The sequence below is a fragment of the Schistocerca nitens genome, chromosome 5 (genome assembly GCF_023898315.1).
Source record: "Schistocerca nitens isolate TAMUIC-IGC-003100 chromosome 5, iqSchNite1.1, whole genome shotgun sequence".
Classification (NCBI taxonomy): Eukaryota; Metazoa; Arthropoda; class Insecta; order Orthoptera; family Acrididae; genus Schistocerca; species Schistocerca nitens.
In genome coordinates this window covers 757,795,748-757,867,836 of record NC_064618.1, presented here as the reverse complement: position 1 = coordinate 757,867,836, position 72,089 = coordinate 757,795,748, and the positions used below count along the sequence as shown (strand labels likewise).

The 72,089-nt window shown below is 42.2% G+C and overlaps 1 long non-coding RNA gene across 1 annotated transcript; it reads right to left on the bottom strand.

The window, feature by feature from the left end:
* Positions 1–19,992: 19,992 nt before the first annotated feature.
* On the bottom strand, positions 19,993–58,671 carry LOC126259191 (uncharacterized). Its single transcript, XR_007546482.1, has 3 exons — positions 58,583–58,671; positions 34,154–34,256; positions 19,993–20,059 (listed from the first exon to the last, which is right to left on the bottom strand). It is a non-coding gene; the product is annotated as an uncharacterized LOC126259191 (long non-coding RNA).
* Between the last annotated feature and the right edge of the window lie 13,418 nt (positions 58,672–72,089).

The window sequence follows — 72,089 nt, the reverse complement described above, 5'->3', positions numbered from 1 at the left end:
AGATAGTCTATGGAGCGTGGGAAGAATGACTTCTTAAACATCTACAGAAGCGGTACGTTAGCGGTCATAGTAAATCCCTAGATTCACTATTGAAAGCTGATTCATGAAACTTTGTAACTAGCGTTTCTCGCGAAACTTTTCCTCTATTTTCAAGCGCCTTCTAGTTTAGTTTCTTCAGCGCCTCTGTAGTACTCTCTCATGGGTCAAGCAAATCTGTGACAATTCGTGCTAGCCTTCTTCGTTATAAGCTCAATATCCCATGTTAGTCCTGTTTGGTACGGGTCCCACACACTTGACCAATATTCCGGGACGTTGTTGTTGTTGTTGTGGTCTTCAGTCCTGAGACTGGTTTGATGCAGCTCTCCATGCTACCCTACCCTGTGCAAGCTTCTTCATCTCCTAGTACTTACTGCAACCTACATCCTTCTGAATCTGCTCAATGTATTCATCTCTTGGTCTCCCTCTACGATTTTTACCCTCCACGCTGCCCTCCAATGCTAAATTTGTGATCCCTTGATGCCTCAGAACATGTCGTACTAACCGGTCCCTTCTTTTTGTCAAGTTGTGCAACAAGCTCCTCTTCTCCCCAATTCTATTCAATACTTCATCATTAGTTATGTGATCTACCCATCTAATCTTCAGCATTCTTCTGTAGCATCACATTTCAAAAGCTTCTATCCTCTTCTTGTCCAAACTATTTATCGTCTTTGTTTCACTTCCATACATGGCTACACTCCATACAAATACTTTCAGAAACGACTTCCTGACACTTAAATCTATACTCGATGTTAACAAATTTCTCTTCTTGAGAAACGCTTTCCTTGCCATTGCCAGTCTACATTTTATATCTTCTCTATTTCGACCATCATCAGTTATTTTGCTCCCCAAATAGCAAAACTCCTTTACTACTTTAAGTGTCTCATTTCCTAATCTAATTCCCCCAGCATCACCCGACTTAAATCGACTACATTCCATTAACCTAGTTTTGCTTTTGTTGATGTTCATCTTATATCCTCCTTTCAAGACACTATCCATTCCGTTCAACTGCTCTTCCAAGCCCTTCGCTGTCTCTGATAGAATTAGAATGTCATCGGCGAACCTCAAAGTTTTTATTTCTTCTCCATGGATTTTAATACCTACTCCGAACTTTTCTTTTGTTTCCTTTACTGCTTGCTCAATATACAGACTGAATAAAATCGGGGAGAGGCTACAACCCTGTCTCACTCCCTTCCCAATCACTGCTTCCCTTTCATGCCCCTCGACTCTTATGACTGTCATCTGGTTTCTGTACAAATTGTAAATAGCCTTTCGCTCACTGTATTTTACCCCTTTCGGGATGGGTCCCACGAATCTTTTATAAGCAATCTCCTTTCCAGTCTTTCCTTAGTATCATACCAATTAACCGAAGTCAGCTACCTAGTTTACCCACGAATGAGTCTATGAGGTCGTCTCATATCGTATTTCAAAAAGTTTAGGCAGTTGGAACTGGACTGTTATTGGCACGTATGTGACAGCGTGTGCTACTTATTATGTTTCAAAACGCCGCGCATGACAACGGAATTATTCAGAGCCTCATAGCTCGGGCTCTACTTGTGAAACAAAGGTAGGGTGAAGGATTATGGATAGCCCTTGGTCTAGGGATCATTTATATATCCAGCCGAAGGATCGTCTTACCTGTAACTATCCTGCAGCATATATTCGATGTTTGGATGTATACACTTCTTTCAGCTTACGCAAATGGAGCAAATCGGTTGGTTCTTTTTGCAGTATATATGGTCTATTGCGCGCCTTAAGCGGCTCATGGAGGCACCACTTAATTCATGGATGGTTCCCGAGAGAAGACGAAAAACATGGTTTTTGGGTGCCAAAACCGAGTCTCGGATTCCAAGACGGCTTGGGCATAGCAAATGGCTGAAATTTTTACGATATGTTCCTAAGATTCCGATCTCGAACACTCTTGAATATTTTCTTGATGTCTTCATCCGTTTCTGAGGTACACATATTCGAAGTTACCCTACTTGTACGCGTAGTATACGTACGTGAGGTCCTGTCTGAAGCGAAAACGTTGTTTATAAAGTGATGTTGAAAGGTCTCTGTTGGATTCCTTTCATTTTCATTTCTTAAATCTGTTGTCATTTACGGCATAAATTCCTCTTCTAAATTTACTGTGGTGTTTCTGACCATCTGGGAGGAGACTGAGCAGTGAAACGTGTTACTTTTACACATAAACAAGAACGATCTGTCACACTACTACACTTTAAAACACAGTTTATATGTAATTCATGTCACACAGTCTCATATGCACCCTACATCCGCTTTCTTTTATATACTGTATATGATAAGATATTGTCATCCCCCTTCCCTTCGGTGTGAGAGGATGAATGAGCAAATGTATTTCTAGTTGCATGCTTGATGGTAGCAGACAAGCCTGTCTGCTAGAGAACAGTAGGACCAACGTCGGAACAGGTAGCTACGCTTTCTAAAAGCAGAGAGGTTTCTATTCTTAGTATGGTCCTGTCCGTCCCTTGTCATGTTGGTATAGGAAGCTGCCTCTCTGGTCACTTCCGTTTGTATCTGTGAGGCACCCTCAGGAAGGGACCATGGCAGTCTGTCCGCGGCGAGCGTCTGAAGTGGTAAGATCTCCGGCTAAGCACGTGTCTGCTAAGTCCGTAGGACAATGGATTTCTTAAGTTCAGCCTAACTGAAAATTTAATCACCTTTATTTCAGGTTTAGCTCTAAAATATCTAATGTTATCTTAAATTGCAACGCAGTGTAATTCGAGTGTGAATTTCAGAATATCTTCCGGTAGTTGCTTTGTCAGTACTTTGTGAGTAAAGTGGAACCACGTGTTGATCAGTAACTCTAACTAAGATCATCAGTCTTAAATGCGAATGTGCGTGAGATTATAACGTCTCGTCTTGACAATATTTTTCAATATAGCAACTTTTCTTTATGTTCAACCCACGTGCGGTGTACTTTGTGAGACCAGTACCACGTGCTTATACAATTGTTTGACCCATCAGGTTAATAGTAAGACGATAGTAACCAGTTCGTGGTTTTTCTTTTGTAAATCGCGTTTCGATGTAATTTATTTTAATTATCAAAATTATTGTGGAGTTACACTCTTTGTGTAAATCAAGTTGACCACGTGAAGCTTGTGGTGTAAGCATCAAAGTAGCCCTGAGCTATTGTTTTCGGGAAGATTTCACAGGGAATTAGTATGAATTTAGTATACCAGTGTGTGGTAATTTCATGATGGACAGGATTGCGCTACGAACGTAACTTTTTTGGGTGAAAATTGAATCGGTTGGTTGTGGTTAATTTCCTCTTGCATATGTTTCAACGTTCTTCGTGTGTTATTTTATGAATGCAGTGTTGTATGTAGTCTCCCAATTTTGGTTCCCTATTTGATGTGTTCTGTAAGATTACAAACTCACATTTTCACAATCCTAATAAGGCACCAGTTTAGTTATGAATCAGGTTTGATATGCTGAAATTTTAACAGAACAATGATCAATGTTAAAATAAATGTCCAAATATAAACTGATTTATTTCTTTTTTTTTTTTTTTAAATTGTCTTATATATCACCGGTATCGTAAGATGAGTGTAATGTTGTTGCATTAATTTGTTCTGATTGCGGTGCTGATATTCAACACCGTAAAAGTGGGTTCAAAGCTGTGAGCTGTCTGAGGAAGTTATCCTTGCATTTCTGTGCAACTGTTTCACCAGGTATCCAGTCTAGCTTAGCAAATTCCCAACCAGACTAACATTAATTATAATCTTTTAGTACTCATCTTACGATAACCGGTGATATATATCTATATATAAAGACAATTTAAATAAAAAGAAATAAATCAGTTTATATTTGGACATTTATTTTAACATTGATCATTGTTCCGTTAAAATTTCAGCATATCAAACTTGATTCATAACCAAACTGGTGCCTTATTTAGGATTGTGGAAATGTGAGTTTGTAATCTTACAGAACACATCAAATAGGGAACCAAGATTGGGAGACTACATACAACACTGCATTCATAAAATAACACACGAAGAACATTGAAACATATGCAAGAGGAAATTAACCACAACCAACCGATTCAATTTTCACCCAAAAAAGTTACGTTCGTAGCGCAATCTTGTCCGTCATGAAATTACCACACACTGGTAAACTAAATTCATACCAACTCCCTGTGAAATCTTCCCGAAAAGAATAGCTGAGTGCTACTTTGATGCTTACACCACAAGCTTCACGTGGTCAACTTGGTTTACACAAAGAGTGTAACTCCACAATAATTTTGATAATTACATCGAAACGCGATTTACAAAAGAAAAACCACGAACTGGTCACTATCGTCTTACTATTAACCTGATGGGTCAAACAATTGTATAAGCATGTGGTACTGGTCTCACAAAGTACACCGCACGTGGGTTGAACATAAAGAAAAGTTGCTATATTGAAAAATATTGTCAAGACGAGACGTTATAATCTCACGCACATTCGCATTTAAGATTGATGATCTTAGTTAGAGTTACTGATCAACACGTGGTTCCACTTTACTCACAAAGTACTGACAAAGCAACTACCGGAAGATATTCTGAACTTCACACTCAAATTACACTGCGTTACAATTTAAGATTACATTAGATATTTTGGAGCTAAACCTGAAATAAAGGTGATTAAATTTTCAGTTAGGCTGAACTTAAGAAATCCATTGTCCTACGGACTTAAAGACATGCGCTTAGCTGGAGATCTTACCACTTCAGACGCTCGCCGCGGACAGACCGCTGTGGTCCCTTCCTGAGGGTGCCTCACAGATACAAACGGAAGTGACCAGAGAGGCAGCTTCCTATACCAACATGACAAGGGACGGACAGGACCATACTAAGAATAGAAACCTCTCTGCTTTTAGAAAGCGTAGCTACCTGTTCCGACGTTGGTCCTACTGTTCTCTAGCAGACAGGCTTGTCTGCTACCATCAAGCATGCAACTAGAAATACATTTGCTTATTCATCCTCTCACACAGAAGGGAAGGAGGATGACAGTATCTTATCACATACAGTACATAAAAGAAAGCGGATGTAGGGTGCGTATGAGACTGTGTGACATGAATTACATATAAACTGTGTTTTAAAGTGTAGTAGTGTGACAGATCGTTCTTGTTTATGCGTAAAGGTAACACGTTTCACTGCTCGGTCTCCTACCAGATAGTCAGAAACACCACAGTAAATTTAGAAGAGGAATTTATGCCGTAAATGACAACAGATTTAAGAAACGAACATGAAAGGAATCCAACAGAGACTTTTCAATGTAGCATGGACAAATATGCTGTAAAGTGTCTCTGTTATATGAGAACGTCTAGGAATCTCATATTGTATTACAGAAAGACATGCAAAATTTTTGTGCACGTAAAATACAGTCTGAGGTGTAAAATTAGTTCTGCGTTATTTGAGTTTCACATAAGTAGTATATCAAAATTTCTTTTCATAAGGAGTGACATGCCCTGTTGCAGCAGGGAAAAGAAGAGAACAAGCGGAAAAACGCGAAGCACAAAAAAGGCGAATCCGTTACCTTTCAAAACTGGGGTACCAGCTGCCTCATTTTATCTCTGGAGAACATTTAAAAATTTTCTCAAAAATTTTGGCATGCGAACATATTCACGCTTTTTTTATGCTGACAGAGAAAGAGGAAGTGACAGCGCGTAAGAGACGGAAAAATGATAAATACTGAAAGACAGTGGTTGTGGTAAGGCAACAGCGAAGGAGACAAAGTGTGAGCAAAAGAAAAGGGGCACTATGGTAGTGGAACATAGCTGACAGCGACAGAGTATGCCAGTACAAGAGTGCAGGATGCAGTGCCAGCGGGAAAAGAATAAAGATAAGGAGAAAATGGAACGGGAGCGGGGGGATGAGAGCATTAGAAATGAAATGAGCGTATGGTATCGTCGGCCGGGAGGCCCCGTCCGGGGAAGTTCGGCCGCCATGTGCAAGTCTTATTTCAGTCGACGCCACATTGGGCAACTTGCCCGCCGCTGATGAGGATGAAATGATGACGAGGAAAACACAACACCCAGTCCCCAAGCAGAGAATATCTCCAACCCAGCCGGGAATCGAACCCGGGCCCGCTTGCATGGGCGGCGAGCACGTTACCACCCAGCTAAGCAGGCGGACGGGTGAGAGCCAGTGATAATGAGAGACACAGTCTTTGACAATGACAACGATGAAGAAAGAGAGAGCGACAGTTAGAAGAGACAGCAGGAGTGGGGAGAAATGAATGAGACAGCAGCAGTAAGAGAGAGAAAAAGGGAGACGGTGACAGACTGAGAGACACAAAGAGATAATGGCAGTGAATTGGCTGAATGAGTGAGTGAGAATGGGCAAGTGGGAGTGGATGGGTACGAGCGACTTACAGCGATAGTGGGTGTGAGTGAGTGGAGCTTGTGGTAACGAGAGTTGAGTTGAGCGCTGAGAAGAGCGCGAAAATGTTCGCATGCCAAAACTTTTGGGTAAGATTTTAAGGGTACTGAAGAAGGTAGACTGAAGCAGCTGGTACCCCACTTTTCAGAGTCTTTTAAACAGGAGCATATTCGCCTTTTATGTGTCCCGATAGGAGCATTTTTCCGTTGGCAACCTACACTACAGGCCATTAAAATTGCTACACCATGAATATGATGTGCTACAGACACGAAATTTAACCGACAGGAAGAAGATGCTGTGATATGCAAATGTTTAGCTTTTCAGAGCATCCACACAAGGCTGGCGCCGGTGGCGACACGTACAACGTGCTGACATGAGGAAAGTTTCCAACCGGTTTCTCATACACAAATAGCAGTTGACCGGCGTTGCCTGGTGAAACGTTGTTGTGATGCCTCGTGTAATGAGGAGAAATGCGTACCATCACGTTTCTGACTTTGATAAAAGTCAGATTGTAGCCTATCGCGATTGCGGTTTATCGTATCGCGACAATGCTGCTCGCTTTGGTCGAGATCCAATGACTGTTAGCAGAATATGGAATCGGTGGGTTCAGGAGGGTAATACGGAACGCCGTGCTGGATCGCAAAGGCCTCGTATCACTAGCAGTCGAGATGACAGGCATCTTATCCGCACGGCTGTCACGGATCGTGCAGCCACGTCTCGATCCCTGAGTCAACAGATGGGGACGTTAGCAAGACAACAATCTGCACGAACAGTTTGACGAGGTTTGCAGCAGCATGGACTATCAGCTCGGAGACCGTAGCTGCGGTTACCCTTGTCGCTGCATCACAGACAGGAGCTCCTGCGATGGTGTACTCGCCGGCCGTGGTGGCCGAGCGGTTCTAGGCGCTTCAGTCTGGAACCGCGCGACTACTACGGTGGCAGGTTCGAATCCTGCCTCGGGCATGGATGTGTGTGATGTCCTTAGGTTAGTTAGGTTTAAGTAGTTCTAAGTTCTAGGGGACTGATGACCTCAGAAGTTAAGTCCCATAGTGTTCAGAGCCAATTGATGGTGTACTCAACGACGAACCTGGGTACACGAATGGCAAAACGTCATTTTTTCGGTTGATTCCAGGTTCTGTTTACAGCATCATGATGGTCGCATCCGTGTTTGGCGACATCGCGGTGAACGCCCATTAGAAGCGTGTATTCGTCATCGCCATACTGGCGTATCACCCGGCGTGGTGGTATGGGGTGCGACTGGTTACACGTCTCGGTCACCTCTTGTTCGCACTGACGGCACTTTGAACAGTGGACGTTACATTTCAGATGTGTTACGATCCGTGGCTCTACCCTTGATTCAATCGCTGCGAAACACTACATTTCAGCAGGATAATGCACGACCGCATGTTGCAAGTCCTGTACGGGCCTTTCTGGATACAGAAAATGTTCGACTGCTGCCCTGGCCAACACATTCTCCAGATCTCTCACCAATTGAAAACGTCTAGTCAATGGTGGCCGAGAAACTGGCTCGTCACAATACGGCAGTCACTACTCTTGATGAACTGTGGTATCGTGTTGAAACTGCATAGGCAGCTGTACCTGTACACGCCATCCAAGCTCTGTTTGACTCAATGCCCAGGCGTATCACGGCCGTTATTACGGCCAGAGGTGGTTGTTCTGGGTACTGATTTCTCAGGATCTATGCACCCAAATTGCGTGAAAATGTAATCACATGTCAGTTCTAGTATAATATATTTGTCCAATGAATACCCGTTTATCATCTGCATTTCTTCTTGGTGTAGCAATTTTAATGGCCAGTAGTGTATTACTCGAGATTAACAGTATAGTGCATCCCCCGTGAGGGCTAGGTGACAGGTGGATCGCGTGACGGGGGGGATGAGAAGAGCGCCTCTGAACGTGTACCATGAGGAAGGTCTCCCTGGAGATACTGTAGAACTTGTAGGCGGCGAGGCGCAGCGGCCGGTGCCCGCGGCTGAGCAGGATGCAGAGGTCTTTCTGGAAGCGCGCGGGCACCGCCGTCCAGTCGCTGCTGTAGGCGGCCAGCTGCAGGCGCTCGCTCTGCAACACGGGTGGCCGAGGCACAGCAAATGACGAGGCGGTCAATAACGTCCACTAAACAAACACCTAATCTTCACTTTATAAACGAAAGAGGTTTTTACAGCGTTTATTTTATCACATCTGAAGAGCGTATGCTGACGATGAAAAATATTTTTCAACGAAAGTGACTTGTCTTGTGATTTTTAGGGTGCTGAATGCTAATATATATATAAAATATCTACAGTTCTTTTACAATTAACACTCAATAAAATTTTCTCGGGCTTCCAACCGCGTCAGGTGCTTAAAATCCCACGAGCTTTCGACCGAGCTCTCCTCAGTCATCGTCAAGTGCTAAGAATGACTGCTGTGTCGCCGTGGCCGCCTCGTTATATAGCCGCACTGCTGGCTGTGACGTCACTAGTGCTCTCTTCCTCGCCATATATGGTAATGTTTTCATCTCGCTTCCGTCGCGCCCGTTTTAGCCTCGCGATGGCCGGGTCCCAGGCTGTGCTGAGCTGCTAACCGCTGTCCTAGCTGATAGTGTTTTCAGAGGTTTTTTATTTCAATAGCTTCTTTTATAACGCTATCCCAAAATGCTTTCGTCCTCATAACGATAGATGTTTCGTCGAATACAATTCGGTGTCCATTTTCCAAGGCGTGTTCTTGCCACGGCTGATTTTTCTGGATAGCGTAGGCGTAAGCACCTCTTGTGTTCCGTCCGGTGTTGCTCCAAAGTGCGTACTATTTGGCCGACGTAGTAACAGCCACACTGACGTGGTATCTTGTACACTGCAGGCGTTCTAAGCCCTAGATCGTCCTTCACAGGCCTCTTAAGCTGTCGAATTTTTGCTGGGGACCTGAACACCGATGAAATGTTATATCTCTTCAGGAGGCGGCTAATCTTTCCCTACACTGTACCACAGAAAGGCAAAAACACAAGTTTCTTGCTTTCTTCTTCGGTGGTGTTCTCTTCGGTGTTGGTGTGTTTCTTGCGTGTCACACCAGATATAGCATGTGACACATGTCCGTGGCTGTACGGTTTGCAGCTCAGCACAGCCTGGGACCCGGCCATCGCAAGGCTAAAACGGACGCGACGGAGGCGGGATGGAAACATTACCATATATGGCGAGGAAGAGAGCACTAGTGACGTCACAGTCAGCAGTGCGGCTATATAACGAGGCGGCCACGGCGACACAGCGGTCATTCTTAGCACTTGACAATGACTGAGGAGAGCTCGGTCGAAAGCTCGTGGGATTTTAACCACCTGACGCGGATGGAAGCCCGAGAAAATTTTATTAATTCATATTGCCGCGAAACCATACATTCATACAAATTAACACTCAGTATTCAAAAAATTTATACCTTTCCGATTTTAACGCTTTCTTGGTTGACGGGATACAAGAGTACCACTAAAGTAAAACACAGGTTTGAGCTTTGGGACGTCTATATCTCACATCTGTATAGTGCTAGCACGTAGCGAGATGCATTCAGAACTTGGAGAGAAGACTATGGACCGTGGCATGGCTATACAGGGTGAGTCACTAACTATTTCCACCAAGAATAACTCCGAAAATATGATAGAAGCTGAAAAGTTTATGGGACAAAAGTTGCATGGGACACCGAGGGCCATAATATGACGCTGCTTTTTTGTTGCTAGCTGAGGCCGCTTCAGAGATATGAAAGTCAACTTTGTTTTTTTAAATGGGATGCCTTAGTTTGGTACTCATTTTCTGAGAGCGGCTATCGAGACGAATGCAGTGATGTGTAACAGTAAGGTCCTTGAAGGTCAACGAAGGTCACAACGGTGACATGAACGTCCATTTATAGAGGGTCTTCGAAGTGATGATCATTGGTATCAATGCAGTGCTGCAGTCTTCTTATCATGGATTGGGTGGTATTCCTTGTCATATCGGCACTTATCGAAGCAAATGCTCTGACGATTCTATCTCACATTTCTTCAGGATAGTTGGAACATCTTTATAAACAACATCTTTTACGAAACCCCACAAAAAAAATCCAGAGGCGTCAAGCCTGGCGAACGAGCCGGCCACGCCCCATCTCCTCCGCGTCCACACCAACGATTTGGGAATTGTCTCTGCAACTCATTTCTAGCCATCAGCGAAACATGCCGGACAGCCATCGTGTTGATACCACATTCTGTTCCTTGTTCCTAAAGGTATTTCTTCCAATAACAGACCTAATGTTTCTTGCAGGAATGTGGTGTGCTTCCTACCATTAAGATTTCCTTCGATGAAATAGGTGACTATAATTCTGTCCACCAGAATCCCACACCGTACATTCAACGATCACGGTTTTTGGTGTGCAACTTTCTGGAGCTAACATGGATTTTCAGTTGCCCAATAATGCATGTTACGCAAATTAACATTTCCATGGTTCGTGAATGTAGACTCGTCAGTAAATAAAATCAAATCAATAAATGTGTCATCCCTCTGAATCTGAAGTTGAGCCCATCGGTAGAATTCAGTGCGACGCATACAACCCGTACCAGTTAATTCTTGGTGGAGATTGATATGGTAAGGATGATATTTATGGCGATGCAGAACACGAACAACACTACTCTGGCTCATGCCAGATTCCCTTGGATTTGACGCGAACTAACACAAGGATCTCGAACCACAGTGGCAAGAGTACCAATTTCCGTTTCCTCGTTAGTAACTTTTCTTTGTCAGATATGCTTCCAATGCGTTAAAGATCCAGCTGTTCTCAGTTTATCATATATATAAATGTACGGCGTGTAGGGTGAGGATGTCTTTCAGCGTGTAAGTCTCTAGCTCTCCTTGAATTTCGTTGACATTCTCCGTAAATGAGAAGAATATCGACTTGTTCTTCGAAGGAGTATGCCATTCAAATTCGCTTGATCGGACGATACAAGTCTTACAGTTCCTATTGCGAAACGGTCGAATGGTGTTTACATGTCAATGGCACGTTAGATGGATACGCCGTATTCGGCGAATATTTACTATTTCCACTATATACGAGAGACAATTGTCGGAGCATGTGCTCCGATAGGTGCCGAAGTGATAAGGAATACAACTCAATCCATGATAAGAAGAATGTAGCACTGCATTTATACCAGCCACCTTTGTGACCTTCGTTGACCTACAAAGACCTTACTGTTACACATCGTTGGATTCGTCTCGATAGCCCTTATCAGAAAATAAGTACAACACTACAGCATAACATTTAAAAAAACAAAGTTGACCTTCGTATCTGTAACGCGACCACACCTAGGAACAAAAAACTATTGTCATATTATGGCCCCCGTTCTCCCATGCAATATTTCTCCCACAAACTTTTCAGCTATTATCATACTTTCGGAGTTATTCTACGTGACAATAGTTAGTGACTCACCCTGTATAGAAGGCTGTGAGTGATCAGATGGTGAGGCGTGTGATTATAGTGTGACTGTTTCACGAAAATCAGATTACATCACCATCTTCTCCTGTCCAAGAATGGCTGAACAAACTGTGTTTTCTTATACAGAATCGACATTGTTTTGAAACACTACTGAACACCTCAGTAATTCTGCTGGTTTGTGTATAATTCACGTAGTGGGAAGTACACGATCCAGAAAATTTCATACAACGTCGAAAACATTGGTGTGTGGTATATCAAAGCCACTTTCAAATGTTGTGTTGAAAATTTGTGTGCGGAAATTCGTGTTTTTCATTGTCAGAAGAATAAATGTGTTTAGCTACTGATTCGTTATACTTTTCTCCACAATTACCATCCTGGTAAATTCGCCTAAAAATAAAAATTAATCTCTTAAAATCTTAGGTTCATGTGATAACACGGACCTTGTTACGTTCGTGGGACACATGTGTCATACTTAACTGATTTTCAAAATAGGTCAGGTTAAAATTCTTTGGTAGTGAAGGAGTATTATTTATCACAAAGGAAGACAGTTTTTGACCGTTTATTTTACAAATACATGTAAAATAAATTTTAACCATGAAAGGGTTAAAGATGTATACTTATAATTCGTAAACTGTTTCAATTAACACTAATACGAAGTTACAATTTCCATGTCTATTATTGTAGTAGGTAGTGTGTACCGTAAATGCTCTTGAGAAGATCCTTGGCTGTTGTTCCTTGTGGACCATAACCTCGTGGATACGAAAAAAGTCCATTAGTATCTTTGGAAGTGAACTGGGACCTTATGAAACAATTTCTGGAAGAATTACTCAAATGAAAATGATTTTTAGACATGACATTCGAAATTTGATGTTAGATTCCAATTAAAAATGAGCGTAAGTTAGAAGCCTGCTTGCATATAGTTCAAGGAAATTGTTACTGGCTTCTTAGGCAGTAAAAAGAGCATATTAATTTTCTATTGTAGCCAACGAGCTGAAAGTTGGAAAGTTGGGCTGTTTGAAGAGCTTCAAAATTCGCTTTTCGAACAGACTCTAGTGACGTCAGAGCAAAATAGAAGAGCGCTTGTATCAAAATATCTAGAAGACGGAAGGACTATATCAGGGTCGTAAGAATGCCAATGTTGCGTGAGACTGCTGTTGGTCACTTCAGCGAGACGTACAACACAAAATTTATGGAAGAATAAGTTATATCAGACACTTTAAGGAGAAGAGGGAAAGAAAATATAAGCCAATGGACATAATTCCTATGATATAAGGAGGTGCCTCCTTTCACATACTTCAATAAAAGTTTTGTTCATACTCAAAAATGTAATTACTTTTTATTCCTATTAAATACGTCTTGCTAATTTTTTGCTTCATAACAGCCCTTTTGCGACAGAATAGTACGTGATAGGAAAAAAACCAGATATGGATTCGATGAAAAAAATGCAATATAATTATCCAACAAAGAGTAATGAAAATAGTTTTTCGTTGGTTTAAATAGCCCTTTTTGTTTTATACACAGTTTCAAGTTATTGTAACCAGCTTTCAATCGTTTTATTTTTCTATTTATTGTCGAGCGATTGCACATTCAGGTGTTCAAAATTTTCTTGCACGTAACAGTGCTTTCGACGCAATTTACGGTGAAATAGAAACACAGAACTTCAGGAAAGGCATCGCAGTTTAACAGAGATGATCCTTACTGTGAAACTGCAGTCTAAGCTGCTTGCTGATTCGGTGAGTTTCTTCATAGGTGGTAATTTTGTGTGAAGTTTTTATCAAAAATTCGCGCAGACGTGGTGAATACAGTATGAAGGACTGACAAATATTTTATCAGTGTCCTTGTAAATGTATGCCAAGTGCGTATTTTTAAAGTAGCATATGCGTTCAGAAATTAGCAGCCGATGATCTATAAACAAGCAAATGCAGGCGGTGTATTTATAAACAATGGCGGCCACAGATAGTTTGTTGCTGCAGGTAAGGCTTTCAAGTTAAACGAAAGATGATTTAGATAAAACTAGCTAGTTTGAGTTGTTGCTGTCTTGAATATGACGTATAGTTTAGTTTAGAAAATAAAATAAATGGCGACGACAAAACATGTGAGTACACAGTAAACGTCATAGTAGTACTTTTTCTGTATTCAGTGATGTAGTTGTGATCACGTGCAAACCACCACAAACATCGGCAAGAGTACCCTTTGGCAGCCGACTGCGAAATCGTGAGGGAATATGCGACCTTAAAAGTAGACCTGCTTATAACAGCAGTTTTGTCAGAGAAGTACGCCTGTACGACGCAAGCAAGTCTGACACATCGGCCGCCAGACGTCTAGAAGGTAAATGAAATCCAATGATGATGGTGTAACAACACCCAAACATGTATGGGCAAGGTTATGACCGGGAGAATTGTTTCACTCAAGAGAGAATTTTGAAAACAGTATATATGTTAGGTACTAAATTACAGAGGGACAGTATTAGGTCAACAAAAACCTAGTTTCTACCAAAACAAATTAAAGTTTAACCCCCACACTTTGGTGCTATCCTAAGAAAATCCCGATTCCAGTGCTGACGCAGAATTACCTTTAATGAGATTACGTATACTTCCGATAATTTGCAACATGCAAGAAGCCTTAAAGAAGCCGCTATATTCGTCCGCAGCACTCGACGCAAAGTGAATCGGGAAGCGGTCATTAATTGTGCGTCAGGCGACGGCGGCACGCAGCGTGGCGTGACGGCTGCAGGCTACGGAGCCATCGATTCGGGCGCTCAGTTTACACAGCAGCCCAGGCACAACAAATTCCCTCTGTCTCTGTCGTTTCGGCTCGTCAGTTATTAAGACGCACCTCCTGGCCCTCCGCTGCGTGCTGACATTTGAAAAGCTTTCAAGTGAGCGACGGAACCACTAAATACACGGTATTTGTGTCTGCAGTTCGCTCGTAGGCGTCCGCTGGAGAGATACTGAGGACGCCTCGGTGGGGCGTTGCGACATGACACAGACCCCGCAAAATTCGCCCGTGAGAGAAGACAAAAAGGATATATGTGAAAGGATAGATAGATAAAACGACATTCACAAAATATTATTCTTTTTTTTCCTTGGTCAGACAACAATAGACGTGAAACTTTAGCTATCTACATACGTAAATAGTGTGCTACGTATTCTACCACCAGTACTCCGAAGGGATTAAGCCACCGTGGTCCACCTCCGAATACGACACTGTCCGTTAAAGTGTAGCTACATAACGCACTGCAACGGGAGCCCCCCACCCCTCCACCCCCACCCCCTATTCCCTATGATGCCTGGAGCGTGAAAATCACTGAATGCTAGACTTTAAAGGATACATTCCATATTTTGACGAGAGCGCAGAAACACATTTGAGTGCGAAATTGCTCTCTTTTTTCAATTTGTGTAGTATCTGAACTACAGTTCACGCTTTTAATATGGAGGTTATAATCTGTTTCGGAGTGACCTACTCATCTTTTTTATTGGAGTCATCCGCTAATCACATTTTAGTATTCTCTCACATGAAACATGGGCGTTGCTATCGGTGGGGGTGCCTTGCGTGCCTCAGAGATAGCCGTGCCGTAGGTGCAACCACATCGGAGGCGTATTTGTTGAGAGGTCAGATAAATTGTGGTCCCTGAAGAGGGGCAGCAGCCTTTTCAGTATTTCCAGCGGCTACAGTTTGGGTGATAGCTTGATCCGGCGTTGTAACATCAACTAAAACGGCCTTGTTGTGCTAGTACTGTGAACAGATGAAAGCAAGGGGCAACTACAGCGGTAAATTTTACTGAAGGCTTGAAACTCTACTGTGTGGATAAACGATAATGGTATTCTCGCGAGTAAAATATTCCGGAGGTAAAATAGTCCCCTACCTGGATCTCCGGGCGGGGCCTAGTCAGGAGAATGACGTCATCAGGAGAAACAAAACGCGTTCAACGGATGGGAAAGCGTAATGTTAGATCCGTTAATCTGCCAGGTAGTTGGAAAATTTGAAAAGGGGAAGGATAGGTTGAAGTTAGACATAGTGGGAATTAGTAAAGGTCGGAGGCAGGAGGAACAGGACTTAAGGTCAAATGGTTCAAATGGCTCTCAGCACTATGGGACTTAACATCTGAGGTCATCAGTCCCCTAGAACTTAGAACTACTTAAACCTAACTAACCTACGGGCATCACACACATCCATGCCCGAGGCAGGATTCGAACCTGCGACCGTAGTGGTCACGCGGTTCCCGACTGAAGCGCCTAGAACCGCACGGCCATACAGGTCGGGCGGACTTAAGGTCACACAAAACCAGATAGAAGTAATGCAGGTGTAGGTCTGAGAATGAATAACAAAATAGGATTGCGAGTAAGCTACTATGAAGAGCATAGTGAAAGCGTTACTGGAGCCAAGACAGACACAAAGTCGACACCTACCATATTAGTAGAAGTTTATTTGCCAGCCACCTCTGCATGATGAAGAGACTGATGAAATGCATGATAAGATAAAAGGCGTTATTCAGATAGTTAACCGAGACAAAAGTTTAATTGTAATGGGGGACTGTCCGCCCCCATAGCTGAGTGGTCAGCGTGACGGATTGTCGTCCTACGGGTCCGGGTTCCATTTATGGCTGGGTCGGAGATTTCTCCGCTCAGGGACAGGGTGTTGTGTTGTCCTCATCGTCATTTCATCCCCATCCGGCGCGCAGGCTGCCCAATGTGGCGTCGAATGTAATAAGACCTGCACCAAGGCGGTCGGACCTGCCCCGCAAGGGGGCCTCCCGACCAATGACGCCAAACGCTCATTTCCATTTCAATGGGCGACTGGAATTCGATAGTAGGAAAAAGGAAGAGAGGGAAAATAGTAGCTAAATATGGACTGGGGGAGAGGAATGAAAGAGGAAGACGCCTGGTAGAATTTTGCACAGAGCATAATTTAATCAGGATCAAATAGGTAAAAAGACAAGACCTGCTAGAAATTTAATTTAATTGAGGAAAGTAGAAAACATAAAAATGCAGCAAATGAAGCAAGCAAAGGAGAGTAAAATGTCTAAAAAATGAGATTGACAGGAAGTGCAAAATGGCTAAACAGGAGTGTCTAGAGGACAAAAGTAAGGATTTATAACCATATTTCACTAGGGGAAACATAAATACCGCTTACAGGAAAACTAAAGACGCCTTTTGAGAAAAGAGAAGCAGCTGCATGAATATCAAGAGCTCAGATGGAAAACCAGTCCTAAGCAAAGAAGGGTAATTCTGTACAGTTTGGAAGGCAGGAAACTAGGTACTGGCAGAAGTAAAGCTGTGAGGACTGCGCGTGAGTCGTGCTTGGGTAGCTCAGTTGGTAGAGCATTTGCCCGCGAAAGGCAAAGGTCCCGAGTTCCAGTCTCGGGCCGGCACACAGTTTTAATCTGCCAGGTAGTTTCAAAGAAGGGTAAGCTGAAATATGGAAGGAGTATATAGAGGGTCTATACAAGGAAGATGAACTTGAAGGCGTTGTGTAGAAATGGAAGAGGACGTAGATGAAGATGAGATGGGAGATATGATACTGCGATTAGAATTTGACAGAGCACTGAAAGACCTAAGTCGAAACAAGGCCCCGGGAGTAGACGACTGCGTCAGAGCTGCTGATAGCCTTGGGAGGTTAGCCATGACGAAACTTTCAGCTGGTGTGTAAGATGTATGAGACAGGCGAAATACCTTCAGACTTCAAGAAGAATGTAATAATTCCAAAGAAAGAGTTGCTGAAAGATGTGAAAATTACTGAAATACTAGTTTAATAAGTATTGTTGCGCAATACTAACACGAATTCTTTACAGAAGAATAGAAAAACTAGTAACGCCGACCTGAGGGAAGATCAGTCTGGATTTCTTGGAAATGTAGGAACATGCGAGGCGATACTGACCCTACGACTTATCTTAGAAGATAGATTAAGGAAAGGCAAATCTAAGTTTATAGCATTTGTAGACTTAGAGAAAGCTTTTGACAATGTTGACTGCAATACTCTTTGAAATTCTGGAGGTAGAAGGGGTAAAATACAAGGAGCGAAAGGCTATTAACAACTCGTATAGAAACCAGAGGGCAGTTGTAAGGAGCATGAAAGGAAAGCAGAATTGAGACTGGAGTAAGACGGGGTTGTAGCCTGTCCCAAATGTTGTTCATTCTGTATATCGAGCAAGCAAGGACCACTTAGAAAAATTTGGAGTCGGAATTAAAGCCCAAGGAGATGAATAAAAACTTTGAGGTTTTCCGACGACGTAATTCCGTCAGAAACAGCAAAGGAATTGGAAGAGCAGCTGAACGGAACGGACAGTGTCTTGAAAGCAGGATATAAGATGGACAGCAACAAGAGCAAAATAAAGATAATGGAAAGTAGTCGAATTAAATCAGGCGATGGCGAGGAAATTGGATTAGGAAACGAAGCACTGAAGGTAGTATATGAATTTTGCTATTTGAGGAGTAAAGTAGCTGATGATGGTTGAAGTAAAGAGCATATAAAATGTAGACTGACAATGGCAAGAAAAATGTTACTGAAGAAGACAAGTCTGTTAACATGAAATATAGACTTAAGTGTTAGGAAGTCTTTTGAGAGGTATTTGTCTGGAGTGTAGCCATGTATAGAAGTGAAACATGGACGATAAACAGTTTAGACAAGAATACAGCAGAAGATTGTGAAATGCGGTGCTACAGACGAATGCTCCAGATTAGATGCGTAGATCGTGTAAATATGAAGAGGCACTGAACAGAATTGGGGAGAAAAGAAATTTGTAGCACAACTTGACTAAAAGATGAGATCCGTTGATAGGACACATTCTGAGACGTCAAGGGATCATCAGTTTGGTCTTAGAGGGAATTGTGTGTGTGTGTGTGAGGGGGCGGGGGAGGTAAAAATCGTAGAGGGAGACCTAGAGATGAATACAGTAAGTGGATTCAGAAAGATGTAGGTTGCACTAATTATTCGGAGATGAAGCGGTTTACACAGGGTAAAATAGCACGGGGTTCACGCCTGAGCCTCAGGACGTGCACTAGCAGCGCATGTCGGGTGTTTCAAGCGTCAACTTCGCGTCTCAATATCTCGGGATGTAATGGGAATATTGCGATGCAATCAACGCCATTGTGTATGTGCTTTGTCATGCTATGGATTGCTGAAGAAAAAATATAGGAGGTCCATTTAAAAAAAACATAAGTTTGTGTTAAAAAACACATATGCTTTCGTTTTAGAATGTTTCCAAATATGTACATTCATGGGCCCAGCCCCACATTGATATAGGGTGTCCCAGCTATCTTGTCCACCCAAAATATCTCTGGAACAATAACAGCTATTGGAAAACGACTTTCACCGGTATATATATATATATATATATATATATATATATATATATATATATATATATATATATATATATATAACTTTTGAACACTTTTAAGGTAAATACATTGTTTGTTCTCCATAAAAATTTTTCATTTGCTACTTATGCCTATCAGTAGTTAGTGCCTTCCGTAGTTAGAATCTTTTATTTAGCTGGCAGTATTGACGCTCGCTGTATTGCAGTAGTTCGAGTAATGAAGATTTTTGTGAGGTAAGTGATTCATGAAAGGTATAGATTATTGTTAGTCAGAGCCATTCTTTTGTAGGGACTATTGAAAGTCAGATTGCGTTGGGCTAAACACATTGTGAGTCAGTTTATTGATGATCAGAATAAGTAAAGAGAGAAATGTCTGGGCACGTTCAGATTTGCTCAGCTGTTTGAAAATCAAATAACGTAGAGGTTTACCAGCACAGTAATACACAATTTTCTAACGGGACGTTTCAGTGTTCCTAGTCTGTTTTAGCTGCTGCTGTTCCTGCGAGTTTGCACTTCACAATCACGTCACCAACAAACGATTTGTGCCACTTTAGAAGGGGTGAAATGACCCTGATGGATTCGGTACTCAGGTGACTCCAATTACTAACCCACGCTCGCGACCGATCCGTTTTGCTGTAATTCCTTCTCTGCTGACAACTGAATACTCCCCGCCTCCATTTATACTGGCGGGTACGCCTCTCATGACAGCCAGTTGTCAGCTCCGCATTACATAGAGATGTCCGGATACTTTTGATGAGTTAGTGTAGATACTTGTTGACCGTACCTCAGTAGCGACGTCGCTGCCGAACCAGCAGTAGAGGAGCAGCTGCTCGGCGATGGCCAGCAGGTAGGACGAGAACTTGAGCAGCCACACCGAGTCCGCTTCCTGCGAACAAACACACAGGCGTCTCACAGATCTTCCGCGCAACTGACAAGGTGGCAGTATGCTACAGGTAAGCAAGAGAAAATGCTGCTGAAGATAGCTCTTTATGCTAGAAATTTCGTAGTATTTTAACAAACGCTTATACTCTACTGAGGAACCAATAAGGTTATGCTTAAAAAGATCAATCTAAAATCTCAAAGTACTGTTTTTGAGAATGATATACTGGGGTGAAAAAAGTCACGGGCTAGCGACAAGTACATGTGACAAGGTTTTCGAAATGCTTGTGGTCGCACAGCGGGTGTTAACAGACTTTGAACGCGGAATGGTAGTTGGAGCTTGACGCATGGGCATTCCATTTCAGAAATGGTTAGAGAATTCAGTATTCCGAGATGCACAATACCAAGAGTGCGCCGAGAATACTAAATTTCAGGCATTAACTTTCAGCACGGACAACGCAATGGCCGACGGCCTTCTCTTAACGACCGAGAGCAGCGGCGTTTGCGTACAGTTGTCAGTGCTAACAGACAAGCAGCACTGCGAGAAGTAACCGCAGAAACCAATGTGGGACGTACGACGATTGCATCAATTAGGGCAGTGGGGCGAAATTTGACGTTAATGGGCTGTGGCAGCAGATGTCCGACGCGAGGGCCTCCGCTAACAGCGCCTCTCCTGGGCTTGTGACCATATCGTTTGGACCCTACAGACTGGAAAACCGTGTCCTGGGCAGATGAGTTCCGATTTCAGTTGGTAAGAGGCGATGGTAGGATTCGAGTGTGGTGCAGACCCCACGAAACCATGGACTCCAGATGTCAACGAGGCACTGTGTAAGGTTGTGGTGGCTCCATAATGGTGTGGGATGTGTTTACATGAACTGACTGGGTCCTCTGGTCCGACTGAGACGATCATTGACTAAAAATGATTATGTTCGGCTACCTGAGACCATCTGCAGCCATTCATGGACTTCATGTTCCCAAACAAGGATCGAATTTTTATGCATAATAATGCGCCACGTCACTGGGCCACAGTTTTTCGTGATTGGTTTGAAGAACATTCTGGACAGTTCGACGGAATGATATGATCACCCTGATCGCCCGACAAGAATCCTATAGAACATTTATGGGACATAATCAAGATGTCAGTACGTGCATAAAATTCTGCACCGGCTGCACTTTCACAATAATTGACGGTTGTAGAGGCAGCATGGCTCAGTATTTCTGCACGGGGCTTCCAAAGACTCGTTGAGTCCATGACACGTCGAGGGCTGCTGCACTACGCCTGGTAAAAGGAAGATATTAGGAGACAATCCGTTACTTTTGTTATCTCGGTGTATATAACAAAGATAATTACGTCCCTAAAGATTTGGGTCATCATGCATTTTAAGTTTTTAAATAGTTGGGAAGTGACATCATTTTGGTAGAGGCATTCAATAAGTAACGCAACACTTTTTTTCTGAAAGCAGGTTGGTTTTATTCAGAATTACAATATAGCACATTAGTCTCCACTCTCTTGGCTAGAAAGCCCTATTTTTTAACATAACCTCCATTCAATGCGACGGCCTTACTGGGAGGACCTGTAGGCCGCATGGTACCACTCTACTGGTCGATGTTGGAGCCAATGTCTTGCTGTATCAATAACCTCCTCATCATCCACGTACTGCTTCCAGCAAAGTGCATCCTTCGTTGGGCCAGACAGATGGAAGTCGGAAGGTGTGAGGTCTGGGCTGTAGGGTGGATGAGGACGAGCGGTCCAGTGAAGTGTTGTGGTCTCCTCTCCTCTCGGGTGCACAGACTAGTGTGAGACCTTGAGTTGTCGTGGAGAAGGAGAAGCTCGTTTGCATATCTGTGGCGACGTAAACACTAGAAGTCACAGCTGTGTTAGGTCTATTGGCACGTGGGCGATAGGACAGGTTTGCGCAACCTTGTTGCGATGACGACTGACACGTCGCCCAACCACTCACCTAGCTTTTGTTGACTGCCAGGTGACAGAACCGAGCGAGGTGGCGCAGTGGACTCGCATTCGGGAGGACGACTGTTCAAACTCGCGTCCGGCCATCCTGATTTAGGTTTTCCGTGATTTCCCTAAATCGCTTCAGGAAAATGCCGGAGTGGTTCCTTTGAAAGAGCACGGCCAACTTCTTTCCCATCCTTCCTTAATCAACCAATCAACGACAGCTCTCTGCTTGGAACGCACCTCTATTGCAGACGCCATTTTGAAGGCTACTTAACTATCGGAACTTTTTGAAACTACAGTGGCTGAAGCAGGATTATTCCACTACGTCCCTTAGGAAATTCCGCATTTTTGCAACCTAAATTGCCATTTCTTACTGAATGTCCCTCGCATTATACAGATGCATGTTTTGCAACATAATGAGGGCGTTTCCTTAAACCAATGTTCTTTATTGGTACTAAGCAATGCTATATACTTTAATACAACAATTTTCATATTAAAACCAGAAAATCAACAGACTGTGTTATACGTTTATACATTTACTCTACATTTTGTTGTTGGAAGTGGTACGAAGATTTGAAATCTCGCGTTCTTGCCGGTATAGTCAAACGTCGATGAAGTGGTGGTGACCTGTTAAAAATCCCGATATGAATATTTCCTCAGTCAATGGAGCACTTACTTGCGAAATGCAGAGGTCGCAGGTTAGACTTCCGGTCGTGCATGCAGTTCTAATCTATCAGAAAGCTTCATATAAGCGCACACTCCGCTGCAAAATGAAAAATTCAATCTGGAAACAATCCCCCAGGCTGTGACTAAGCTATGACGCCGCATATTTCTTCATCCAGGAGTGCTAGTCCTGCAAGTTTCGCAAGAGAACTTCTGTGAAGTCTGGATGGTAACAGATGAGGTACTGGCGATAGCAAATCTGTGAAGACGGGTCGTTAGCTGTGGTTGGGTAGTGTTGTTAGATTACTCACGCGCGGAAGGCAAAGTTCGCGGTTTTGAGGCCAGATCCGGCATACAATTTTGATCTGCCAGGAAGTTTCGTTTCTAATGTTAAAAATTGACTCGATACTACGTTTCTTAGGGATAAAATACAGTAAACGAAATGTTGTCAACAACTTGTACAGAAAACGTACTGTAGGATTTGAAAGGAGGGCTGTAATTGTGCAGGGAGTAACAAAATCCTGTAGCATATCCTCCATGTCAGTCAATCCGTAAACTGAGCAAGCAGTAAAGGAACATAAAGAGATTTAAATTTTTTACTGTGCTGCAAAGAGGGAACACAGTGATGACGAGATTAAGAATAAATTTGTCTCTGACTGCAGATTTCTACCAACTGCGAATATGTATCTAATATTATCCCAAAGAGAAATTTAGAAATGGAATTAAAGTCCAGGGAGAAGAAATAAGAACTTTGACGATTATCGATGACATAGCAGTTTCCTCATAGACAGAGTTTATGGTCAGTTGAACGGATTCGATAGACTCTTGAAAAACGGTTATAACATGGACATCAAGAAAAGTAAAAGGAGAGTAACGGAGTGCAATAAAATTAAGTCCAGTGACGGTGAGGGAATTAGATCAGGAAAGGAGGCATTAAAACCAGTAGACAAGGTATTTTATTTCGGCAATAAGGAAACTGATGATGATCGAAGCAGGGTGGATCCAAGCTGCAGGTCGGCTACATGAAGAAAAGCGTTTCTGAAAACGAGAAACTTGTTGACATCCAATATAGATTTAAGTATTGGCAAGTATAATATGAAAGTATTTGGAGTATAGCCTTACATGAAATTAAGACGTAGACTATTAGCATTGTAGAGCAGAAGAGAATGCTGGAGATTATATGTTTTGATGGAATAACTAACGAAGAGGCACTAAATCGAACTGCGTCGAAGAGAAAGTTAAGCAAAATTTGACTATAAAAAGGGATCGCTTGATAGGACACATCCTGAGGCAAGGAATAGTCAGTTTGGTTATGGAAGGAAGTGTGGGAATGAAAACTGTAGAGGACAGAGCTTTGAAGACATTAAGAAGGTTCAAATAATATAATTTTATGCCAGTTACCATATTTTTATTTAAATTACATATTTAGATTTGTAGATGACGTTGATATGAATGCAGGAGTGACCTCTAAGCGGCACTAATGTTAACATGTTCTTTAGTAGCTTCCGCCGCCTATCAGTTCTGCAGTGCTCTTGTATCTGTAATGTAATATGCGACTTGTAATGTCGGACTTGGTGAAAGATATTGTAATGATTGATCGTAACTTCGACATGCTAAAGCATTTTACGTCAACTATTTAGCTTATTAAGATATATCTATAGCTCCAATTGGGTACTTATATTAACCTTTATCGAGGTATGTGCAGCAATAATTCATTCATCAGTATTATGAAATGGGTAGTTGCTACTCACCACAGAGCGGAGATGCTGAGTCGCAGATAGGCATAGCAAAAAGACTGTCAGAAAGTGAGCTTCAGCCAACAAGGCCTTCATCGCAAATACCGTAGATAACATACTACACACTCACACAGTTACGCAATCACAACTCACACACACTTTGACCACAGTCTCTGACAACTGAAGCCATATTTGTGACATTGGATGTTGTTTTTCATAGTCACTTACTTAATTACACTTTATGTACACTATTCACAGATCAGTTGAAGGTAACCGGTCATCCTAAATAAAGGTTTTACAAATGCGACCTTGGTTGAGAGGTTTCTTCCTTCAACTTTCATATGAGTTAAATTATCGAAGCAGCGCATACCGGGAAAGTCCCCAGGAGGCACAAATGTTACCTGTTTCGCGTTTAATGGGCGTTTGGAGTGACACCTCAGGGCAGTGACAGGAGATGCGAGCTACCAATCTGCCAGGCCCACTGGACTGGCACCAATTCGGTGCGAGATACGGCCAATTGCTAGATGCCCAACTAGAACTCCAACGTCAGTCTGTCGCGAGCTATGTTTTCTCTTTGACTTTTACGCACATTTGCCTTCACATCCCGTAAACATTAACTATAAACCAAAAAATTTGTTCTTATTAGCCTAAAATCTGATACATCCTACATCGCAGGGCATTTGGGATGTTGGCAGCAGCTCGCACCGGTTTCCCGCTGGAGGTACTCTCGCCTGTCTGGCGCTGCAGTTGAGCAACAGTACACCTACCTCCTGTTTCCATAAACCTTAATAGTGAATCATTGTATCTGTTAGTGAAAACCATATCAAAATTCCTACGGCAGTTGCTGAGGTTAGCCCGAATATACAGACAGAAAAACGCGGGAGTGGACTTTATGTTACGTATGGATAATACTAACAAGGGAACCTCCCCATCACACCCCCCTCAGATTTAGTTATAAGTTGGCACAGTGGATAGGCCTTGATAAACTGATCACAGATCAATTGAGAAAACAGGAAGAAGTTGTGTGGAACTGTGAAAAAATAAGCAAAATATACAAACTGAGTAGTCCACGGGTCGCACAGGCAACATCATGGACAAAATGAGCTCAGGAGCGTCGTGGTCCCGTGCTAGCGTGAGCAGCTGCTGAACGAGAGGTCAGTCTGCTTTCGGCCGGTGAGCGGCGAGGACGTCTTGTTTACGTCCCGTCCGCAGAGTCGCGAGCGCGCATAGTTTGTTTACTTCCTCGCCGCAGCTAATACTCGCGTCCGTTAACACTGAGTCGCCATGGCTCATTCGTACAGAAAAGCTACCATCAAGATCAGCTTCCAGCCCGACTACGCACGACCACGAGCCTTTGAAGTAGAACAATTCATCCGTGACGAAGTTCAGATACCAACACAGCACATCATCGGTATCCATCTATCCATCACAAGTAGCGTCGTTTACGTCAAGATGATCGATTACGAGTTATGTCACGCAGTTGTGAACAGATGCGCGAACACTCTCAACTTCAAACACTCCGATGGTCACATCGGAGAGGTTACTGTTGACCATGCTGGACTAGGATTACGCACACTAAGAGTCTTCGAACTCCCTTTCGAAGTACCACCGGACGTCGTTACCTCAGCTTTCCGCCATTATGGGACGGTAATTAGCCACGTGGCCGAAAAATGGAACACATTCGAGACGTACCAAGTCCTCAACGGCGTCCGACAAGTGAAAATTGAATTAAAGAAACATGTGCCGTCCTACTTAGTCATAGGTGGCTGTCGAGCAATAATAATGTACGACGGCCAACCTTGTACTTGTTCTGGTTGCGGCCAGGAGGGTCATGTGCGCTCGGCGTGTATTCAACGTCGGGTTACACAACTTCCATTGCATGACACGACACCACCTCCTACGCTCACGGCCCTCCCCCTCAATTACGCAGAGGTGACACGATCGACCGTCATGACAGACGACAACCCCCCCGGCAGACAGGAAGCGTTAGAATGCGCACCTGTCGCCGGTCCTGGATTGACCAACACCATTACGGTGTCTGCAGGGGTTGAAGAACGCCGGCCATCGACTCCACATGAAGATTCGGACGAGAGAATGGAACTCGACGCTAGGGTTGTACCGACCTCTGCCTTTCTCCCTGAGGGGGATGCTATACGGGAACCACAAACTCTTTCTGACACAGAAACCCACGTCCGCAAACAAAGGTCACCGAGAAAACATAAAAAGCGACGTCGCACACCCTCAGACGATTGCCTCCAGCGGACGTCTTCTCCAGTTGACGACCGGACGGCCGACGAAACGACGAGGAAAATGGATGACACGAGATCGCCCTCACCTGTCACTTTGTCTGATTTTGACAAACCCGATTCCGCTCTCTCGGACAAACGGATGGCCAGCACAGCGCCCGCCGTTGGTACACAACCGGAAACAACTGCGGATTCACCCTTAGTCACTCAGCCCACAAGTGTTCTACCGCAGTCACCGTTAACTTACGGACCTTGGGCGGATGGCATTGAAGACGATTCTACGGCCGCTGTGGTGGATGAGGAGAGGGGTCTCTCCTCCCACACCTCGGCCCCTCCCGAGTAGCAACAGATGACGGCGCGGACGCGGCCAGCAGATCACGGGCCCCACCTTTTACGGCGACACTGACGGCAGCCCCCACCGCAGGCGACGATCTACAAACCTATCGCTTGACGACCATCAACATTAACACCATTCGTACACGTACGAAGTTGTCGCTGCTCCAAGTGATGCTCAATGCAGCAGACGTTGACATTGTCTTTCTCCAAGAAGTCTTCGTCGCCGATTTCCCGGGTATGTATGGTTATACGGCTCATGTGTCCCACGCCTCGCCAACTAACAGTGGAGTCGCCATCCTCCTCAGAGAGGGCCTCGAGGCGGACGAAGTCCGATATCTCCCCGACGCTAGAGGAATGGCCGTAACGGTGCAAGGCGTCCGGTTTATCAATGTGTACGCCCCTTCCGGGACGAATCGCCATCGTGACCAATCGCTCTTCTTCGCAGAAGGAATAGCACCGCTTTTTCAGGGCAGGCACGATGACTTGATATTAGGGGGCGATTTCAATTGCACCCAAGCACCTAAAGATCAGTTGCCACGCCATTCACCGTGCCCCGAACTTGGGACACTCATCGGCGATCTCCAGCTAGTAGATACATGGGAACATGTCCGAGGAAATAGACCGGGATACACCCATTTCACGAGTCACTCGTCTAGTCGCATCGATAGGATTTACGTCTCCCGTTCTCTCGCGGCAACGGTGAGTGACGCGGAGGTGTGGCCAGTAGCCTTTTCTGATCACGAGGCATATATATGTGCCGTCACCCTTCGTCGCCAACGGGTGTGGCGCAGCCGACATCCCTGGAAATTAAACCTTGCTCATTTCGCTTCTCCGGATTGTCGACGCGCCATCGAAGACACGTGGAGTTTGTGCGTCCGCCGCCTCCCAACGTATCCTACGTCGATTAGTTGGTGGTTAACCTGCGCCAAGCCGGCCCTACGGCGAACCCATATTACGTATGGTCGTGACAGATCGTAGCCCATATGCGCCGACACCTCGAAGGGACGATCGTCCGAGCGCGGACACAAGACAGACTCGCAACGGAACGACCCACCATGTACCACGTCATCCGAGAACGTACACTGCGAAGACGGGCGCTGATACATGCCATCACCACTGAGGACGGCCGTCATCACACCACACAACGCGATATCGCTGCAGCCTTCTTCGACCATTACGCACGACTTTATTCTGCTCAATGTTCCGACCCGACGACGGTGACAGCAGTCTCACAACTGGTTTACGGCATTGTCCCACAGGATTTACAAACTGAATTATTGAACGACATTACGGAAGACGAAGTTATCGACGCCATCGGTAAAGGAGCGGCGAATAAGTCTCCTGGCCCCGACGGGCTCCCTGTGGAGTTTTATAGAACTTTCCAGTATTTACTGGCTCCCAAGTTAACAGACATCTGTCGGGAGCTTACGTCCCCCGCGGTGCCGCTCCCTGCGACCTTCGTAGAAGGAATAATTATACCGGTTCACAAGCCTAAAGGTGGGGCTCGAATACAAGATTACCGCCCGCTAACACTCGTCAACTGCGACATGAAGATATTCACCAGACTATTAGCAAACCGTCTACGACCGACCCTACCTTACGTCATTTCGTCATATCAGACTTCCCTAGGGGGTATCAACAACATCCACACAGCACTGTGTCGATACCGTGACTTAATAGCCCTAGCCAGGGCACGCCGCATCCCGGGAGCGCTGGCATCACTAGATTTTAGCCAAGCTTTTGATCGAGTGGATAACGCGTACCTAACGTCCGTTCTCCAGCACATGCAGTACCCACAGCAATTCACAGACGTCGTGATGCGCCTACTCCGAGGGGCGACTTCCAAAGTGCTCGTTAACGGGCGTCTCTCGCAGTCCCTCCCGATTTTCCGCTCCGTCCGTCAAGGCTGCCCCTTGTCGACGTTACTATATGCTCTGGCACTGGAACCGCTCCTCTGTGGTCTCCGTCAACGCCTCACCGGTCTTACCCTACGTGACGTCACATTTCGCTGTACAGCATATGCAGACGACCTGGTTCTCGTGTTCCGCAATCGCGACTAGAATGGATTACCACGTACGGTGTGGCTTCCGGCAGCTGTCTCAACGTCGCCAAATCGGTCGCCATGGCCATAGGAGACGGGTTGACCCCAGCGTGTGTCGACCCCCTACAGCTTCGTGGCACTATCAAATGTCTCGGAATAGAGTTTCACGACGACATACGGCGCACCGCGGCTCTTAACTACCGCCGCTTATTACAACAAATTCGGGTCCAGATCTTCAACATTCGTCTGCGGACCCTCGACATTCTCCAAAGGACATACTTCGTCAATGTTTACCTCGCATCGCGCCTTCCACACATAGCGCGTGTTCTCCCAATACCGTTACTGATGGCTCGACGTCTATTAGCGGCATTCGGAGCCTACGTCAGTACAGGCATGCTCTTCAAAGTCAGTTATGAGTCACTGACCCTTCCCCCAGAAAGGGGAGGTCTTGGTCTAGTCCATGTCCACGACAGAGCTGTGGCCCTGTATGTCAGCTCACACATCAAGCTGTGGCGCCACCACCCGGAAAGTTTGACAGGTTTGCTGTTGGAGTCCTTCGCTCCGCCCTCCATTATGCCCCCACTGACGACGCAAGACATACCCCCACCCTTCTACTGCTTCGGGAACTTTTACATTGAATACAGCTATGTCCGTATCGCAGTACCACCGACGAAACAGGCGTCGGCGCGGGATATATATCATGTCCTACAGCAGAGGCGCCCACCAAACATCGTGGGGACCAAAAGCCCTCAGGTTCATTGGAAGGTGGTGTGGAAGACGATTCACGCGATTCCACTGGACACAGCCGTCCGATCCACATTGTACATCACAGTCAATGGTAAACAGATCACCCGATCACGCCTCCACAAGATAAACATGGCGGAATCGCCTCTCTGCGTAGACTGCGGGACACCAGACACGGAAGAACACCGTCTCACATGTGGCGCGGCAGAAGACGTATGGCGCTTGGTGCGACAAATTTTGTCGTATTTTCTACGAGTGACTCCGGAACACATTACAACTCGGTTTCTACTATTTCCGGATCAACAGTATTTCCCGCGTGCCAAGACCAACGCTGTCACGTGGATCCGTGCGCATGCGGTACACTACTTATTTCACGATGGACCTAAAGATGTATTAGACTTTTGGAACTACCTACAAGAACGTCATTGCAAGATCGTACGGAACCCAAAATACAGACAGTATTTTTCTAATTACTTAGGGAGTGCCCTACGCGACCCTCCACGCAGCTGGATCATCAACAGGTAGGAGAAGATACCCATTGAGTGAGCTGACATGACTAAGTTCGATTCTCGGTGGAACAACATGATATACGTGAAGACGTACCTGGATGATGAAGGGTAAGGAGAGTAGCGACACACCCTTCTGCATCCTGTATGAAGCACTTTTTTTTCGTTTTCCCCATATACATTACCTCGGTGTAGGAACGTGCCGAGATATTGTTTTCTTTTTCTCAGAGCACGATGCGGTGCTAGATACATTTATTTTTGTTGTGGTATAAAGTAAAACCACATTAAGAATGTATTAAAACAGTAAATAAAAATAAATAAATAAATAATAATTCCCACAAAAGATTTCCCCTTCCCATCCCTGATTCCTTGATGGACGAGGGGGACACTGAGACCAGGCCTCGGGTTACGACCCCTGATCGCTCTGCCTTCTCCGCCCTCCCCCACCTCCTTAAAAAAAAAAAACTGTTGGCACCTTCCGAAAAAAAAAGTGGTAATCTTCGTGCATTCTAAACTTACGGTCGCCTGTTCGCGTACAACTTTTTTTTTTTACCACATTCCGGTCTAAAGTTATGAGTCTGATTGAGCGTCGAAGATAATTCGCTTAACATTCTACCCAACAGCAATAACAAGTAAAAAAAATAGTTATTTGTCCGTTCGTTCATTGACGTCTTTGTTCACTGTAATAAGTTTAGTGTCTGTGTTTTGCGACCGCATCGCAAAACCGTGCGATTAGTAGACGAAAGGACGTGCCTCTCCAATGGGAACCGAAAATATTTGATCGCAAGGTCATAGGTCAACCGATTCCTCCACAGGAAAACACATCTGATATATTCTATACGACACTGGTGACGGCATGTGCGTCACATGACAGGAATATGTTGTCGACCCACCTAACTTGTACACTTGGCGAAGGGGTAAAAAGATTCTTCTACCTTGCCCGATTTAGGTTTTCTTGTGGATGCGATAATCACTCCCAAAAAAGTGATGAAAACATAAGAGTTTGTCACATAAACTGAAAATAAAAAATTAAAGTTTTCACTCGACGGTAGACTTGAACCTAGGACCTTTCGTTCCGCAGCTGCGCACGTTACCACTAGACCACGGCGCTCCTACTTTCTCAGACTCCTTGACATTGCATATCTTCCCATGAACTACTCAGTTTGTATATTTTGCTTATTTTTTCACAGTTCCACACAACTTCTTCCTGTTTTCTCAATTGATCTGTTTTCAGTTTTTCAAGGTCTATCCACTGTGCCAACTTATAACTAAATCTGAGGGGGGTGCGATGGGGAGGTTCCCTTCTAAGGAGTTCCACCATTCAGTGCTAGTTGGTAATGGCATCATTTACACAGCGGTGGAGGACTTAAATTCATTATAGTTCAGCCATTTTTCACGGAATATTTATAAACTGTATACAAAAAACTACCTGGTGAACTAGTCTATCTGTTAATGGAAACCGTATTAAAATCCCTGCAGTAGTTCTTGAGATTAGCTCGAACATGCAGACAGAAACTAAGTGAGGGGGGATTTGTATATTATGGACAGACAACCAAATTAAAGCAATAAAAACACGCAGCAACGCTTTTCTAGAGTCAGGCCGTCATCATCAGGATACCCATTCGTAAGTTGTTGACCAGATGCACCCCAGTAGCCAAGCGTATGTAAGAGACAGGCCCCAACTAATAGATATATTGAGGAGAACTCAGAAGTACTACGCGGAAAGGAAAAGGAAAGAAAGCTGGACTTGGTTCAAGGGCTCGGAAAAGCAATCCACCAGGACAGATTCGATAATGTGCTTAATGTACGAACAGCTGATAGCCACAACGGATTCCTCAACTGTATGGACCTCTTTTGACACTGTTGAACAACGAGGAACAATCAGTCAGGCGGTGCGCTCACGTTGAGTTGTGCTCTGGTGCCTCTGTACAAGCCGACGTGTTAAGTAAGTCACCTAAAAAGAAACCAAGTGGATGCTACACGAAACTTTACTGAAGACTGATGGACGCTGTGGATGTCGAGCAGTAGTGTGATATACCTCCAAGGACGCAACTGGACGAATCTAACTGTAAGACGAGGATTTTGCGCCCTAATGATTTTACTTCATGACTATTATGTAAGACGTGGGCGTTTGTACAAGTGGTTTTGTTTTGTTATTATTGTTTCACATTTTATGATGCATGTATTTCATGATTTGGGGCTGCACAACTAGATGTGTATTTTCATTATTTTAACGTGGTTGTCTGCTAACCAAATATAACGATTAATATTGCTCGAAAGAAATACGTCTTTTAATTCGGCAGTAGCTGCACTTAAATTTATCTTCCGCCACAAATATACTTCGAATGTAGCTCGATATTAGTTAACCCCTGTATTGCAAAATCAAACTGTTTGCGAAGGATTTATATTTCCAAAATCATCAATTTTCAGTAGCTTGAATATTTTTCAATAAGACCGAAACGACGACGTAATAGTTAAGTGTGGATGACGCTAGAAAACATACAGGGGCTACATGAATGCATAACACTGATGAAAGCAATACATGGAGAAATCTGAAAGAGGATTTCATCGCACACTGGATGTTAAATGGCTGATGATGATTGTAATGACGATGATAGTGATAATATGAACAAAAATGAAGATTGATAGTTTAGTGGAAGAACACCTTGAAAAAATTTAAAGAATGATACTAAATAGAAACGAAAAATAAATGCTACATAAGAGTAGTTGGAAACATTCCAAAGTCATTGATACTCGAACTCGGGACCTGCAAGGATCGCAGGAGAGCTTCTGTGAATTTTGGAAGGTAGGAGACGAGGTACTGACGGAATTAAAGCTGTGAGGACGGGGCGTGAGTCGTGCTTGGGTAGCTCAGATGGTAGAGCACTTGCCCGCGAAAGGCAAAGGTTCCGAGTTCGAGTCTCGATCCGGACACAGTTTTAATCTGCCAGGAAGTTTCAAGTCCTCGTCTGAGTTTGCTAGAACTTATTAACCACACTCATCAAAAGTCCCAGAGAAAGATGTTCAATTACTGTTAGGTAACTGATTCGTTCATTTCCATGTACATCGTTATATGCCGAGCGTCTTCCAACCTCTTGCAATTGTTTTAGTTTGAAGTGGCTTTGGCACCAGTGTCAACGTTACTATTTATTTACGGAAGGGCTTTTCACTTGACCTAACGAGCACTAGCGGAGATCATCGCAAATTACCTTACCCTAGTAAATTCCAAGGCATTCTCCATAAACAGGATCTGATACCTCCTAGACCATGGAGAAGGTCCTATTTTTGTGGCTAAGTGGTTTAATTAAAAATATTGTTTTGTGGGATCAATGATATGAAGTTTTTCTTTTTAAACTGTGTATTTATTTTCTATTTGTTCGTGGAGTGATGTTCGATATTTTTATTAGAATTTTAATTTTAATTTTAAATGTTTTAGGTCTTTCATGTGTGTTAAGTAATTGATTAGCTAGTTGCTAAAGCACCTTCCACTAATGCAGATGCTATTTCCTTCAACATTCAATAAATCAGGTTGCAAGGAGAGGTTCGAATCTAGCAGATTGAGACAATGACTGTTGATCACCAACTTTATGCCGTCATCACTCGCCCTCTTGCTGACGAAATACTAGTGACGAAAATTTTTCCCTCTTGCAGGATTCAAACAGGCTAAGTCGAGTGTCATCGAACAAGCCTGATTACCGACCTTAGCTAAGAAGTAGGTCAACAGTCTAGCAACTTTTGGCCATAGACTGCAGTTTTCGCTCGTCATTTTCAATCCCCCAAACATGACGTGGAACGAGGTTGCTTGGTATGACGGCAACCAATGTTTTTATTTATGTTTTTCTCCTCCTATTTTACTAGAGCACACGGTGACTGACCGAGACGGTGGCCACGAAGGTGGCGGCGCTGATGGTGACGATGTCGGCGAGGAACTGGCCCAGCACGATGGGACCCACCAGCGTCCCCAGCCGCTGCACGCACCTGTAACACCACCAGCACAAATAAACTGAGCGAAGGAATGGCCGTGGCCCATAAAACATGTTTGTTTATGACATTTCGTCGAGAGTTGCGGTGGACATTTTCAGTTGTGCTCTCGGTTCCACTGAGTCTTGTTGACTGACAAGTCAGACGTCAGAGAACAGCATAAATATCTTGGAAAGGGATATGTAAAGGCTTTTTTAAATTACCGCCACCAGTCACAAACTTTGTCAACTATTGTGTTACTTATTTGTTTAGCGACATGTTTCGAGGGTTATACCTCATCTTCAGGCTAAATGGCATTATAAAAATAACTTTACAATAAGGTCATACTGATGTTATATAGTCTTTCATCCACAGGATGACCACAACATTTACGAAAAGACTATATAACATCAGTATGACCTTATTGTAAATCTTGAAGAGGGGCCGTAATCACAGAGCTAATCCTTGTCGGGGATAAAACTTAACTATTGTACTGTCGTCTGTTAAAGATAAAACTTAGCTATCTATTACGTAGAGGTACTGTAAGTCCATCTTTATACTGGGTGGTTGAGGGACTTCGACTGTTCAATATAAAATTGTTAAGGGGCTGAAAATTTGAAAATTTTGTTAAAACTCATGCATCTTGCCGCAAGCAAAGTGCGTTGGGTTGGGTTGTTTTTGGGGGGAGGAGACCAGACAGCGAGGTCATCGGTCTCATCGGATTAGGGAAGGACGGGGAAGGAAGTCGGCCGGGCCCTTTCAAAGGAACCATCCCGGCATTTGCCTCGAGAGATTTAGGGAAATCACGGAAAACCTAAATCAGAATGGCCGGACGCGTGATTGAACCGTCGTCCTCCCGAATGCGAGTCCAGTGTCTAACCACTGCGCCACCTCACTCGGTCAGGTAAAGTGCGGTCCCACAAGAAGTAGAGACAGAACCCGGAAATAAGCGGTATATCGCAACTAGGTTAGGCCTCAGAACGTTACAATATTGCTGCTGAAGCCTTTCGTACCACGCATCTCTGTGATAGACACACGTTCTTTTCATGGATCCGTAATGATGGGTTCCTCAAGAATGTCGCACAACTCATAAAAACAAAAATATCTAACATATTTACAAAAGAAGTGCTATCCTAAATTTCCTACCATAGGTATAAGTGAAATGTATCTCAAGACTGTGGAATAAATAAAAATTGTGAAACATATTTTAGTTTAAAAATTATATCAAACCCATCGTAGACATTTAAGTATTTATACACTGTAGTGAATTAGATGATTCTTAGACTAAGGTAGCCATATGTCATCAAACAGAAAGCAGGTTACAACAGTTACTTTTACAGACTGCTTTACTGCACTGAAAAGGTGCAGAAGTCGGATTTGACGCAGTACTGGGTTTTTTGATACAATTAATAAAAAGTGGTTCAAATGGCTCTGAGCACTATGGGACTTAACATCTGTGGTCATCAGTCCCCTAGAACCTAGAACTACTTAAACCTAACTAACCTAAGGACATCACACACATCCATGCCCGAGGCAGGATTCGAACCTGCGACCGTAGCAATCCCGCAGTTCCGGACTGAGCTCCTGAACCGCTAGACCACCGCGGCCGGCTACAATTAATAGATATTACTTGTTGCACAAGTAATGAGACGAATACTGTCTGTTGTAAGATGGTAAGTACATCAGTACTGCACTGAATAGGTGCCGAAGCCAGATTTGGCGTAATACCCGATATTTGGTACAATTAATAGATATTACTTGTTGCACAAGTAATGAGATAAACACTGCATATCGTAAGATGGTAAGTACATCAGTTAGTTCAACCAAAGAATTCGTCAGTGAAACAGAAGGAGGGGACCACAAGCCTCTGAGCTAGCTGTAGACTGTACTTTACCAACAGCTAAACTGGTGGCCAGTTACTGAAACTGCGTGTCGTTGAATAGTGGACAGCTTTCAGGAGGGAAGTAAATGAATTTAAACCTTTGTGTAGATTATTTTTATTCCTAGTATCGATCCTAGTGCTGTTACTTTGGTATAAGGATTAATTGTTTATGAAATGCATAAAGATACTTGGAAGCAGTAGTTTGTATTCCTATTTCCTTGAAGCGAGCACTGCAGAGCGTTGGTACCTCATAAAAATGGTATTCCACACTTTAACGCAGAATTTGATCCTGCATGACATTAAAGAATAAAAACAAACTACGCCAGATTCTTTTATTTTCTTACACCTATTTCCGACAACATCCGCATAGCAAATAACGATCTGTTACTCGCTTACGCAGTTCAGTGGTACCTTCCTTCCAACTTAACTCATCACCGAGTTGTAATCCCGGGAATTTAAAACTGTCAACCGCTATCTACGTGACAAACTGCTTAAGACAATTTCTGGGTTAAATCTTCTGTACCTAGTACTGATCTGCATATAGTGCGTCGTTTCGAGGTTTAGTGACAAAAAATTTCATTTAAGTTCTCTCTAAAACCACTCTTGTTATTCTACTTATTTCATTGCTTATATTTTATGCAAACAAAAAAACTGGTATACGCATACTGCTCATACACTTGTCCACACAGCTTCCGAGTCAGGATTTATTCGGGCCGTTGTTTCTTGGTGTTGGCAGTTTCCATGTACGTTTATATACGAGGGCGTGCTGAAATGTAATGCCTCCGAATTTTTTATGTCAAAATTCTTAAAGCTTTTTAAATGAAACAAACGTTATTAACATTATACATCTTTAGTCTTCATATTTACGTATCTAGTTCTCCACATAGTCACTCTGGTGACGAATACATTTCTCCCACTGAGAGACCAGTTTCTTGACACCGTCACGATAGAATATCTAACACTGTTAACGGAGCCACAGTCTTCACCAGTGCTTGCATCGCTTCATTACCATCAAAGAGAAATCCTCGAAGGTGCTCTTTAAGTTTCGGAAACAGACGAAGATCGGATGGGGCCGAGTCGGGACAGTATAGAGGACGGTCGATGACCGTGAACCCAAGGGATCGGATTGTTGCAGATGTCGCAGCGCTCGTCTGGTATTGTGTTGTCATGCTGAAGGAGAGAGCGCTCCATGTGTAGACCAAGTCTGCGAATCCGAAGCTTGATTACACACGCAGTTTCTCACGCACCGAGACCGATGACCTCGCAGTTTGGTCTCTTCCCACAAACAACCCAACCCTCACGCACCGACATGGTTACGTTACGCATCACCAAGCTACACTCTAAAATTCGGAGCCCTCTAGCATCAGAAGTCGCAAATATGTGGACATGAAGAATACAGATGTAGAATGTTAATAACTTTTGTTTTGTTTAAAAAACTTTAAGAGTTTTCACAGAACAAATTCGGAGGAATTATGCGGCGGCGCGGTTCCTTCCGTCCCTTTACGACTAACCTGCACCTACCTGTGAACATTGTCTCAGCATATCATCAGTAGGGAAGCCGAGCGAAACATACTGTACTTCGACGTGAACCAGGCTGCAATTAAAGTCACTAATCTACGTTTCGGGAGAAAGTTTTCACACGAAATGAAAGGTTGGAAATTTTGACCTCAATATATTCTGAAACTGGTCAGTTTACTCAACAGCCAATAGCAAAACAACGTTCTCCCACGTCAATCCGCGCTTTTCATCAATAGCCAATCGCAAAATAGTAAACCTAACGACTGCACTTTTTACCGACGTAATTATCTAATATGCTGAATTTTGGTTTATGCATAAAGTTATTTACTATTGTTATTTATACCTGAATTAACTTTCCCTTTACCATAAGCTTACTTTACAAATCTATTCTACAAAAATCCCCTTTGTCCACATCCATACTTCTTCGAAATGTTCCCACATGAAATCCTACTACATAACACGTTAGACAATTATCTTCATATTAGCCTTAGATCACACTCACGCATCATTCATACTGCTAAAACACATTTATAACATTTTACATACACAAAAAGACATAATAACACTTTATGAAAATACTAGAACAGTTTATGAAAAACATTCTATTACTTTAGTGCACTCTAGTGGGCACAATCGAAACTAAAATCACAGTCCCCCTATTCAATATTGTCCTCTATCGGCTGATACATAAACTAGTGCGCGTCCAGTCTCGCGTCACCATCTGTCACTATCCAGCTCTGAGACACATCTCCCACTTAACCGCCTCCAAGGCAGGATCGGTATACGGCGCTACGCCTCAATTTCATTTCAGCACACCCTTGTGTATGAAAATATTGAGCAACAGTTAATCGTGTAAGTCACTTGGACGGTACCTGAGCATGCTAGCATTATGCAACACTTGTAAATAGTAACGAAGGACATCAACATGCTTGCCGGCCGCGGTGGTCTCGCGGTTCTAGGCGCGCAGTCCGGAACCGTGAGGCTGCTACGGTCGCAGGTTCGAATCCTGCCTCGGGCATGGATGTGTGTGATGTCCTTGGGTTAGTTAAGTTTAAGTAGTTCTAAGTTCTAGGGGACTAATGACCTGAGAAGTTGAGTCCCATAGTGCTCAGAGCCATTTGAACCATTTGAACCATCAACATGCTTCTGGACACTTTATCCGCCACTAGCGGACGTTATGTATCGACTATTTTCAAAATGTTTATAGCAATATTTCGTAAAAGCACTCTGTTCTGCTGGACGATGACAACAGTTTGAAACGGAGAAGCTCCGGAGAATCAAAGGTAACGTTTCATCGGATCTAAGATCTTACTTTAATCGGCACCCGCTATTGGTTTGAATAAAGACTGCCCAGAAGGATCATCCAGTATTCGTTGTAAATTATTACCTTAACACCAAAAGACCGAGTGTTCTGTAATTACCAAAAAAATATTAATTTAAGTAATCTTTGAATTTATTCGGTGTCGTAAGAGTGTCTGAGCACAAAATTAATTTATTACGTTATCGAAAAGTTGTTTGGCAGGTTTTGTACAATGGATGTAAACCAATCGGTTGTTTTAGAAAAAGCTTTTTCTGTAAAAAGGAAACGAGGGTAGAGGTCATCGCCCCGTCGACGTCGTGCTCGTTAGGGCCGGGCCGCTAGTACAGATGAACAAGCGTGGACAGATAGTCGTGTGAAGCCTTACTCGGCATTCGTCTAAAATGCATCTGTAGTGCATAGCACAGGATGATGAATAACCATAATGGAAGTCACAGGACAACATTACAGTCTTAGGGCAAAGCTAGTAGATAACAACGGAAGTTCCATGAGGCTTTTCCGAGTGATGCTGTTGTATATATTACGACATTTATCTACGGTCACAGTGTGATGCATGTACTGCCAATTTTAGATTTTTGTCATTAAGATCAGGCACTTTCCTGGCAGCCTCAGTAGGTCCGGCTTCAGAATGAACCAGTCGGTTCGAAAATAGTCGCCAAAATACGAGTATATGTACTGCAACTGTGACAGATTTCCAGCAAACTCTTCATCAAATAAAAAGTTTCTGGTCCTACATTAGACAATATGTTGAAATTCCATACCTAAGACTTTTGTTGTACGCTGACTGATCAAAAGTATGTGGTTACCTATTGAAGCACTTTAATATCGGGTATATCTCCCATGCGCCTTTATGACGGCTTCAACTCTGCTGAGGACCCTTTCGATGAAGTGTGGAGGAATGGCAGCCTATTCTTTCTCAGGTGCCGAAACCTGGGAAGGTAGTGACGTTGGACGTTGGTGTCTGGAGCGAAGCTGACGTTCTAACTCATCCCATAGGTATGACATTGGGTTTAAATTGGGACTCGGGGAAGTCAAGTCCATTTCAGGGACGTTGCTGCCCACAAACTACTTCCACACAGATACTGCTTTATGACACGGTGCATTGTTATGCTGTTACAAACTATCATCGCCTCCGAACTCTTCCTGAACTGTACGCGGTACATAATGCTACAAAATGTGTTGATATCCTTCCGCATTCTTAAGAGTAGTAAGGGAGCCACACCCTAGCCATGAGAAATACCCACTGTTGACACAACACCTGATGGCAGCTAAACTTCTCCAGGCATTCGCCAAACACAAACCCTACCAGCGGATTGCTACAGGGCATAGCGTGATTCATCACTCCAAATTATTCGTCTCCACTCATACACTGTCCAGTGGCGTTGCTCTTTACACATGTCCAACCTCGCTTAGAATTTCCTACAAAGACGTATGGCTGATGAGGAGCAGCTCGAGCATTTTACCCCATTAGTTTTTAACGCCTTACGCTCGGTCATTTTGCTACCTGGACTGCTGGAAGCACTTTGGACCTGTGAGTGATTCCCTTCACTGATCTCACGTGATTTTTTTAAAACCATCTTGTGCAGTAATCGATGGTCACTGTGGGGCAGTGCGTGAGGTCTGCCTGGTCATGCTTTGGCTGTGGCTGTTTCTTCACATATTCACTTCACGATCACATCACGGACAGTCGTCTTGGACAGCTTTAGAAGAGTTGAGATTTCCTTCTTGGATCTGTTACTCGACATCAATGACGAATCCATGTTCAAAGATACTGAGCTCTTCCGACCCACCCATTCTACTGTTACTGCCTCTCCTCTGACAACACAGTACTTCCCACCTCCTTTCATACTGGCAGGTCCGCCTCCCGAGACATCTAGTAGTTGAGTCTCCATTAAGTAATGACGTCTGGATACTTTTGATTAGATAGTGTAAATGGGAAGGTTAGTACAGTTTCAGAATATAGTATTCTCTCATTAAAGCTGTGAGAGCGAAAAATTACCTTCGAAACTCGCTAGGAGACTGAACTTGGGTGAAGGACTGGGACTTGGACACGGAATCAAGTATTTCGTAGGCAATGCGAAAGATTTTTAAGTGTGACTACCAGTCTGTCCTCACAGCTTCATTTCTGTCAGTACTCCCCTATTTTTCTAAACATTATAGAAGCTCTGCATACCTTGCTGGGTTATCAGTACTAGAAAAAATTATATCACGCAGAAATTTCCTAGGCTCAGCCTGGATGAACTTAGGACAACAGTATGGCAAGGAGAGTAGGAGCGGATCCTTCCCAGCATTTTGTGTGGAAACAGTGTCGGCCTGCCAAGTCAACCTGCTTTGCCAGGCGGCCTGTACATCAGGGACAAGAAACAGTTTTCTGCACAACGAGAAAATCGTAGGTTTACGTAACGAAATGAACGTTGTTTGTATTTATTATTATTTACTATTATTTATTGTTTGTATTTATTATTATTTAATTGCGACCGATTAAATAAATAATAGCTACACACATACAACTTGCGATGTTGTTCATTTCGTCCCACTATAGTCATCAGGTCCTTCTATGGCAAATCTACATCTACACCTACATCTACATCTTACTCTGCAAGCCATCTAACGGTGTGTGGCAGAGGGTGCTTTTTGTACCACTAACCGAGCACTGCAACACTCGCGAATAGCTCGTGGGAAGAATGATTGTCGGCAAGTCTCTGTATTGGCTCTAATTTCTCGAATTTTCTCCTCGGGGTCTTTATGCGAGACATATGTGGGGGGAGGGGGGGGGGAAGTGACGTGTTGGCCGACTTTTCCCCGAAAGTGCTCTCGAAATTTCAATAGCAAATATTTCCATGACGCTCAACGCCTCTGTTGTCTGCCAGCGGAGTTTGTCAACATCTCCGTAACACTCTCGCGCTGGCTAAATGATCCAATGGCGAAACGCGCCACTCTTTTTTGGATCTTCTCTATCTCCTCTATCAGTCCTACCTGTTAGGGATCCCAGGTAGATGAACAATACTCAACAATTGGTCGAACTAGCATCTTAAAGCCTTCCTTCATGGATGAGTTACATTTCTTTAAGATTCTCTCTATGAATCTGAGTGTGGTATCTGCTTTTCCCACTATTTGTTTTATGTAATCACTTCACTTAAGGTCACTCTGGAAAGTTACTTCTAGACATTTACGGTAGATACTTTTTCCAGAGGTTAGTCATCAACAGTGCAGCTGTACAGTAGTGGATTTCTTTTCCTATGTGTGCATAATATGTTACATTTATTTACATTCAGGGTTAACTGCTAGAGCCTGCACCATTCATCAATTCTCTGGAGGTGATTCTGCAAATCATTACTACCTTCTGGCGTTGCTACTTTGTTATAAACAACCGTATCATCTGTGAACAGCTTTAAAGAGCATATGACGCTTTCTACTAGATCATTTATATATATTGTAAACAGTAACAGTCCTATCACAATTCCTTGAGGTACTCCAGAAATTGCCTTTACATCTGTCGATATTGTTATGTTAATAGTGATGTGCTGAGTTCTGTCTGCAAGGGAGTCTTCAATCCAGTATAAAAACCAATGATAATCAACATCATAAAATGACAGGAAACATTGGATCCGCAAACCTCAAGTGTGCATGGTTCGTACTAGACACACCACACATAAGGAAATTAGCAGACACCGATCTTTCTTTGATGTTGATTGCTGTTAGTTTTACGACCACTATTTGGCATACCACGACCTGAAAACAATGGAGTAATGGAGTGTACTGCTGAAACTGAAAATTAAATTTGTTATGTATATACATAACAGCATGTAGTATTCCAGGATTTCAGTCATATTTGTCACAGAAGCAACTAGCTCATGAGTGTCGGCACTGTGGGGACTTATAACCTCTAGATCTCCAGTTGGGGCGGAGATACAGGCAAAAACTTCTTTTTCGAGCCCCTAGCGATGGGCATGTACCATGGAAATACTATCAGGCTGCCAAATCAATCTGCTTCGCAGGGAAGCCGACACGTCAGGGGCAAGAAATAGTTTTCTGTATCCTGACTTGTAGGCAGCCCTAGATGACATTTGTGTTGAGTTAGAGTGGGACTGACTTACTTTTTCGACTTGCTTTACATGGCGGCCTATATGTCAGGGGTAAATAAATGATTTTTAAGCCCCTTATGTATAGCCTGCCTGTGTGGCAGGTATGCTGCAGTAGTAGTATCGGAGGGTGAGACTCATGAGGCATTTGGAAACTGTAGAAGGGAGTGGGCAAATGGAAAAGGAAGCGAGAGGGGCAAAGATGGAAAGAGAAAGGGGAGAAGGATATCATCAGTGGGAGGGGGAGGGAGAGATAAATAGGAAGAGAGAGATGAGAGGAAGAGCTAGACAGATAGAGGAGATAGGATGAGATGGACAGATAGAGAAAGGAAAGTGTGGACTCAGAGAGTGGGGAGGAGGAGGTGTGTTGGATGTATGAGACTTGCACATACAAGGGCAAAGCTGTGTGGAAAAGTCTAGTAAATAATACATACAGACACGCAGCTTTCGGTGTTGTTCATTCATTCACATATATTTACTAGCTCCTGTCCCACAATTTTCATATACATCTATATCTATATTTCACAAGCCACCTTATGGTGTGTTGCGGAAGGTTCATTGTGTACTAGTGTCACTTCCCTCATTTCCTGTTCTGGTTGCGTACCGTTCGTGGGAATAACGATTACTGGTAAACCACTGTGTGGGCTCCAATCTCTCTACTTTAATCTTGATGGTCTTGCCACGAGGTATACACTGGAGGAAGCAACTTATTCGTTCTTCTAGGGAGAGGAAAGGAAGAGAGGTTTTACTATCCTGTAGACGTTGAGATCATTAGAGACGAAGCACAAACTCGAATTATTTCATGAAAGGGGGGGGGGGGGGGGAATCAACCACGCCCTTTCAAAGGCATCGTGCTGGCAATCTTCTAGGAATGTACACTCTCGGAACTTTAACAGTAGACAACTGTGATGCAGAATGCCTCTCTTGCAGTGTCTGCTACTGGAATTGGCCGAGCGTCTCCGTCACGCTTTTTCTTTCACGAAATGAACTAGTAACATGACGTGCTGCTCTTCTTTGGGTCTTCTGTATTTCCTCTATCAGTCCTATTTGGTAAGGATCCCCTACTGATGGGCGATATTCGAATATTGATCGAATGAGCGTTTATAAGCTACTTCCTTTGTCGATGTTCTATATTTTCTGAGGTTTTTTTCAATGCCTTTAATTCTGACATCTACCTTATTCGCAGTTAATTTTATGCAGGCATTCCAGTTTAAGTGATTCCATACCCGAATTCCTAGAAATATTATGTACGTAACAGATTACAGTGACTGTTCTGGAACTGTACCATCAGGAACCACAGAGTATTCCTGTCAATGTCTTCGCATTTCGTTACATTTGCTAATGTGGAGGATAAATTGCCATACCCTGTACCAAGCGGCGTTCCTCTGCAATTTTCTAGCGTCGCGACTTGTCTGTATATACGGCGTCATCCGCGAAAAGCCTCATGGAATTTCCTACGTCATTTATTAGGCTATTTGTATTTATTATCAAAAGTAACGGTGCTATAGCAATCCACTTGGGCACACCATAAGTTACTTTTACCTCTGAAGACTGATCTTCGTTCAGCATAACGCGCTGTGATCTATTTACTTGAAAAAGTGCAGTCCAGTCACACAGCTGACCTGATACTCCGTACGCTCGTATTTTGTTCATCAGGCAGTACTGCAGAACCATATCGAATGTCCTCCAGAAATCAAGGAACATGGCATGTACCTGGGTGCCTGTATCTAATGCTTTCTTGGTCTCGTGGAAGAACTGAGCGAGTTGGGTTTCACAATATCGTTGTTTTCTGGGCCCATATTCGTTCCTACAAAAGAGAGTTTTGGTCTCCAGATATGTCATAATACACAAGCATAAAACATGCTCCAAAATTCTACAACACAACGACATCAGAGGCGTAGGCCTATAGTTTTGTGCGTCTGTTCGACGACTCTTGTTGTAAACGAGAGTGACCTGTACTTTTTTCCAATCACGAGGAACGCTTCGCTCCTCTAGAGATCCACGGTACACTGCTGCACTATCCGTTTGAAGATTGATGATCGAAAATAAGATGGTAGGTTTGTCTGATTGGTTCTGAGGAGTAGACGGATGACAGAAGTTTTCATCCGGGAACAGATTACTAGTATCTGGTTTGTGATCTAGTGCCACCATTCGTAATTTACCACTGACACCTTATTGTAGAGAAATGAGACTTTCATTCGATGTAAGAGTCAACTAGGACAGTGACTGACATTCTGTGGTGTTCAGCGATGAATCTTACTTCTGTCTGCGGCGGTCAGATCGATGGCAGTATGTCCGTAGACGACCTGGTGAAAGGTCATAGAAAGCAGCGGCTCTCGATATGTATACCTGTCCTTCACCTGAGATGGTGTGGACAGCTAAGGATATGACTACAAGACTGATTTTCTAAATGTTCAAGGACAACTGAAATCTTGTCAGTGTGTGGCAAGAATGGTAAATCCTGCTGTCATATCCATCATGATCAGGGTACCAAATAGCACATTCTAGAAAGAAACGTAAGACCTCACATTACGTATCACACTAGAAATGCCTTGAGAAATTTTCGGGTCCTTGCTTCGTCAGCCGATATCCTAATTTATCGCCCATAAACCATGCATTAGGTGTGATGGAAAGACTTATAATTTCATAACAACGTGCAATGAGTCATCTTCAAGAAGTGACACGGCATATATTTTAGACATGGCGGGAGATTCCTCATGACGGCGTTCAGAGACTGTCTACTTCCACGCCACAATGAATACAAGTGTATTCGCGGTCGTATCTGATACCGCTGTAGTTAAGGGATATCAGTTCCGAACGGGAAAAAATGTCGAATCATTTAATGCCAGTTATGTGACATACGTTCCCACAAACTTTCATAAATATAGACATGTTCTTCATGGCGAAACACTTCACTTTCCATCTGTTTACGTGCATTAATTACTGATCAAAACCAATGATTATCGCTGCACAAGCACCTAGTGTATTCCTCTGAAATGCGGTAGAGGTGGCGTTGAGCTTAACACACCAGAGCGTCAAACGTGCAAGCCACGATAAACAGGTTAATAGATTCTCATTACATGGCACTCTAAGTTGTTTGTCATTTAACCCAGGATGTTGATGTAAAATTTTGTAGTGAGAAAGCCTATAACTTGTCTTCTGTGTTTCGATATGAAGATTCGTTCTCTCACAATAATTCGAACATGCAAATTCCATGTCGAAAACAAACATACATACTAGCGTCCGTTTGGACTTCCGCTACGGGTGCATGTAGCTGACATGGTGTTGGCAATAGATGGTATTTGATGATCGCAAAAAAATGTAACAGGCAATAAACACTGAGCTGGCCATAAATAATGTATCACTGTTAAACTAGAGAGTGTGTGGTGGCTATGTTAGGAAAGTTTGCTCACAAGCAAAAGAACATTTGTGGTAACCTGCTTATTCCTTCGATGTTAAGTTGGCATATGCGAATAGATGGTCCAGTTCTACGAACGTGTGTGTCCTGAGAAGCACTTTTTGGTTATTTGCTCTGCATTCTATGACCGGAGGCCTTTTCGGCCAGTTCGGTCTCATCCTGTTGTTGTTACTCATTTAGCACCACCCAGGAGGCACGGGGGTCTTAGGGTATGTCACGGACGCGGGTAACCTGGACACATACTTCAGGAAATGGTGCCTCCGCCTAAACCATCAGAAAACTGTTACTTCAGCATTCCACCTGCGTGACAGACACTCTGACTATAAACCGGAAGTTAAACTCCGGAGACAAACTTTGCAGTATTGCAGCACACCGAAGTACCTCGGAATAACACTCGATAAGTCCCGAACTTTCCGACAACATCTCTAACGTGGCCGCAAAACTGAAGACCCGTAATAATGTCATTCAGAAGCTTGCTGGAGCCTCCTGTGGTTGCAGTGCTCAAACCCTTTGGCACTATCATACTCTGTCGCTGAATACTGTTGTCCAACTTGTATGAACAGTGCTCACTGTAGCAAGATAGATGTGCAACTCAACCAGACAATGCGACTATCACAGGCTGCATACGTAGCACTCAAACTGCATTGCTACCAGTTTTAAGTAACACCCAATCTCCAGCTCTGCGAAGATCAGATGCTCTCCTGAAGATCTGGACAAACACTCAGAAGAACCCCCAGCTACTCGTACACAGCGATATATGAATAGCAGAACATCAGCGTCTGAGGTCAAGAAAACCACCTTGGCGAACTGCACAACATCTTGAAGCCTCCGCCTTTAACTTCAACGAAGTATGGAGAAGTCAATGGGAAGAATCGTCAGTATTCATCTGGTTGAAAAGCCTTCCATGCGAGTTCCAGGTTTCACACTCCCCAGACGCCAGTGGAGAACCATCAATCGCATCCGAACAGGACAAAGGAACTGCGGATATCTAAAGCACAAATGAGGCTGGGCAACATCTCCAGATTGTGACTGTGGAGATGCCCTGCAAACAATAAATCACATTGTTGATGAATGCCCGAAACGAGCCTTCGGGGGATCAATAAATGACATCCTCCATGCATCACCTCAAGGGCTCAACTGGATCAACAGACTGGACTTAGAAATCTAAGAACTTGTGTAATGCGCACATAATTTAGTATAATACTTTGGACATTTGATTCTGTACCTGTATTTTGCTTGTCATTTCTTACACTGTATATTCTTAAAATTATGTATTTGATCCAAGCTCTGTATCATCGTACGATAAATAAATAAAGTTGTGGTAACAGCAGAAGTACCAGTAAATAAATTTAAGGAGTCTAATTAATGTCAAAAGTAACTCCCTGGCTACCTTCCTGCCCGAGAATGTTAAGTTACCGGTAATACGTAGAACTTGTTCTCTATTTTGGTTTTTTGGTGCCTCTCTTCCGAAGTCGCATTTTAACAAATAATATGGGATGTACAAGTAACATGGGATGTATTGCACCTTATGTGCCTGTAACAAACCAGACGCGTGTAGTGATTAATAAAAAAACAAAAAAAGAGAAGAAAATAAAAGGAAAAGGTTGAAAATGTGTGAAGGAATGGTGAATAAAAGGGGGTTTTAAAATCGTAAATGACCGTGAAAAAGGGAAAGAATGAAAAGCAAATCGGACTTCGTATTACAGAAAAACTATCGGACTTCGTGATTCGGAAAAGCTATTGTTGGGGTGGTCCTTGTGGCGTTTTTGAGCAAAAGTTAAACCAATTTCCACTACAAAAATTATTGAAAAAGAACAGAGAATAACAAAATGTAACTGACAGGGGGAAATGGCGTAGATAAGAGTTCATCCTTTGCCAGATTAACATGTCTTCTTTCGTGCGGCGTCCAGGTCTTCAAAAATCTCCTTCAATTCTGCGTGAAAAGTCTGCTCCGAAATCTTGCAATAAGTTTCATTGTCCAGGAATTTCTAATGTATCCAAAACCGTCTTGATATTAAATGCAATTTATTTTAGTTGCTTCTCTCCATCCTCCGAATTTCATAACAACTTCCACAATGTCTACACATTAATAAGTTTTTTCGTCTTAATCAGATCACGTCTGCATTAAGCTTCCGCTCTCGGGAGACAATAATGAAACGGATAGAAAAACAAAACAGAGTTACAATTTTAGTATTTTCTCTGCCGTCGAGCGCTCATACCGCTGCGATGGTATAATTTTTATCTGAGGGAACGAGTGTAGCGCGGCGAAATTCAAAGTCCCGCTACACGCGTCTCGCTTTATTTTAAAGCATTTTCAGTTGTCATTACAAAGTGTTTCTTTTTCTTTTCTTTACATATCTGTTCTGTGACATCATAAACAGTTCTCGTGTGTTAAATGAATATTATGAGACAGTCTTAATGTTTTAAATTACCATTATTAGTCGTGTTTTTTAGCTCCTACTTCATCCCTTAAGTCCTTCTACACTCAGGTGCTCGATTTATAGTACACTGCAATTTATGGAGGAATAACGTATTTTCGTTTTCGTGTTTTGTAAGTTACATTCACTTCATCTACTTTGTTGTAATCACACTAATACGATCGTCTTTTTCTGTGGCGATCACAACTAAATTCACGAAACGAATGTGGATTTACGCAAGATGAAAACCAGAATACATTCTGTCTCATATAGCGTTCAATGGTGTGGGGTGTAATGTCTTAACTTGCCTATGCGAGTGAGTGAATTTTTATTTAGAGGGGTATTGTATGTCTTAAAATGTGTGATTGTAAGTGGGTATGCTGTATGGTTTACGTGATAATGTTTTTGTCTTGGTTATAGGGGTGTCATAATTTACTTACTAATGTTTGATAAGCTCAGCTAATGTTAGGTTTCTGAAGTTTGTTTGGTCTTTTAGTATGTGCTTCTTTTCTCTGACTGCCTTTTTAGTTTGGAAACTGTCTTGTAGTATTAGGACATGTTGTTTGTTAGTGAATCTGGTGATTCTAATTTCTATTTCTATTGTGATGGAGTGAAGGTTTCTTTCTCTGCGGTACTCTACCAGTTTTAAACGGCTGGTGCCATACTTCCATACTCTTTCATCCTCTTTATGTCTGATTTCAAACGTTCTGTTGGGCTGTTTTGAGTAGCAAATATCGCAGCTGTTACCCTGAAACTGGTAAATGCCAGATTTTTTTAATATATGTAAGTGTCATCTTTCCTTTTTAAGCAGTTTTGTATGAAGTTATTACGTTGGTAGGCTAGTTGTATTCCTTGTTTCTGTAGGATTTTGCCGTTGTGTGTTCCAGTTTGTTTCCATATGTGAGCACATACCAGCTTGTCTTCAGTGTTGTGTTTCTTGCTGTTGGTATATGTGCTTGGGTGAGTGTTGTGGGTCCTTGAATTTGTATGGTGTTTTGCTTTATTTGTTTTATTTTTATGCCTTTTGGAATTTTATCATTCAGTTTTGCGATTAGAGATTCTTGTCATTCATTGTTTTTTGCTGTTTGAGCTATTATTTTTTTCCGACTTACTGATACTGTGTTTAACCCGAGGAGAATGTATCTGAGAGCTTGTTGTGTTTGAGACTGTTGGTGGTTTGAAGATTGGTGTAGTACTCTTGCTGTTGGTATATGTGCTTGGGTGAGTGTTGTGGGTCCTTGAATTTGCATGGTGTTTTGCTTTATTTGTTTTATTTTTATGCCTTTTGGAATTTATCATTCAGTTTTGCGATTAGAGATTCTTGTCATTCATTGTTTTTTGCTGTTTGAGCTATTATTTTTTTCCGACTTACTGATACTGTGTTTAACCCGAGGAGAATGTATCTGAGAGCTTGTTGTGTTTGAGACTGTTGGTGGTTTGAAGATTGGTGTAGTACTCTTAGCGTTGTGGGGATATTCCTGTAAATGTTAAATGACTGTTGGCTATTTTCTTTTTGTAATAGTTGCATTTAAGACGTTTATTTGTGTCAACTGTTATTCCTATGAAGTGAACTTTATGTTTTTTATGTGTTTATCCTTCTGTGTAGTTAGTCTCTCTTCGTTTCCAGAGCATCTACCAAGCAGGCAATGTCGTCCATGTATCTACACCAGTATGGTAGGTTGTATTTTTCTGGTACAGTTGTTTGAAGCAATCTTACGTCTATATTGTTCATGAGGATATTTGCTAACTTCCATGAATAGGAGATCCCATCACCAATCCTTCCTGCAAGCGGTATTCTTCGTTAAACTGAAAGTAGGTTTGGTCTGTATTAGGGTGTAGAAGTTAGTTTAATTTGGAGATGTGTTCCTGTGATAATAGATTGTAAGCATCTAGGTCTTTTTCTATTACCTACATGTTTCCTCGACTGGAATTGTGGAATACATGATGTGTACATCAGATGAGATCAGTATAACTGTTTCCATAATATACACAATCTAATAAAAAAAGTGAAGCACCCAGCAGGCATGGTCGGATGTCAATCGGATGTCATTGTGACTACGTACACTTACACACCATCGCCAGATATGTAAGGGATAAGAGTTGCAATTCTCTGTACAGGCAGAATGGCCACTGTAGTACATCAGTGTCGTTCACTTTTAGTGTTGTTACTAGGCCCAAATGGTATATCGAGGGCGTGAACGGATGTTGAGTGAAGGACAGGGATATGACACGTACTCATGTGAGACAGCATTATCAGGGTCTGATGAGGTTGGAAGGGGCCTCATTGTGGGTCTCCATTTGACTGGCTGGTCGAATCGTACAACATCCATATTTGTGGGGCATTATGATGTGACAGTGGCCCAATGTTGGACTGTATGGGAAAGTGAGAGCAGGCATACTCATTGTCAAAGTACAGGTCGACCATGTCTGAAAACCATAAGGGATAGTCGCCATGTCGTGCACCGACTACGACATCATACCTTGACCTCTGTCCTTGCCATCCTGCAATATTCTGTCATCCCATCATTGGTCAGATATTGGCAACAGGTGGACTGGGGAATTACCGGCCCATGGGTAGGCTGCTGTTAACATTACAACACAAATGTCTGTATTTTGAGTGGTCCCACGAGTGGGAAGCATGGACTGTTGATGAATGGTATCGCACTGTGTTCAGCGACGAATCACAGTCGTGTACTATCCAGAGGATCACTCATGTCTATGGAGCGTTTTTAAAGCTATTCTGATACAAATCGAGAAGAATGGGTGATGAACTAATTTGCTGGAGGAGCAGGTCGGCTACAGAGTACCAGACAAAAGTTTGCTTGTGATTAGATACTAAATACTCACTAAGCTGGTGAGGTACGTGACCAGAGGTTTGTCATACTCCATTTGATCCCAAATGAGAATTTCTAAAATCATTGGGGGATATAGCAACCAACTACTCAAGTTGGTTTGTAGAATCTTTGAGTCTAGAGACATATCATCAGACTTTCAGAAAAATATCATCCAGACAGTCTCGAAGACAGCAAAGAGAGGTAAGAGAAACAACTATCTCCAGTCACCTTAATATCTGGTGCATCAAAATTGCTGACAGGAAATAAAAAGAAAATTGAGGAGCCTTTAGATGACGATCAGTTTGGCATTAGGGAAGGTGAGGCGGCAGAGAGACATCTCTGATACTGCACTTGATAATGGAAGAAAGACCTAAGGAAGAAACGAGAGAAGTTCATAGCATTTGCAACTCACAAAAAGCATTCGACAACATAAAATACTCAAGATGTTTGAAATTCTCAGGGAAATAAGTGTAAGCTGTAGCTAAAGGCGAAAAAAGTAGAATGTGTGTCAGAATCAACAGGAAAAAATTTAAAGGTTCTGCTGCTAGGTACATTTGTGGGCAAGCAGTTGCAGAAAGTGTTGGGGTGTGATTACCTGGTCACCAGCGTTGTGAAGCCTAGTGCAGGGTTGGCTCAAGTGACTGATAGCATAGGGGAGCTACGTAGGAATTTTACAAAGGATGATCAGGTAGTGATATTGGGTGGAACAGCCTTTATAGAGATTGTAGTGGGACGCGAAATTGAAGCGTCACCCATCCACCAGTGTCAGCCCAGTTTGCAGGTGAATAAAAGTTTAATTTAGTGTTTTGTTCATGTATTTTTGTAATATTTGTAATGGTTGTGAATTATCTAAAGTTTTGTATTTATTTTTTATGTTTCATGCACGGAGAGGGCGGCGCAACGAACGGAGACAGCATCTTCGCTGCCGGGACCAGAGAGAAAGTTGCTGGCCACTATACGTCGCGGGTCGACAGCCAAAGAGCAACAGAAGATCCTGAACCCGAGTTGTTGCGTCGTGCTTCTAAAAACTGAAAAAATAAGAATTTGTAATGTTTCTACAACAATGACGTCATAGAAAGTTTAATCATGTTGTAAATGTTCAGTCCTATCTTGTCAAGGCTCAGGTTCACGTCCATATGTAGGAAGTTTAAATACGTGTTTCGAGAATTTATTTATGAAGAATTATGTTAATGAATTATTAATTTATTTGACAAGATTATTAATTCTGACAACGTTCATCGCGAGTGTGAGTCTTGAAAGTTTATTCAATGTGGTTCTAATATTCATTAAAGCAGATAACTTGCATTAATACAATTTCTGAGAAGAAACAAAACGACATCTAAATTGAAAAAAAAAAGTTTGCGCAAACCAATTGGACTGAGTGACGTAATTCTGCGTATACGACTCAAATGATGACGTTTTAACTACAGTTTCGTTCAAGAACCATTCAGAGACAATTTTTAAAAGAATTTAAATAATTTTGAAGTGTTTGTAACTGACGTAGGTGACGAAGTCTGCACATGGTCATATGTCAAAAGAAAATCATTTATACAAAACGTACCTCGTTACACTACAAGATGAGAAGTATGATGTATGTGGTGACCCCGTAAAGATAGGTACCAAAACTGGTGGCACTAATGCTCATTTCGTGCAACCGTTTCAGCGTCATGATCGGCCTTGTATTAATGCGGCTGTTAGGCGCGTTAACAAGGGGCTGCGGAGGGCGCTGATGGCAGAGGGCATGGGTCGCATCTCAGTGGTGCCAGTTGGGTCTACCAGTTAATCGGGGGTCACTAGGCATGGCCTGCACCTCAATAGATATGGGAAGGGGAGTCCGGCAAAGTTTATAGGTGACAGTGTAGTGGGTGGTGGTGGTGGTGGGATCACTCATGGAAAAGTTCCTGAAGTAGTTGGTGTTATAGCTGCACCTTTTTTAGATTGAAGTCAGTTGATACGTATACCTGCTTAAAGGAAGATCCTCTAACTAAGGGCTCACCTTCAGAGGATGTAATGTTTCAAGTCGAGAAGGAATTAGCATATTACATTAAAATATAAGTGGTATTGGAAATAAAGTTAGTGAACTCCCTACAGATGTTAACTCTGAAATTATTGGTATATCAGAGCACCAATTAAATAATTTGACAATTCAGAGGCTTCCTTTACCAGGATACAGATTAGCTAGCTGTTTTTCAAGGAGTTTCTTGTGGGGCGAGGTAGTGGCTATGTACGTAAAAATAATATTCCATCTGAGTCCATAGACGTATCACAACACTGCACTGAACAGATATTTGAATGTTGTGCAGGGACAGTTGAATTTAATGAAACTTAACTTCTAGTTGTTGTTGTTTATAGGTCCCCTAACTTTGATTTCAGAACATTTCTGTTAAAGCTAGAGAGGGTTCTTGATTCAGTTTGTAGGAAGTACCAGAAATTAGTTATATGTGGTGACTTCAATATAAATTTTGTATATGATGGTGCAAGAAAAAGATGTTGGTAGATCCCATGAATTCATATGATGTGATCCAGACAGTGTTTTTCCCAACTAGGGCACAAGGAAACAGTAGCACAACCATAGACAATATTTTTATTCATTCTTCATTACTAGATGGGCATTCTGTTAGTAAAAGGGCGAATGGACTTTTAGACCATGATGCACAAATTTTAACACTAAAACGCTTTAGTACTCAAACAAATGTCACATTTAATTACAAACTATGTAGGAAAGTTAATCCAATAGCAATAGAGAGTTTTTTAAACCTTGTAAAGGAACAAGAGTGGAAGGATGTTTATAGTGCCGATAACATAGATGATAAATATAATGCTTTCCTTAACACATTTCTCATGCTCTTTGAGAGTTACTTTCCATTAGAACGTTCTAAACGTGGTACTAGCAGACTAGCAGTGATAGGCAGACAGGGTGGCTGAGTAGTGGGATAGGGATATCATGAAGAACAAAGCGGGAATTATATCAAGCCGGCTGCTGTGGCCGAGCGGTTCTAGGCGCTTCAGTGAAGAACCACGCTGATGCTACGGTCGCAGGTTCGAATCCTGCCTTGGGCATGGATGTGTGTGATGTCCTAAGGTTAGTTAGGTTTAAGTAGTTCTAAGTCTAGGGGACTGATGACCTCAGATGTTAAGTCCCATAGTGCTTAGAGCCATTTGAACCATTTATTTGAATTATATCAAAATGTTAGAAGTAGTCACTATCAAGCTACAGTAGCCCATTACAAACAGCACTGAAAGGTGCTTAAAAATGTTATTAGGAAGGCAAAGAGTATGTAGTATGCAAAGAGAATAGCTAATTTGCAGGATAAAATTAAAACCGTATGGTCAGTTGTGAAGGAAGTGTCTGGTCAGCAGCACAAGGTCGACAATATAAAGTCAGTTTACAGTAAAAATATTTCTGTTACTGATAAATCAGACATATGTCCAGTATTTAACAATCATTTTCTGGACATTGCTGGTGAATTAAAAAAAAATTAATTTCTACAGGAAATCACATAACATTCTTGGTAAAGGCGTTTCCGAGATTGATGTCTGAAGTACTCCTGTGTGATATGGACAAGAGGGAAATTGAATCAATAATTAAATCACTGAAGACTAAGGACTCTCATGGTTATGGTGGAGTACCTAACAGGATATTAAAATACTGTGCTGCACAAGTTAGCCCTGTATTTAGCCATATTCGTAATTTTTCGTTTAGGAATGGTCAGTTCCCTGAGCGATTTAAGTACTCAGTAGTAAAGCCGGTTTATAAAAAGCGAGAAAGGGATAACGTAGATAATTTTAGACCTATTTCTATGCCATCAGTTTTTGCTAATGTTATTGAAAATGCTGTGTATGTAAGGATAATTGATCATTTTATGTCACACGATTTGCTATCAAATGTACAATTCGGCTTTAGAAGTCGTTTAACAACTGAAAATGCTATATTGCCTTTTCTCTGTGAGGTACTGGATGGATTAAACAGAAGTTTCCGACCACTAGGCATATTTTTTTATTTAACTAAGACATTTGATTGTGTCGATCACAAAACATTGCTCCAGAAGTTGGACCATGACGGAATACGGGGAGAAGCTCACAATTGGTTCACCTCTTACTTTAGAAACAGACAGCAAAAGGTCATTATTCACAATGTTGAGAATGGCTGTGATGTGGGGTCTGAGTGGGTTACAGTCATGTGGCCAGTGCCCCAGGGAACAGTGTTGGGGCCACTCCTGTTCCTTATTTACATAAATGACACGCCCTCTAGTGTTACAGGTAACTCTAAACTGTTTCCTGAAGACACTAGCTTGGTAGTAAAGTATGTTATGTGCAACATTGACTCGGTTTCAAATAGTGCAGTTCATGACCTAAGTTCATGGCTTGTAGAAAATAAACTAATGCTAAATCACAGTAAGACTCAGTTTTTACAGTTTCTAACACACAATTCAACAAAACATGACGTTTTCATTTCACAGAATGGGCATATGATTAGTGAAACTGAACAGTTCAAATTTCTAGATGTTCAGATAGATAGTAAGCTGTCGTCAAAAGCCCACGTTCAGGATCTTGTTCAAAGACTTAATGCTGCCATTTTTACTATTCGAACGGTATCTGAAGTAGGTGATCGTTCGACACGAAAATTAGTCTAATTTATTTTCATTCGCTTAGGTAGTATGATGTTATATTTTGAGGTAACTCTTCCCATTCCAAAATAATATTTTTGGCTCAGAAACGGGCGAATCGGGGAATAAGTGGTGTAAGTTCATGAACCTCTTGTCGACCCCTGATCACGAGTCTGGGTATTTTGACATTGGTTTATCAATATATATATTCCTTACTGTCATTTCTTGTTAACAATATTAGCTTATTCCCAAGGATAAGCAGCTTTCACTCAGTTAATACTCGACAGAAATCAAATCTCCATTTGGACCGGATTTCATTAACCCTTCCGCAGAAATGTGTGCAGTATACTGTTGCATCCACTTTCAATAAGCTACCACTCGAATTCAAAAATCTTAGCAATAATCCATGCGCTTTCAAATCGAAACTGAAGAGTTTCTTCATGGGTCACTCCTTCTAGTCTGTCGAGGAGTTCCGTGGAAAATTAAGCTGATTCTCGTTGTATTGTTGATTGAGTTTACTTAAACTTATGGACTTTTTATCTGTTATTACTTTTATGTTGTAATTTCATGTACTGACACGTTCCATGACATTGGAGATTTACTCCTCAATTTGGCCCTATGGAACTTGACGTGTAAATAAATAAAATAAATACCAAGATCAAAGTGCTCAGAGGGAAAAAGTAGTACGAGAGGGATGTATTCTTTCACTCCTATTGTTCAATCTTACATCGAGCAAACATGGTGAAAATAAAAGTTCAGGGCTGGGATTCAAATTCAGGGTAAAATAATATCAATGATCAAACTCGCTGTTAACATTATTGCTTTCCCGAGCGAAAATAGAGAAGAATTACAGGATCTATTGAAAGGAAAGAACAGTATAATGCGTACAGAATATGGATTGAGAGTAAACCACAGGAAGTCGAAAATAATGAGAAAAGCAGAAAGGAGATAAGCGATAGATTTAATATCAAAATTCTGGACCACAAAGTTATCTTGGATACAAAATTACACATGATAGACGAAGCAAGAAGCGTATGGCGATTAGAATAGCACATCAAACATAGCATTCCTCGCAAAAAGAAGCCTATTAGTATCAAACATAGAACTTAATTTGAGGAACAAATTTCTGAGAATGTACATTTGGAGCACAGCATTGTACGAAAGCAAATCATGGCCTGTGGGAAAACAGGAAAAGAAGGAAGTCGAAGCATTTGAGATGTGTTATTGCAATAAGATACTGAAAGTTAAATTTGATGTGCGGTGTTGTAGCATGATGTTGACAATTAGATGCATTGATAATGAAATGAGGAGACTAACTGCAGAATTGGCGAGGAGAGAAACTTGTGGAAAACATTGATAGGCATTGATAGGAGGAAGAGACGACATGGTGGGACATGTGTTAAGACGTCAGGGAATAACTTCAGCGCTACTTTAGGGAGCCGTAGAGTGTTAAAACTGCAGGAAAGATCAGATATTGGAATAAATCGAACAAATGATTAAGAACGTTGGCTACCTTTGTTATTATGTGATGAACTGTTCATCTCAGGAAAGGAATGCATGATTGGCGCATCAAACCAGTAAGAAGACTGACGACCAAAAAACGCATATCCTCATAACATTAGTTCGACAACGTCTCGTTGGTAAATGGGATACTTCGCCTATTACGGTTTTTGATATACCCGTATGCTGATAACAGACTTATACCCACGCTAAACACAACTCCATGCGGCCTTTTCCATTCTTCTAGTGTGCAGTTGAGATGTTCCTTTACCCGCAAAAATCTCTCTGCGATAAGGAGAGGTGGTGCAGTGACTTCGATAACCCATAGCGAGGACTTTGTTGCTACTGATTTGGCTGCTGTAGTTGTCAAGCACCGAATTGCTGAGGGAGTTTTGGCTCTGTGGTCTGTCCATCGTTGTTTACGGTAACTTCTGTCATCCTGTCAGCGACTGTCTGTTGCCGACGGACGCCTCGAATCAAAATATTGACACTAAATAATTTGCGGTGTGGAATGTGAAAAGCGCTGTGCCTGCCAAAATAGTAGGGTCTCTGATGTGAGAGGCATCCATGATATGGCCGCGATTAAACGAGCTGATACCGCATTTCTGTCCTACCGTACATTCGACTGTCAAGTTGGCAGCCAGCACAGCGTCTGACTACCTGCGTGTGTGTGTGTGTGTGTGTGTGTGTGTGTGTGTGTGTGTGAGAGAGAGAGAGAGAGAGAGAGAGAGAGAGAGAGAGACAGTGTTTCCAAGCGGCTGCGACTACCTCTCGATGTGGATGTGGTAGGAGACGCAGTCGGCGAGACGCGCGTTCATCTGGCGCAGGCTGCCGCGAGCGCAGAGGTCCCTGGCCATCAGGTTGAGCACACGCAGCTGGCCCGCCGTGTAGATGATGAGCGTGAAGAAGAACGCGTCCAGTGTCGTGGTCAGGATGTAACCGTAGAACATGGCCACCGACACGGCAGCGTACACCGCCTGCAATCAAGAAAGGGACAACAAAAGTCACATCATGTCTACATTTGAGCCTTTTCAAGCCAATTTGGTGTAACTCCTCTTTTTAATACTATAAATGAATTCTGAATATGTTAATCTAACAACAGGAATCGGGTACCTCCTAGTTCTCTAAACAGCTCCACAGATGGGGGCACAAGTTTAGCTATCTATCTGTTGATAACCACAGTTGTGTAACTGGGAGTTACACCACTACTCCAGTTATCCTTTTTGTTATAATGTCATGGATGCTACCTGCTACTAATTGTATATTTCACATCCAGTTATCCTTTTAGTCATAATGTCATGGATGCTACCTGCTACTAATTGTATATTTCACATCATTTTGCAAATTGAAATTTATTTTATTTTTTAAATGAGCGAATCAATGAGCTCTGAAAGCGACAGGGACAATGTTAATACACCAAGTATATTGACTGACAATGGATCTAACGGCGAATATGTGTCTTTGAACTAGAGATAACCACTCGTGAGCGTTTTTGTTGTTTATGTTCTGTTTTAAGCTAAAGAAAGTGAATTATAAATGTACATACCAGTGTATATGTTTTAAATAAAGATGTATTATTTCCTTAAACTAAATTATTCATTTATTGTCTTAATAATTTTTTAACCGTTTTATGTATACATATTCTGTCAGTTTGGGATTATGTTTCAGTTAATCAGCTTTTATGTTAGTTTGCAAAAAATCTGACTAATTAAAGCCAGATTATGTTAAAATATGCCTGAAGAAACAGAATATGAGCCAGATCGAGAAAGAAGAAAGAAAGAGACTGATAAACGTAGGAAAACCTGACAAAAGCGAAAAAGGAAAATTAGTTACTGGGGAAAAAATTTAGTAATCCTAATTGTAATCGCAAGAATAAATGTTTTGAAAAAAAATGGAGAGGATTCATGAGAAAATGCTTTTGACTCATTCTGGAAACAGGTTCTTTCAAGGTCCAGAATGCATTTTCATGTGGTTTAATAAAGCAAGAAGACTCTAAATGTCATAGGCCTAAAGATAGTAGTAGAGCAGCAAAGCCCACTGCTACGCATTGTTATGTTACGTGAAACGATAGAACATCTGTGACGTATGTCAAGAATATTACTTAAAAGCCTTCCAAATATCTGATGGTGGGGTGACTGGGGCCACTAGGAAAATGAAAGCTGGACAGTCACTAGGCTCAGAAACCGGGGAAAGGGAGTTCCTGTAACTAAAACATCTGATGAACAATTGACAGTGGTACGGGACCACATATCAACATTTTTTACTTGTCAATACCGTTACACCAGATCCCATAATCCAAACCGAAAACACTTTTTAGAAAATCTAAATATCCGCTAGTTATTTAGCCTCTACAAGGACTATTGTACTGAAAGGGGCAAAGCACCATTTAAAGAATACATTTACCATAGGACATTTAATACGGAGTCCAATATACAATTGCATGCTCCTCATAAGGACACTTGTATGAAACATAATTTATTTAGAAGTAAGATGAACATCTCAGTAGATGACCAAGAAAGGAGAAAAGTTGAGCTTGACTATGAACTTCACCTAGGAAAGACAGAGGAGGTAAGAGAGACTGAAAAAATACTGCGAAAAATCGGCTTCTGATAGCCCATATTACTGTTTTTCACTTGATTTGGAAAAATAATTAGTTCCTAAAACTAACATGCCAAATCGCTTGTTATAGGCGTAATTTACAAATTTATTCCTTTGGTTGTCATGAGTTATCAACAGGACAAGACTACATGAATTGTTGGGATGAACTGTAGGATCTAGAGGCTCACAGAAAATAGTGCATGTATAGCCAACCACATAAAATGTAGTAGCAGTAGTTGTTGTAGCTTTTTTATTGTAAAGTTTTATTCCTAAGTAGAAAATGCTGTTTTGAGTTTCATGTTTATTTTTTTCTTGGTAAATGTAAGGTGAGACTATCTCTTGTTGCATGGTTATGGGCAGAGCTGTTTGCTCAGTAATTACCAATGTTATTTTTGATGTGTACAACTGACTGGTAAATGTATTCACACGGAGCAGTTAAAATCCCCAGTGTTCTGATCAGATCTTTACAATGAGCTCGACTAGTATTTTTGGTTATTATTCTTATGGCTCTTTTCTGGAGTTTGAAAATTGTGTTCATATTTTGTGCATTTGTTCCCAAAAAAAGAACGCCATAGCTTACATATCAATAATATGTAACTAAAAGACACTGCATGTTACACACTGATGACAGGATTCTAAGGGCATAAGATGCTGATGACATTCTGTTTGCAAGTACCTTTGTGTGTTCACATCACTTCAGCTGAGAATCGATATTCATTCCTAGAAATTTTGCATTTGTTACACAGTCTGTAGAGGTGCCATCTACATTTAATTTAACGTTGTCATTTTTCCTCTTCAAACTGAAATTCATGGCATTAGTTTTCTTTATGTTCAGTGTCACTTGATTACTTATTGACAAACCATAAACTTCCTTGAGAGTTTCATTTGCTTTTTCGGCAAGGAGTTCTCTTGTTTTACCGTAACTATAATGTTGCTGTCATCAGCGAAGATGATTTTTTCACCATGAGTAACACTACTGGGAAGGTCATTGATGTATATTAGGAACAGAATTGGTCCTAATATGCTACCTTGCGGAACCCCTATATTAATGCATTTTGGTTCTGATAAGTGTTTTACTAAATTTTTAGATCTATTTGAGGTATGTGTTATCTCTACTCTTTGTACCCTATCTGTTAGGTATGATCGAAACCAGTCATTACCTACCCCTCTTATTCCTAACGCTTCTAATTTATTTAATAGAATCTTGTAGTCGACTGAATCAAACGCCTTAGAAAGATCCAAAAATATGCCTGTGACACACTCATCTTTATCAAGAACATCAAGTACAACTTTTGTGAATTCTACTAAGGCTGACGCCGTATTTTTCACTAACAGCAAAACACATTGTATTATACAGCGATACATTCCAGGATAAAACCGGAACTGGAAGATGGCTCTTTCCCACACGAAGTGTTGAGTGCTATAGACAAGGGTTTTCAAATTGATTCCGTATTATTAGGTTTCCAAAAGGTTTTTGACACTATACAAGGGCTTGTAATAAAATTGCGTCCTTATGGAATATCGTCTCAGTTAAGCGACTGGATTCATGATTCTTGTTAGAGAGGTCCAGTTCGTAGAAACTGACAGAAAGTCATCGAGTAAAAAAGGAGTGATTTCTGGCGCTCCTCGAGGTGGTTTATTTGTATAAACGATCTAGGAGACAAACTCAGCAGCCGTCTTAGGTTGTTTGCAGATGATGCTGTCGTTTAACGTCTAGTAAAGTCATAATAAGATGAAAACAATTTAGAAAGGATATCCGTATGGTGCCAAAATTGGCAACTGACCATACATAATGAAAAGTGTGAGTTCATCCACATGAGTGCTAAAGGGAATCCCTTAAATTTCGGTTGTGCGATAAATCAGTCGAATATAAAGGCCGTAAATTCAACTAAATATCTGTTGTTGTTGTGGTCTTCAGTCCTGACACTGGTTTGATGCAGCTCTCCTTGCTACTCTATCCTGTGCGAGCTTCTTCATCTCCCAGTACTTACTGCAAGCTACATCTTTCTGAATCTGCTTAGCGTATTCATCTCTTGGTCTTCCTCTACGATTTTTACCCTCCACGCTGCCCTCCAGTGCTAAATTTGTGATCCCTCGATGTCTCAGAACATGTCCTACCAACCAGTCCCTTCATCTTGTCAAGTTGTGCCACAAACTCCTCTTCTCCCAAATTCTATTCAATACCTCCTCATTACTTATGTGATCTACCCATCTAATCTTCAGCATTCTTCTGTAGCACCACATTTCGAAAGCTTCTATGCTCTTCTTGTCCAAACTATTTATCGTCCATGTTTCACTTCCATACATGGCTACACTCCATACAAATACTTTCAGAAACGACTTCCTGACACTTAAATCTATACTCGATGTTAACAAATTTCTCTTCTTCAGAAACGATTTCCTTGCCATTGCCAGTCTACATTTTACATCCTCTCTACTTCGACCATCATCAGTTATTTTGCTCCCCAAATATCACAACTCATCTACTACTTTAAGTGTCTCATTTCCTAATCTAATTCCCTCAGCATCAGCGGAGTTAATTCGACTACATTCCATTATCCTCGTTTTGCTTTTGTTCATGTTCATCTTATATCCTCCTTTCAAGACACTGTCCATTCCGTTCAACTGCTCTTCCAAGTCCTTTGCTGTCTCTGACAGAATTACAATGTCATCGATGAACCTCAAATTTTTATTTTTTCTCCATGGATTTTAATACCTACTCCGAATTTTTCTTTTGTTTCCTTTACTGCTTGCTCAATATACAGATTGAAAACCCTGTCTCACTCCCTTCCCAACCACTGCTTCCCTTTCATGCCCCTCGACTGTTATAACTGCCATCTGGTTTCTGTACAAATTGTAAATAGCCTTTCGCTCCCTGTATTTTACCCCTACCACCTTTAGAATTTGAAAGAGAGTATTCCAGTCAACATTGTCAAAAGCTTTCTCTAAGTCTACAAATGCTAGAAACATAGGTTTGCCTTTCCTTAATCTTTCTTCTAAGATAAGTCGTAAGGTCAGTATTGCCTCACGCATTCCAATATTTCTACGGAATCCAAACTGATTTTCCCCGAGTTCGGTTTCTACCAGTTTTTCCATTCGTCTGTAACGAATTCGCATTAGTATTTTGCAGCTGTGACTTATTAAACTGATAGTTCGGTAATTTTCACATCTGTCAACACCTGCTTTCTTTGGGATTGGAATTATTATATTCTTCTTGAATACCTAGGAATTGCAATTACGAACAACTTAAATTGGAAAGAAAACATAAAATATGTGAGGAAGGCGAACCAAAGACTGCGATTTATTGGCAGAACACCTAAAAGGTGCAACAGATCTACTAAAGAGCTGCCTACACTACGCTTGTCCGTCCTCCTTTGGACGCGCGTTGTGGGGTTCTTACCAAAGATGAAGCCGAGTACACCGATTAAGCTGAAAGAAGAGCACGTTTTGTGTTATCGCGAAATACGGGAGAGAATGTGATACAGGATTTGGGGTGGACATAATTAAAACGAAGGCGTTTCTCGTTGCGGCGGGATCTTCTTACGAAACTCCCATAACCAGATTTCTTCTCCAAATGCGAAAATATTTTGTGGGCGTCGACCTACATAGGGAAAAACGATCATTATAGTAAAATAAGGAAAGTCAGAGCTCCCACGGGAAGACGTATGGGTTCGTTTTGCCCGCGCGCTCTTCGCGAGCTGAATAATAGAGAATTATTGTGAAGGTGGTTCGATGAACCCTCTGCTAGGCACTTAAGTTTGATTTGCAGTGTATTCATGTATATGTAGATGGTATTAAATTTATTGAAGTTAGTTTTGAATGAAGTTGACAACACTGAAATCATTGAGCAAAACTTTGTGATCAGTGCTCATTCCTATTTTTCGAACTACTCAGACTGTGGCTTAATTGGATTGTACAGTAAGAATCAACTGATTTTTTTGCCCTTCTGACTTGTGTCGAGTTACCACGACATCAAGGAAAAAGAATCCTGTCCACCTTATTGTGAAGTCTGGCGAAGAGCTTTCAGCTACAGAAAATATGGAAAAAAACCATTCGAAAGACGAAGTTTGATGAAGGAATCCGTCCAGTTTCATGGATAAGGATGCAGTGGACTAGGTATCAGAAATCCAATCCATTTGCAATCTTACACTAGAAGAACATGTCTGATGAGCTTCTATTTTTCAACCTGAACATCAAACTACCAGGGAACGAGGACGGCCGTTATCACTGACAAATATACCTTTGTCCCATCTCTTCAACTGACCAAGGCCTGTGACAGGAGAGGCAAAAAGGATGTACAAGACCTTTTCGCCTACATTCCCCCTATCTATGGTGCGTACTGTTTAAACCTTCACGCTTCTACCCCTGTTGGAGACAATGGATCATTGCTTGCTGACGATGTTAGGGACGTTTAGCAGCAGAAACTTTTATGGCTGATATCTAATTAAATGTCACTGATTTATATCATTTTTTTGACGTAATACACTGATTTTAAATAAAAAATATTCTTTTTCATTAAGTAATCAAGTTCTTTCTTGAACCACACGCTCAATCTGCGTAAAGCCAAAGTGGTATAAGTCACTTACTTGTAAAATGGGGATACGTGGAAAAAAGATGAGATAAAAGAATCAGTCGTGAATAAATGGGGTGGGGAAATTTTTGCTTGATAGTATTCTGGAAATTCCAACTACTATTCTACTAAAAGTCTTCATATTCCAAAACATTGTTTAGTGGATTAACACCATTTTGGCTGTAAGAGGCTCATTTACAGCTATAAGGACTATGGAACGGTTTCATTCAAAACTAATCACCACACTCGTTAATACATGTATCCCATTGGGAGACGAGGCGATCAGATCCTGTATCGTAGAACGCGGTCGGCCGCTGACGGATCCACAACCACACCCACTCTTGCATTTTCCTATCCGACCGAAACCGACGTCCAGTTTTGTCTTTCATCATGTGCCAAATACGTGTAAATAACACGATGAAAGATCTGGATTGTACAGAGGATGTTTCAGTGTTTCCCAACCAAATCGCAGAAGCGTAGCCCTTGTCCGATTGGCAGTGTGGGGACGGGTATTATAGTGTAACAGGATGATTCCATGCGACAGCACTCCTGGGCGTTTTGACTTTATGGCGTGTCGCAGTTTCTACAAAGTTTCTTTATAGCGCTGCGCACTGATTTCGGTTTCGCGCTTAGACAACTCGATGAGCAGAGGGCCCCTGCTGTCGAAGGAGGTTACCATGATCTTACGGGAACTTGTGTGAACCACTTTGGATTTCTTTGTCGAGGGAGATTTGGGATGTTTCCACTGTTGGCTTAGAGTTTTCCCTCAGGCTGTCGGAATGCTGTCCTATAGAATCATCATGTTTCACGATAACGTCCTCCCCCACACTGCCAGTCGGACGTAGGCTATGCTTCACTGATTTGGTTGGGAAACCCTGCAACATCTTCTGTAAAGCCCTGATATTTGCCATTGTAAAAGACAGCTGAGGACGTTGGTTTCCGTCGGGTGAGGAAGTTCAAGTGTGAGTGCGCTTTTGGATCAGTCAATGCCCTATTGTGTTCTACGGTACAAGAACTGATTGTCTTGTCTCCCAGTGGCGTAAATGTCTTAACGTGTGTTGTAAAGACTTTGGAATGGAGTCATTCCGTGTTCCCGTTGTGGCGGTGTGGGGCGGCGGATAGGAATTATTATTTACTGTTGCATAAATGTTTGTTTGAATGGAGAATGTTGAAACACTGCATTTCCCGGCCGATTAACCATATGTGCGGCGGCGGGTGGAATTATTGTTGTTTAAAATGTTCCTATTATTTATGCTGTTGTTTGCCGTTCTCATCACTGGCTCTCTAACTACAATAGTGGCAACCAGAAAGTGATTAGCAAAACGTGAAGCCTGTAATTAGAATTCCTAGTGCCCACTTCATTTGAGAAACACTTATAGTTACAGCTTATAGCTCTGAGGAATTAGGAGATTGTCTGGGATTTATAATCAAAAACAGTCGTGAAAAAAAAAACGTTCTGTATTCTGAAAGTCACAGATGAAAACAAAAGAATCCACACAATCTAACTAACAGAGCAGTTCAGAGTCTAATGCGCTGATGCCACTATAAATGTCCAAATTAAATGTTTAAATGAATGCTGGCCATAATTTGATGATTAGTTTCATCAAACGCCACGCTAAATAATGGTAGAATGTTTGTCCCGCGCCAGCACGTGAAAATACGACAATACGCAAACTAAAGATCGATACTTAAAGTCATCCCAGAATTAACACTTCACTCGAAAATGATTTCATGGTTAGGCGTATCCCGAGTAACTTAATACGGCATCCGAGGCTGTTTGTAGCAATGATACCGACGCGACGCGACTCCCGACACAGATGGCGTGCTATTCAGCGTCTGGAGAGAACTGGGGCCTTGCTTCCTCGCGCAGCCTTCTTATATATAAAGCCGCGGTGCGGACGGCAAAGGGAACGCCTGATCAAATCGGCTCTCCCGACTAGCCGCTGGGCTAGTAATGCACAACTTTAAGTTACCTAATAAATCATAGCTTCTCTTGCTGATGGCCGATGAAGCTCTTAATTTAAATGTGCATTCAGCACGCAGGTAAGTATTGATAATAAAATTTTGACGTGGCTAAGTTAAATATTTTGGGCGAGAGAATTAATTTAATTACACTGCACGCAGTAGACGAGCTCTGAACTGGCCCTTTGGAGATACGCTATCGCTATAGTTTTATAGGTATTCAAATGAAACTTCTGACATCTTCATAGTTATAGCGGATCTCCAACTTACTTAAATATAAACATCCTAGCCTTATTTATTAGCCTACTTAATCTATCTTGCTTCCTTAAGTTTTAAGACAAAAACCAGAAAATATTGAATTTCAACTAAAATCTTAAATTGTGAGATCCAGAAGACTGTTTCTATTAAATATTTATGAAAAAGGAATCTGATTATAAATTTTGAAGTCTCTAGCTCTTTTCTGTTGCGCCAATGATTTTTACAGAAAAACGTCCAAATTTCGAAAATGGCTAAAGTTATCGAACTGATATTCAACACATATTAATTTAGTATTACTCCTGAGATGCTAGAAACATTTTAGGTTATTTATTTGATTTTTAAAGTATTGCGCAACATTTATGACGTCAGAGCTAGTTACAGCGGACTGGCTGGCACACAATGGAAAGACTGATGTGAATTTACTACGGCGTGAGTAGGCTGCTTCCCTACAGCGGGTGTTCTGCTTTCATTATACTGACTCTCATGCATCTATAATCCGCAAGCTATCGCTCCATGCTTGGCGGAGGGTAAACGCTGGTACCACTGTAGAGTTTGCCCTTCACTATTTCATTTGCAGTGGTGCGTGGGAAGGAAAGTCGATAAACTGCACGAACTGATTTTTTTCACCGTGGTTATTTCGCGACATATATGTACGAGGAAGTACTATGTTGCTCAACTATTCTTCAAACGTAACGCTCTCGGAATTCCAACAGTCACCAACTCCGTGATACACAACGCCTCTCTTGTAGTGTCTGCCAATGGAGTTGGTTAAGCGCCTCCATTACGTTCTCGGGCTTATTAAACTTCCTCGTGAGAAAACGTGCCGCTCTCCGACGGACCTTCTCGATCTCTTCCGCTAGTCCTATTCGACAAAGCTCTCGTATACCTGAGAAACACAGTAATCGATCGAGCATGTATTTTGTAAGCCACTTCTTTGGTGTAAGCCACTTCTTTGGTGGGTGAATTTGATTTCCTTAAGATTCTCCTATTGAATTCTAGTCTGGCATCTGCTTTTTGTACAATTTGTTTGATGTGGTCATTCGACTTTTGTTTGCTCCGCACGGTTATTCCTAGATATTTTACGGTTGTCATTGGTTCCACAGACTTTCTACCCATAGTTTAATCGTACGGCAATGGATCTTTTCGCCTATTTACGCGCAGTAAAAAAATGATTCAAATGGCTCTGAGCACTATGGGACTCACGTTCTGAGGTCATCAGTCCCCTAGAACTTAGAACTACCTAAACCTAACTAACCTAAGGACATCACACACATCCGTGCCCGAGACAGGATTCGAACCTGCGACCGTAGCTACGCGCAGTATGTTCCATTTACTTAAGTTCAGAGTCATCACGTTCAGAGTCAACTGTCAGTCGCTGAACCAACCATTAAATAATAGGAACATTTTAAACAACAATAATTCCACCCGCCGCCGCACATATGGTTAATCGGCCGGGAAATGCAGTGTTTCAACATTCTCCATTCAAACAAACATTTATGCAACAGTAAATAATAATTCCTATCCGCCGCCCCACACCGCCACAACGGGAACACGGAATGATTCCATTCCAAAGTCTTTACAACACACGTTAAGACATATATATATAGTCTGATACCGGGTGTCTAGATTATTAAATGACGTTTTTCCTTAATTACACTGTATCTATTATTGTCATTACGATCAGCCCCTCTGGCAGTTACAGAGTAATCAATAACTACTAATAAATTATAAAAAAGTTGTGAAGCTTGAGTTCCTCCCGGCATATAACATGTTCAGACAACCTACATGAATACAGCTGGGTGACATCTTTGACAACCACTGGTATTTCGACAGGTGATCAACTGTCATTTTCAAGGATCATAATGCTCTCTTGACGCATTTGTATCTAGGAAATGACGAGGTGGTCGCTTGGCGAATTATCGGCGGTTGTCGTGTACGTAATCTAGCTTTTCCCCTTAGTTGTTTTGTTATAAAAAAAGTTGTCTTCACATAATGATCACTTCACAACGGCCACAGAGAGCGAAATCAACCGATCAGGCTAGACTAATAAATAAACCTAACTAACGAAATTAATGGCAGTTGATAATATCACTCAGACGATGGACCCCACTTCCAAGATATTACTGTATTTAGTTGTTTCGTTTGGAAATTCCTGTAGAAGAAATAAGTATGTAATAAACATTAGTAAGTACACGAACAAAAGCTCCTTCATGGAGTAAGTTAATCACAAGAACTGTTAGTAATAGTTCATGATAATTACTGAATTTACACAAGTTCGTAAATGGGCAGATGGCGCCGGTAACTGGATGAAGAGAAGTGAGATTTCAATCTGTAATAGATTACTTATATCTGGAGATAACGGGGACTGACAGTACCGAAGTGTTTTTGCAGTCTGGATTCATCCGAAAAAATGACGTTTTGCCATTCGTGCACCCAGGTCCGTCGTTGAGTACACCATCGCAGGCGCTACTGTCTGTGATGCAGCGTCAAGGGTAACCGCAGCCATGGTCTCCGAGCTGATAGTCCATGCTGCTGCAAACGTCGTCGAACTGTTCGTGCAGATGGTTGTTGTCTCACAAACGTCCGCATCTGTTGACTCAGGGATCGGGACGTGGCTGCACGATCCGTTACTGCTATGCGGATAAGGTGCCTGTCATCTCGACTGCTAGTGATACGAGACCGTTGGGATCCAGCGTTTGGAACCGCGCGACCGCTACTGTCGCAGGTTCGAATCCTGCCTCGGGCATGGGTGTGTGTGATGTCTTTAGGTTAGTTAGGTTTAAGTAGTTCTAAGTTCTAGGGGACTGATGACCTCAGAAGTAAAGTCCCATAGTGCTCAGAGCTATTTGAACCATTTTTGTGATCCAGCACGGCGTTCCGTATTACCCTCCTGAACCCACCGAATGTCGCGATAAGCTGCAATTCGACCTTTATCAAAGTCGGAAACGTGATGGTACGCATTTCTCCTCATTACACGAGGCATCACAACGTTTTACCAGGCAACGCCGGTCAACTGCTGGTTGTGTATGAGAAATGGGTGGGAAACATTCCTCATCTCCGCACATTGTAGGTGTCGCCACCGGCGCCAAACGTGTGTGAATGCTCTGAAAAGCTAATCATTTGCATATCACAGCATCTTCTTCCTGTTGGTTAAATTTCGTGTCTGTAACACGTCATCTTCGTGGTGTAGCAATTTTAATGGCCAGTAGTGTAGATATAGAAGAGTCAGTGAAATTAACTGAAAGAAGACAAGGATTTCTGATCGAATATAGAGTAATATCAACAGCAGTAGAAAATGGTATAACAGGAGTAGGATTCTTTATCAATAGGAAGGTATGACAGAGAATGAGTTACTGTGAACTGTTCAGTGATAGGGTTGTTCTCATCAGAATCGTGAGCAAGACAACACCGACAACGATAGTTCAGTATACATGCCAAAGTCGCAAGCAGATTATAAAGGGATAGAGTAAGTGTCTGAGGATAATGAACAATAATTCAGTTCGTAAAAGAAGATGAAAATCTAACTGTCATGGAGAAATGGAATGCGGTTGTAGAGAGATGGAAATCTAATAGTCATGGAGGATTGGAATACGGTTGTAGGGGAACGAGCAGAAGAAAAGGTTACGGGAGAATATAGGCTTGGTGAAGGAATGGGAGAGGAGAAAGATTAATTGAGTTCTGCAATAAGTTTCAGATGGTAATACCGTATACTATGTTCAAGAATCACCAGAGGATGAGGTAAACTTGGCAAAGGCCACGAAATACGGGATGATTTCAGTTAGATTACATCATGGTCAGGCAGAGTTTCCAGAGGATGAGGTAAACTTGGAAAAGGCCACGAAATACGGGATGATTTCAGTTAGATTACATCATGGGCAGGCAGAGTTTCCGAAATCAGATATCGGGTTGTAAGTCGTACCCAGGAGCAGATATAGACTCAGAAGGCTGAAGTATAAGAGACTGGTCACGAAGGATCAATGTGTAAAGAAGTGGAATACGGAAGTACTAAGGAATGAAGAGGTACGGTTGCAACTCTCTGAGATTATGGGTACTGTGATAATGAGAAGCTCGGTAAGCTATTCAAGTGAAGAGGAATGTACTTCTCTAAAATGGACAAATGCAGAAGTTTGAGAGATAAACATAGGAACAGGGAAGGGAAGCAAGAAGGAACAATGAGTAACAGAAGAAATACTTCACTTGATCAACGAAACAAGGAGGTACAAAAATGTTCAGGGAAATACACAAACACTTAGGAATGAAATAAATTGATAGCTAAAGCGAAATGGCTGCATGAAAAATGCGAAGATATCGAAAAAGAGATGATTGTATAAAGCGCTGATTCAACATATAGAAAGTCACATCAATCTTCGGCGAAATTAAAAGCAAGTGCGATAACATTAAGAGTGCAGTGGGAGTTCCACTGTTAAATGCAGAGGAGAGAGTGCATACGTGGAAAGCGTACACTGAAGGCTTGACTTTGGGGAAGACTTGTCTGACGACGTGATAGAAGAATCAGGAAACGACAGGTAAGAGATACGGGACTTAGTATTAAAATCAGAATTTAAAGGAGCTTTGGACGACATGAGATCAAATAAGGCTGAAATGATAGATAAGATTCCATCGGAATTTCTAAAATCATTGGTGGTGCTGGAACAAAACGGTTATTCATGTTGGTGTGTAGAACATGTGAAACTGGCGATGTAACATCTGATTTCCGGAAAAAAGTCTACCACACAATTCCGAACACAGCAAGCGCCGACAAGTACGAGAATTTTCTCACAATCAGCTTAACAGCTCATGCATCGAAGTTGCTGACAAGAATAATATACAGAAAAACGGAAAAGAAAACTGAGGATATGTTAGTTGATGATCAGTTTGGCTTTAGGG